At 44.5% G+C, this 72,089-nt stretch overlaps 1 long non-coding RNA gene across 1 annotated transcript; it reads left to right on the top strand.

Annotated features, from left to right (window-relative positions):
• The first annotated feature begins 40,799 nt into the window (after positions 1–40,799).
• LOC121146855 lies at positions 40,800–49,868 on the top strand. Its single transcript, XR_005882260.1, has 2 exons — positions 40,800–40,987; positions 49,477–49,868. It is a non-coding gene; the product is annotated as an uncharacterized LOC121146855 (long non-coding RNA).
• The last annotated feature ends 22,221 nt before the right edge of the window (positions 49,869–72,089 follow it).

Raw genomic sequence — 72,089 nt, 5'->3', positions numbered from 1 at the left:
TTCATATATATATATATGAAAGTATTTGGAAAATACAGAAATTAGAAGAAACATATTAAATAAAATCATCCACCATCTAAAAAATTGAAAAAGATAAAAGCACTTTCAAATGTCAGCAGTGTGGTGTACAAGCAAATTCTCCAGCTGAGGCACAGGAATCTCATATAAATTCCAGCTCTACTCCTGCCTACTTCCTGCAAATGGCCGGGGAAAGCAGCAGCAAATGACCACATTCTCTGGCCCATTTATCCAGTGAGAAACCTAGAAAAAATTCCAAGCCTTGGATAGCCCAACTCTGGCTTTTATGACCAGCTGGTTAACGAACCAGTGGATAGAAGATCTCTCTAACTCTCCTTCTCTTTCTCTTACCCTTTCAAGTAAAAACTAATCTCAAAACAATAAGGGATTTTGACATATTATCAGTGTATGGTGTTTGTCCACTTTGGTTTATTCATGCACAATAATATCTACTTGCCACTCAACATTTGTCCATAGAAAATCTCTTAAAACATACTTCTTTGCATTTTTTTTTGTACAAAAATCTTAATAACTGCTGTGCCTTGACAGAGCTATCAGGACACATGAGGCATTAACATTATATCCAAATATAAAATATGAGAACCATTTCTGCAAATAATGAGGGTAGCATAAAGCATTCGAAAAGTGTTAGGGAGTGTTGCAGATAATCCGATATGAAAGCTAATCCCTTCACTCAGAATAACATCATCAAGAAGCTTTCAATTATTTTCCTAGGCCCTTGTCTATCATGCTCAATGGACTCATATATATGTATTTTTAAGATTGATTTCACTTTTGATGATATTTGCATACTTGAGAGGGGTGCATGCCCATGCGTACCACCAATTAGGGTGAGGAGGTTCATGGAATCAGAGAAAGGAGATGAAAGAACTGCCTCCAATATCCTTTCCTTCATTGTTCCAAGGTTGAGGAAATCCTTCCAAGGTCTGATAGCTCACATAGTCCACCTTAGAGTTTTGATCCTCCCAGATCTTGGTCCAGGAGCACTGTATAATTTGTTCTGCCCTCATTGATACTAGATGTCTTCTTGACTCATATATTCTTATAAAATTTCTAATATCATCCATTCATTAGAGCCTACAGATGAGGTGATGTAGTGCTGCTCTAATCTGATCAATCTGAAAAGGAAAAAAAGGTTGTTCAGGAAATGCAAGGAAGGGTCCTCACCTCTTCAGGTTTGCCTTGCCTCTACTGTGAAGCACTAGAGAGTTTTGGCAGTGAGTCACCATTTAAAGTCCATTTCATAAAGCTTATTGCTTCCTTTGGCATGAATAATTGTGTTAGGAAGGAAACAGGATTTGTGTTATGGCTGTGGATAAGCAGAAAAAAGCTCTGCCTGTATTAGCCAGGATTCAACATTGGTGCCACCTGAAGTCCTTAGCTTCTCCAGTTCTAATCCAGCTCCCTCTTACTGCATGTGAGAAAGCAGCCCAATACTTGGAGTCTGCACCTGAGTGGGAGAGGGAGAAGCAGAAGAAACTTCTACTACCTGGCAATGGCCTGACCCAGCTCTGAATATTATAGCCATTTGGGAATTAAACCAGTTGATAGAAGATCAAACACTCTCTAACTCTGAATTTCAGATATACAGATATTTTTAAAAAGGAAGGAAGGAAGAAAGATCTTAATCCATACTCTAACAGCCATCATAAACCCCTCAGTCCTTATAAACTGTTTTACATAAAGCTCTGTAAGCTTAAAGAAAGAAACTGAGAAGGTACACCACATAGCAATGTAAAAAACACTTCATTTTCTGAGAGGACATTATAGCATCCCAATTCACCTGTCCCGTAGTGGAAAAACAAAAGATCCAGGGATCTTGCTGGAAATCTGGAGATTTATTTTACCAACATTTTGAAACCAAAGAGATAAACCAAGGCCTTATAGGTAACAGCACCCTTCAGTGGCTGAGCTTGAGTCAAACCCATACTGCATACTTTCTCTCTCATCTACTTTAAACATTCCCTTTGTCTAAAAAATTACAGAAGCCTAATTCAATTCTGTGTATTTTCAAGAGTTTCACAACAGATGAAGCCTATTAGTAAAATGCAGACCAAAAGTCAGAAAAAGATGAATGTCTACAGTTTCGTAAATGTATGTAGGTTGTTCAATGCATATCTCTTAGGATAATTTACATTACTGAGAAACAAACTATAGGTCCTATGTTGAATGGATATATTTCACAGTAATAACCATTGTTTCATCTCAGAGTCAATTCAAACTGAATTATCATGGTGTCTTTTCACTTACTAATTTCTAGTGGTTATTGCCATTGCTAAGCTTGGCTAATAAAGACTTCTTAGTCCATCCTATACTCATCTGACATGATCTCCCTTACACGCCCTAGCATTTTGGAGACCCTAGTCAGAGGGTAGCGGTCATCCTGAGCTCCAAAACAGGCTTAGTAGTTGGGGGAGCGGGGCACTGAGATGATTACCACAGCCCTGGCAGCTGATTCCAGCTTCCAGGCTCACAGGATTTGCACTGACCTTTAACCATAAACATGCATCTCACCACATCATCTGTTTGTTCTGAGGACTCAACTTGCACTCAGGAAGGCTACATGCCACACAGCTTCATGGCTCAGGCTCCACAGGAGATGCTGTTATGGCCCATCAGGTTTCTGAATTGTTTGAGCGTGGTGGTCACTTGTGTATCTTGATGTCTATGTTGCTGTTAAAACTTGAATTCTACAGGTGTGGTGGAGAGATAACAACTGCTAATCCAACTCTATTCTTATGGTCCTCTACTGTGTATTTTACAAAACAAAAAAGGTTGTTGCTTTACAGTAACACTACTTGGCCTCTACACTCTTTGAAATTAAGTAAAAAATGGTTTCATAATAAATTTTACTTTTGTGCTACTCTTTTCCAGTCAGAGTTATTTTAGAAATATTTTAAATTGTTGACACACATTACGGTATGTGCTTACTGGCCAAAAAATATTATATCTTTCCAAAATATTATACCTTTCACCTATTGTGAACCTATTTTTGGAGTTTTCTATAACAAAAAAATATTTTAAAGAACAGATGTTATATGTTTCCTAAGTCATCTTGGTACTGTTAAGTATAAATTGGACAAAGCTAAGGAGAACTATCAGCTGTCTCATTTAATGTTATGGTTCTAGCCACAACTGTTTAAAATCTGACTCTACTTATATTTGTAAGCCATCTTACATAAATTAAAATACTAATAAACGCATGTTACTAAAGATCTTAAACTGATTCTAAAATTAATTTATTGTTCTGCCCTAAATAAAAATCACAAAGTCAACACAAATTACCTCTGCTTCATATAGTTTAAACATTTAATAAAAACTGATTTTAAAATACTTTAAGCCATTAATACATGTATGCCTGCTCAAGTTTGCCAATCTAACAAGTTATTCATATTATTTTCTGATTAGTGTCCATAATGTATAATTCAGTTTAATTATTAACTTGTACTCTTAAATTTATAGCAAACATCAAATCTTTGGGTAAATGTTTTCTAAAACTATTGTTTAATACTTTTTACTTAATATTGTTCCTTAGAAGAAACAACCTGGTGACTCGCACTTTTTCTTCATTTTTCCTCTATGCTCTCTTAAAACTCTAAACAAAAGCCTCTCAGGATCTCCATATCCTATAGAAACAATGGATCATTCTTTCTGTAGTAATGCCTGAACACGTATAGAAGAACAGGTAACAGTTATCTCCTCATGGACATTACCTCACAGCATCTGTAAATTCCTCTAGACACAACCTATGAGTTCTGAGTAACTTTAACTATTAAATCTTTCCTTTTCATCTATTTTCCTATTGTAAAAATTCCCTGAACTATTAATACAAACAATAAAACCATACAAATACTAAGCAAAAATTTCAAACTCTTACAGTAATCCATCCTATACATCACAAGCATGCTTTATAACTTTTAAAAACAAACTGTTATTAAATGTACACATCACATCACACCCAAAAAAAGTCAACTGGTAAAAAATATCTTAAAAAGAAAAATAAAAGGGGTGATACTTCCCAGAGATACTTTATGCCTAGCATTTTTAACACTTAGTTTTAAAAATTTCACTCAAGAAGACTTTAACACTCCTGTTAACAAATATTCTCTAATACGGCCTTATAAATCACTGCCTTGGTAAGACAGCTAACTGACTGGAACACTAATATTCCTGGGCAGAGGTTCTGCTCTTATGTCCACACGATTTTGACTGATCCTCTGAGGAACTGCAGGTTTCTCTGTTGCTCATCTGGCTTCAGAAGTGCAGTGGTTCTCATGGAAGCATCCCTGTCCCTGAAGAAAATGGATCTTCCTTAAAAACAGGGATTTCACAGGATGTAGCTGACAGCCAAGGCGCCATTTATCACAGTAACAACTGCCAAACTGCGGACATGGGGTCAACTTTAGAAGCTCTCACACGAAGCTACCAACATAGTGCAATCTAACGGGAAAACGTCTGTCTCCAGAGACATTGTTTCTAGGCATGGCTGCCATCACAACTCTGTCCTCTGCTTCAGCTGTCAGCTGGGGTAGTAATCACACTTACTGGACCTACATTCCTCATCCCCCACAAAATTGCTCTGTCACATGGTGGGATTCAAGTGTTCTGGTATATGTCAATGATTCTACTTGGATTCCTGAGCCTTTTGATGAAAAGAGACTTCTAATAAAGGAAGAAGTGATGCAGTTAAATATAACTGTGTGTTGGGGTCAGAAGGGACTCCCATTTGCATAGGGCCACATTCTCGCTGACGGTAATCAGAGCACAGGGCTTAACTTACTGTACTAAAAAATAAAATCAACAAGATCATAGGGAAACAATTGTTTTTATGTTATCTGGTGTAGCTTTTCTTGAGTCCATAGTTAATACACAGGGCTATCAGGCATAACTGTCACACTCCAGTTTATGATTCCATTGCATTGTGGCTATTTTGGGTATCTTGTGTGGGACCAGAAATAAGGAAGACAATTAATATTTCCTATGAAAATATCATAGATCAAAACCCTGTGGGCTCTGCCCACAGTCCAATGGAAGTTTATTGTGATTGAATCAGATTAATGAAACCATTGAGATTCATGTTAGTTCATCTGATTCTATTGTTTGGCATGGAGGTGGCATGGCTGTTCCTTTCCCTTATATTCCTGGATACTCCCATCAGGACCACATTTAGAAATTAATCAATGCTCTGGAACTCATGAAGACACGGATAGAGACTGTCTCCAATAAAACTGGAAACCTGTCAGTGTCACAAAAATTGTAACTCAAGCTTGTGTTAACTACCCTTTGTGTTGATGGTGGGGTCTGCACATTGGAATCAATCTGTGAATTCTGTCATGCATGAATTGTTCTTTGTATACACATATATCTACAAATAACACTGCAAATTTCCCCCTGGGAAACTGTATACTTTCTCAGGGCTCATGTGGGGTTGAGGATACTTGTTAGACTAGAAATAACATGGGAAGAGTCAGCATCTGTGTTCATTCTTCATACCTTGATTCACGAGCTGAAAAAACAGGCTACTCGGTTTATAGGAATGGTAATTGCAGCCATACTGCGGATCATTGCGGTCACTGTGGCTGCAGCTGTGGCTGGAGTAGCCTTGCATCAGGAAGCTCAGACTGTATGTGTTGTGCAAAAATGGCAAAATGATTCAGAAGATTTATGGATTTACCCAGAGACAAACTGATAGTCAATTATATGCTAAGACAGCCAGTTTGAAATCAACTGTTAGGCTGGGAGACCAAATAAAATTCATTAACCAGCAACTATCCCTAAGATGGGACTGGAATTATTCCACTGTATGCATGACTCCTGTGCCTTGACTGGGAATGGGTTAAAAGACATTTGACTGATCATGCTAATATGTCATCTCAAATAAAGGAGCTTCAATCTACTATTATGACAGCTTTTCAAACCTAATTAAGTCTCATATCTGGCAGTCAGTTATTGAAAGATATAGATAAGGATGTTTCAACTCTTAGTCTCTTAATAACCATAGGTATTGAGGAAGAGGATTACTTTAAACATTTATACATTTTTGTATGTTTTTGCTATCTTTATGTAGTCAGGAGAAGTTTGTCCACATTTAAAGTGAACTGCACACCATCACAGAGTGGTTCAACATATTATCCTTCAAATTATTAGCTAGAAGAGATAAGAACAGGACCAACCATGAACTCTGCAAAGGTGCCAGTTCAGGTAAGGATCTTGGAAGAACCTCTGGCTTATTTAATAGATTTTGCTATTTTTTTAAAGATTTATTTATTTTTATTGCAAAGTCAGATAAACAGAGAGCAGGAGATACAGAGAGGAAGACCTTCCATCCGACCCAAGTGACTGCAATGGCTGGTGCGGTGCTGATCCAAAGCCAGGATCCAGGATCCTCTTCCGGGTATCCCACACGGGTGCAGGGTCCCAGAGCTTTGGGCCATCCTGGACTGCTTTTCCAGCTCACAAGCAGGGAGCTGAATGGGAAGTGGAGCTGCTGGGATTAGAACCGGCACCCATATGGGATCCTGGCACATTCAAGGCGAGGATTTTAGCCACTAGGCCATGCTGCCGGGCCCTATTTTCTTTGTTTTTAAAGATTTATTTATTTTTATTGGAAACTCAGATTTACAGTTTGAAAGAGAGATAGAGGAAAGATCTTCCATCCACTGATTCACTCCCTTAGTAGCCACAATGTCCGGAGCTGAACTGACCAGAAGCCAGAAGCCAGGAGCCAGGAGCTTCCTCCAAATCACCCACAAGGGTGACAAGGTCCCAAGACTTTGAGCCATCCTCAACTGCTTTCCCAGTCCACAACAGGAAGCTGGATTGGAAGTGGAGCCACCAGGATTATAATTAGAGCACATAAGGCGTCCAGTATATACAGGGCAAGTGCTTTAGCCACTAGGTTACCATGCCAGGAACAGCTTATGAAATGCAATTGTCGTTTTAAGATGGCCGACGTAGGAGGAAGGCTGTGAGGGAGCGTTCAGCGAGATAGGGATAAAACGCTACAGAAGCAGCAAAGAGGAACAGCAGGGAACCGCAGAGAGAGGTCTGTGAAGCTCCCTGGGACAGTGTGGAGCCAAAAAGATCCACACAACTCGGAAGAACAACGAGAACGGAGCAGGACAAAGGTAGAGAAACCGACATCCCACTCCAGACCTGCAGAGTCACTTTTGAAAACGGCCTGATGGGAGACGCGGCCAGCTCGGAGGCAGGGAGATCAGGTGGATCGTCGCCGGCGGGAAGCCTTTGACAGCGGCGGAGGCAGACTGCAGCAGCCGGACGTTTGGTGAGCAGTGGGGGGGGGGGGGTTGACGTGGCAGCCTCCGCATTCCTCGCCCCCTACTGAGGTTCCAGCCTCTGAGAAGGCGGGGCAGGCAGCCTGAAACGGTTGGGTCTGTGCCTTGGGAACTACGCGCAGTGGTGTTGGTGGTGAGGGAAGGCGCCTCGGAAGTTCCTGCGCTGAGGGGGCCAGTGCGTCTCGGTGCGCAGAGGCTGCTGGCGAGGATCTGGAATCCCCCACATCCTGCCTAGTGGATGCGCGAGAACACCAGGAGGATTCTGATCGCTGCCTGCAGCAGCCGCATCCGCAGCACAGGTGTCAGGTGTCAGGTGTCAGGAGAGCTCCCAGTTTTGGGAAGTGTAGCGCTGTGTGTCCCTGGCACGCAGGTACCACTCCCATAGGGTGAACTGCTCACTCCTAGCCTCCCACCCCGCAGTTCTGAGCATGGGCGACCCACCAGGAGAGCTCTGAAAACTACTGCATCACACTGACACGGTGCAAACCTGCCTTGAAGTCATTATAACAGGGCGCCTGGGTCACTCCTCCGCTAAGGGCCTGTGTGGGGGAGCCACACGGGAGCAGGGGCTCTGAACACCCACACACCACGAGTGGTGGATTCACTGCACAAGAGCCACGCCTGGAAAGTGCCTCACCCACAGTCCCGTGTGTGGGAGACGCAACAGGTGGGCCCTGAAAAACCCTGCAGTCCCTGACACGGAGAACGCAGGGAGAAAGCACATAAAACCTTCTAAGCCCTGGGGATTCCCGCACAGGGGGCACACCCAGAGAGCGCCTCCATCCCTCCACGCCCTGGGGTGTCACACCTGTAGAAGAGGTGCCCAGAGTGTGCCTGGAATCCACTGGGCCCCCAAGGTGGTGCTCTACAGCCCCGGGCCCTGAGAACGCACCAACGGTGCCTTGAAAATTACCACGCCCGGCAACACCACGCCTGCAGGCTCCAATCTCTACAGGAAAGCACCTGACAGCCCCTCAACACACGGGTCCATTTGCCCCACCAGAATACACCAACGCAATGGGAAAAACCACCAGAAAGAGTTGTGCTCCAGATGAAAGAGCCAGCACCCCACCAAACAAGGGCCAAAAGCCATTATCAATATCGGCGATGCGAGATGAAGACATGGAAGTGTTACCAACAAAGGAATTGATGAAAATAATGCTAAAATCTCTCAGAGACGTGGACACAAAGCTGGAAGACTACCAGAACCGCATAATCACCGAAATACAACAAATCAAAACCAAACTGGATGCCCAAGATAATAAGATTGAAAGCCTCATCAACAGAATAAATGCGGCAGAGGAAAGGATCTCTGAAACAGAAGACACACAAAATGAAGGTGCCCAGCGAATTAAACAGCTGGAGACAAACCTCAGCAAAACTAATAAAATGATGCAAGAGATGAAAGACTACCTTAGAAAACTGAATATTCGGATCATCGGCCTCCCCGAGGGAGTAGAAAGAGAATCTGGGATGCAAGCAGTGCTTGATGAAATTATACAGGAAAACTTCCAAAACACTTGGAACACGAATCCACCCCGCATACAGGACGGACAGAGAACTCCCAACAGACATGATCCAAAGAGATCTTCACCCAGACACACGGTGCTCAAGTTCTACTCCAATGAAGACAAAGAAGGAATCCTGAGACAAGTACGAAGTAGAGAAAAGATCACATACAGGGGAAAACCCATCAGAATCACTGCTGACTTCTCCGAAGAGACCCTACAAGCAAGGAGAGAATGGACAAAGATCTTCCAAGTCCTGAAACAAAACAACTGTCAACCAAAAATAATCTACCCAGCAAAGATCTCATTTGTATATGAGAACGAAATCAGATACTTCAATAGCAAAGAAAAACTAGAAGAATATGTCTACACAAAACCAGCTCTGCAAAGTCTCCTTAGAAATGCGCTAGTCCCGGACAAAAAGGAGGCAAATCACAAACAAAGTTGGCAAATAAGAAGGTCTCCAAACTAAAGGCCACACAAACAAGACAATTACAAGGCAACAACACACACACAACACAATCACATGGCAGGGCAAAATTGCAACCTCTCAATTTTAACTCTCAACACAAATGGTCTAAATTCACCAATCAAAAGACAGAGATTAATAGAATGGATCATCAAACAAGACCCAACCATCTGTTGCCTACAAGAAACGCATCTAACCAGAAAGGATGCAAAGAAACTGAAAGTGAAGGGATGGAAAAAGATATTTCACGCCAATAGACGAGAAAAAAAAGCTGGGGTAGCTATCCTAATTTCAGACGAAATAGATTTCATTCTAACTAACATCAAAAGAGACAGGGAAGGCCATTTTATACTGGTGAAAGGAATGATCCATCAAGAAGCAATCACCATCATTAATGTTTATGCACCGAATCTTAATGCACCTAGTTACGTAAAGCAATTACTTACAGACTTAAAGGAAGACATAGACACCCGCACAATTCTTGTAGGCGATCTCAACACACCTCTAACAACAATGGACCGGTCTACGAAACAAAAACTCAACAAAGAAACAACAGAGCTCACACAAACAATAGAACAACTAGACTTAGTAGACATATATAGAACTTTTTATCCTAAGGCCACAGACTATACATTCTTCTCAGCGGTGCATGGCACCTTCTCCAGAATCGATCACATGATAGGACATAAAGCGAATCTAAACAACTTCCAAAACATTAGTATCATACCATGTACCCTCTCAGACCACCATGGGATGAAACTGGAAATCAACAACTCAAAACTCCCCAGGAAGTATAGGCACTCTTGGAAATTGAACAATATGCTATTAAACGAACAATGGGTCAGAGAAGAAATTAAAGATGAGATCAAAAAATTCATGGAAACCAATGAAAACTCTGATACAACATTCCAAAACTTGTGGGACACCGCCAAAGCAGTGCTAAGAGGTAGATTCATTGCAATCGGAGCGCATGTCAAGGCCCAAGAAAGACGCCAAATACAGGAACTAACCACACACCTCCAGGATCTGGAAAAACAGCAGCAGAAGAGTCCCACGCACAATAGGAAACAAGAAATCATCAAAACAAGGGAGGAGATAAACCAAATAGAAATCAAAAAAACTATACATAAAATCAACAAATCAAAAAGTTGGTTTTTTTGAGAAAATAAACAAAATAGACACTCCACTGGCCCGATTGACCAAAAAAAAACAAGAGAAAGTGAGAATCAATAGCATTAAAGATGAAAAAGGCAACATAACAACAGACACTGCAATCATTAAGAAAATAATTAGAAATTACTACAAAGAACTGTACTCCCACAAATTTGAGGAACACCAAGAAATAGAAAAGTTCTTGGACTCCCACCACTTACCAAAACTCAGTCCGGAGGCAACTGCAGAATTAAATAAACCCATAACCGAGGTAGAGATTGAAACAGTCATCAAGGATCTCCCAACGAAAAAAAGCCCAGGCCCAGACGGCTTCACTACAGAATTCTACAAAACATTCCAAACAGAACTAACCCCAATCCTCTACAAGCTCTTCAAAACAATAGAGGAGGAAGCAACCCTCCCAAACTCATTCTATGAAGCCAACATCACCTTAATCCCAAAACCGGACAGAGAACCATCAGAGAAGGAAAACTACAGACCTATCTCTCTGATGAACATTGATGCTAAAATTCTCAACAAAATCCTAGCCAATAGAATTCAAAAAATCATCAGACAGATCATTCATCCGGATCAAGTAGGATTCATCCCTGGAATGCAGGGATGGTTCAACATTCGGAAATCCATAAATGTTATAAACCATATCCAAAAACTGCAAAACAAGAACCACATAATAGTTTCAATAGATGCAGAAAAAGCTTTCGACAAAATCCAACACCTCTTCATGCTAAAAACTCTAGCCAAAGTAGGCATAGATGGGAAAATCCACAACATAATTAAAGCAATTTATGAAAAACCCAACGCCAGTATCATACTGAATGGAGAAAAGCTAGAACCCTTCCCACTGAGATCTGGAACAAGACAAGGGTGCCCGCTATCACCACTGCTATTCAACATAGTCCTAGAGGTACTTGCAGAGGCCATAAGACAAGAAAAAGAAATCAAAGGCATACGTATAGGAAACGAAGAAGTCAAGCTTTCACTATATGCAGATGACATAATCCTATACATAGAAAAACCAGGAGACTCAATACAGAAACTGCTAGAACTTATACGAGAGTTTGGCAGAGTGGCAGGGTACAAAATTAACGAACGAAAATCAACAGCCATAGTGTACGCAAATAACACCAAGATGGAAGAAGATCTAACCAACAGGATACCATTCAAAATAGCAGAGAGAAGTATGAAGTATTTGGGAATAAATCTAACCAAAAGCGTAGGAGACCTATTCGAAGAAAACTACAAACTATTTAAAAAGGAAATTGAACAAGACCTCAAAAGATGGAATAACATCCCGTGCTCCTGGATAGGCAAAATCAATATCATTAAAATGTCTATACTACCACAAGCAATATACATTTTCAACGCAATTCCAATCAAATTGCCCAAAACATTCTTCACGGAACTGGATACAATGATTCAAAAGTTCATCTGGAAACACAAAAAACCACGAATAGCTAGAACCATCCTGAAAAATAAGAGGTTAGCAGGGGGAATCACAATCCCGGACCTCTGGACATACTATAGAGCAGTGGTTATCAAAACAGCCTGGTACTGGCACAAAGACAGAAAGGAAGATCAATGGAATAGAATAGAAGCACCAAAAGGGAACCCACACAAATACAGCCAATTAATCTTTGACAAAAAGACCAATGATAGCTCAAGCAAGTGGGAAGGCCTCTTTAGTAAATGTTGTTGGGACAACTGGCTGATAGCCTGTAGAAACAAAAGGATAGACCCACATCTATCACCATACACTAAGATCCAATCTACATGGATAAAAGACCTAAACCTACATCCAGAAACCTTCAAACTCTTGCAAGAAAATGTAGGAAATACACTGCAAGACCTAGGAGTAGGTTCCGACTTTCTAAGAAGGACACCAAAAGCAATAGCAGTTGAGAACAGAATAAACAAATGGGACCTCATCAAACTAAGAAGCTTCTGTACAGCAAGGGAAACAATCAACAAAGTAAAAAAGCAACCCACAGAGTGGGAGAAGATCTTTGCACACGATATAGGCGATAGGGGGCTAATTTCCAGGATATACAAAGAACTTCAAAACAACCAAAAAACCAAAACGAACAAGCCACTCAAGAAATGGGCAAGGGAAATGGGCAAACATTTCACAAAGGAACAAGTCCAAATGGCAAACAAACATATGAAAAAATGTTCCAGCTCCCTAGCAATAAGGGAAATCCAAATTAAAACATCGATGAGGTACCACCTAACACCAGTAAGATTGGCCCACATAAACAAGAACACCAACGACGCTTGCTGGCGAGGATGCGGGGAAAAGGGAACCCTACTCCACTGCTGGTGGAGCTGCAAATTGGTACAGCCTTTATGGATATCAGTCTGGAGAACACTCAAACAACTCGGAATCTGCATGCCATATGACCCAGCAATAGCACTCCTAGGAATATATCCAAAACACCTGTTTTACGACAAACCAACATGCATCCCTATGTTCATTGCAGCACAATCAGTAATTGCAAAAACATGGAAGCAACCAAAATGCCCATCAGCAGAAGATTGGATAAGAAAGCTTTGGTTCATCTACTCCATGGAATACTACTCAGCTATTAAAAAAAACAAAATGCAGTTCTTTGTGGCTAAATGGGCACAACTGGAAACTATAATGCTAAGGGAAATGAGTGAATCCCAAAAGATTAGATACCACATGTTTGCCTTGATTTAACCTGTAATTTTTTGTTTGGTTGTTTGTTATTTTTTGAACCTGTCATTGATACTGTCTCAACCCAGATGTTTCGAAGAATGGAACTTGCATTATTTTTAACATATTGTTTACCCATTACTATGTCAATTAATTCCATAATGTTGTATAATGATACTGAGGCCTTGTTGGGGCTTTTAACTGACCGGATCTTTACTCTGTTAGACCTATCTTCAGACCATAGAAGGTCTCCCCAAGAGGCCACTGAACTTATCTGGACAATAAGACGCTGAACTTTATGCTAGGCATGTGTTTGCAAGCAATGAATCTCAACTGAACTTGAACTATGGTTATGCAGCAAGGTGGAGGAATCCACCATGGGGGGAGGGGTATGGGAGGGGTGGGGGGAATCCCCAGCGCCTATAAAACTGTACTACATAATACAGTGTAAGCAACAATAAAAAAAAAAAAAAAAAAAAAAAAAACAAGAACACCAACGACGCTTGCTGGCGAGGATGCGGGGAAAAGGGAACCCTACTCCACTGCTGGTGGAGCTGCAAATTGGTACAGCCTTTATGGAAATCAGTCTGGAGAACACTCAAACAACTCAAAATCTGCATACCATATGACCCAGCAATAGCACTCCTAGGAATATATCCAAAACACCTGTTTTACGACAAACCAACATGCATCCCTATGTTCATTGCAGCACAATCAGTAATTGCAAAAACATGGAAGCAACCAAAATGCCCATCAGCAGAAGATTGGATAAGAAAGCTTTGGTTCATCTACTCCATGGAATACTACTCAGCTATTAAAAAAAAACAAAATGCAGTTCTTTGTGGCTAAATGGGCACAACTGGAAACTATAATGCTAAGGGAAATGAGTGAATCCCAAAAGATTAGATACCACATGTTTGCCTTGATTTAACCTGTAATTTTTTGTTTGGTGGTTTGTTATTTTTTGAACCTGTCATTGATACTGTCTCAACCCAGATGTTTCGAAGAATGGAACTTACATTATTTTTAACATATTGTTTACCCAATACTATGTCAATTAATTCCATAATGTTGTATAATGATACTGAGGCCTTGTTGGGGCTTTTAACTGACCAGATCTTTACTCTGTTAGACCTATCTTCAGACCATAGAAGGTCTCCCCAGGAGGCCACTGAACTTATCTGGACAATAAAACGCTGAACTTTATGCTAGGCATGTGTTTGCAAGCAATGAATCTCAACTGAACTTGAACTATGGTTATGCAACAAGGTGGAGGAATCCACCATGGGGGGAGGGGTATGGGAGGGATGGGGGGAATCCCCAGCGCCTATAAAACTGTACTACATAATATAATGTAAGCAACAATAAAAAAAAAAAAAAAGAAATGCAATTGTCTGTTTGAGGGCCTGCTGACTTCCGTAACTTTCTCTTTGCTTGAGATGTTATGGCAATAGAATTAACAGATAGCTACCAGTGACCACTCTGGTGTTGTTCACATAACATGACTGTTTGTATATTCACTTTGACTATAAACACTCTGTTTGCCTTCCCCTTGGTGCACTGTCCTGCAAAATAGTTGTCACTTTGCTCCATAACAAACTCATTTTTTTTCCTTGAAAGGTTGAAAACTCTGTGTTCTAATTTACAACTCACCACATCAACAAATTGAAGAGTGAAGACCATATTGCCATCTCAATCAATGCAGAGAAGGCATCTAATAAAATCCAGCACAATTTCATGCTAAAACCTTAAGCAAGATATTACCTGGAAAGAGCATTCTATAACACAATCAAAACAATCAATGAAAGCCCAATGTCAGCATCACACTACATGGAGAAAGGCTGAAAGCTTTTCTGCTAAGATACGGATCTAGACCAGGATGGCCATTTTCATTACTTCTACTTCATATAGTGTTAGAAATCCTTGCCAGAACTAATAGGCAAGAAAAACAAATTAAAGGAATTCAAACAGGAAATGAAAAAGTCAAATTATCAGTGTACACAGATGACAGAAGTCTGTACACAGCAGACACATAAGACTATATAAAGAGTATTGAAGCTGATGAGAGAGTTTGGCTTGGTAACAGGATACAATATTAATGAACATAAATGAATTACCCTAGTATATACAAAACCCATGGCTGAGAGTGAACTTGTAAGTACAGTCCCCTTTGAAATAGTGGAGAGGAACCTTAAATACCTTGGAATTGATTAAACTAACTAAAGATATGGAAGATCTCTACAATGAAAATTACAAAACATTTAAAGAAGAAATAGAGGAAGACATTAAAATATGAAGAAATTTATCTTTTCCTTGATCTGCAAGATCAAGATCATTAAGATATCCATAGTACTTGTCCAGGTAGACTAGTGGCTAAAGTCCTTGTCTTGTACATGCCAGGATCCCATATGAGCACCGTTTCTAATCCCTATGGCCCACTTCCCATCCAGCTCCCTGCTTGTGGCCAGGGAAAGCAGTTGAGGATGGCCCAAAGCCTTTGGGACTTGCACCTGAGTGGGAGACCCAGGAGAGGCTCCAGGCTCCTGGTTTCAGATAAGCTCAGTTCTGGCCATTGCGGCTACTTGGGGATTGAATCATCAGACAGATCTTCCTTTCTGTCTCTCCTCCTCTCTGTATATCAGACTTTCCAATTAAAAAAAAAAAAAAAAAAAAAAGAAATTTTGAGTATGACCTTGGGATCTGGGTAGAGGGAAATTTGGCTGCTGGGAGCACCCACGCTGGGTTGGACTCCATGCTTGGGGCCCTGGGGCCCTGACTACAGTCACCTCGACCATGTGGTAAGCCAGGCCTGGGCAGCTAGTGTGCCATTTCACACACACTGCTGGCTGCACAGTGGTGAGCTCTGGGGTCTTGAGGGTGTGGAATTGCTGCCTAGGCACGTCCATGAATAAGGCCACTGTGCATCTGGGTGAGGAATCACTCCCAATGTACTCTCAATGACAAAGTAACTTTTCCTTGAAGGTCAGCAAGGGTACTGAGACCTGGTGGTTTAGAGGGAAGAGATCAATCTGTATTGGGTCAGACTGATACACCAGCCTGCTTGTGAGGCCTGCATAGAACTTGCTATCACCAAACAATGTTGACCACCACATGCCAGTCCATGTGAAAGCTAAGGCTGGAGGCCTAACAGGACTAGATCCCAGTACCTGACACAATGTTGGATCAGGGGACAGGTAACATTTGGCAGGGCCATGACACTAACCAGCACACAAGAGAACCAGGTCCAGGGGTAGATTCTGTGGGGAATATGTGGGCCAAACCCTGTGGAAATACAAGTCCCACTGGTTAGCTCAAGAGTTGGGGTGGTGATGGACTGAGCTAGGTGTGACCATGGAACTTGCAATCACTCATAGGTAAAGGATTGAACGGTCTGAGCAGACCAATGCAGCAGCACCCAAATGTGCATCCTAAAATAGGATGTAGGGTGGGCTGGGCTGCAAGGTTAACCAGTCCATGAAAGACCAAGACGGAAGGGCAGACTATGCTGAGCACTGGCCTAACACCCACTGCCATGTATGAGATTTGCTGGGAGTAAATGGGGGAACTTGGGAAACTCCCCTACTGGGTCACAGCTCTCACTGATGATCACATGGCCCAGGCCTAGGGGTCAAGAAAGCTGGGTAAAGGTAACTCCAACAGATGGCTATTGTGTGGGTTGTTATAGAAGGGGGCAGACTAGGCAGGACCAAGCAAACCTTAGCTCACAAGAAAGAACAAAAATCAGCATGGAGCACAGGTCATGCCAAGCTAGGCTCTTACACCTACTGGTCTGCATGAAGCAGGAATGCTAGGCCACAGCATCTAAGGAAAAGGACAAGACAGGTGAGGGGCTATGCCAAGCTGGGTCAGAGCAATCATTGATGGCACAAGTCCTCTTGGAACATCCCTGAAATATGAAGTTCAAGTAGACATGTTCAGCTATGTTGGATTCTTAGATTGACATAGCTTACAACTATTAACAATTATTTCATTTATTTACAATGCAAAAGGAACTTATATCTAGTGGCTCATGCTCCTCACACACTTACAAGAGCCAAGCTAAGCTAAGCCAAAGCAAGAAATGAGGAATTGCATCCATGCTTGCTCCCATATGGATAGTTAAAAATTCAAGTAGGGGCCTGGTGAGGTGTCTAGTAGCTAAAATCCTCGCCTTGAACATGCCAGGATCCCATATGGGTGCCTGTTCTAATCCCGGCAGCTCCACTTCCCATTCAGCTCCCTGCTTGTGGCCTGGGAAAGCAGTCGAGGATGGCCCAAAGCCTTGGGACCCTGCACCCACCTTGGAGACCTGGAGGAACCTCCTAGCTCCTGGCTTCGGATTGGCACAGCACCAGCCATTGCAGTCACTTGGGGAGTGAATCATCGGATGGAAGATCTTCCTCTCTGTATCTCCTGCTCTCTGTTTATCTGACTTTGCAATAAAAATAAATAAATCTTAAAAAAAATAAACTCAAGTAGGTTTTTGCTGTCTATCCAGAAATATAAGTGGGAAGCTGCTGTAAGAGTTTGGAATAACCGCTTGATTTTGCTTCTGTATATTGCTTTTTGCTGAGCAAGAGTAGAGCCATGTTAGAATAAATGTAGAGAAGTCATTTCATGAAGCAAGTAAAAGTTTCAGTTTCCCAGACATGAACAAGGCAGCTGCAAGAATAGAGAAGATAAGGAAGCAAGGCCAATGCAGCAAGGCCAATACAAGAATGTGGAAAATAAGAAAGTGAGACAGTTACAGAGAGATAAGAACTTTGAGAAAGTACCGGGTCACCTAGTCCTAAGACGAGGAATGCAGACTGTCAACAATTGAGAAATGCTGACTGTTATGCAGAGTTTATAATTTTGCCCTATAAAAACTATTCCAAAATGCATGTGAGGCACGCAGAGTCCTGGGTACCTCCAGAGACTATGTTGCCCATTCGCGAATGCTCAATAAAATCTTCATGCTTATTGCAGCCTCTGCATTTGACTTGTTTTGCCAATGACGGTGCGGCTCCCCTCCACGGGGTTGGACTCTTCCCGAGTCTAACACTGCTAACTAGAAATAGCAAAATCCTATTTTTGGCACTCTTTAAACAAAATACTGGTATCTAAATCACTTGCCAACCTGCTGTGCTACCATACCCGCCTCATTAGCTGCCAGGATAACTTAGTCCATTATGTTGGAAGAATTTGGGTAGTGAACCAGCTTATGAATACTATCTCTCCATGCTCTTTGTCCTTGCCTCTAAAACAAAAACATACAAAAAGATAGGATCAGCAGCCAGTAGCTAAGCATCTGCAATGCTGGCATCCCATACGGTTGCTGGTTCGAGTCCCAGCTGCTCCACTTACAATCCAGCTCCCTAACGGCCTGGGAAAGCAGTAAAGGATGGTCTAAGTCCTCGGGCCACTCTACCCATGTGGGAGGACCAGGAGAAGCTCCACAGTCCTAACTAGGGCCAGCCCTCCTTCAGCTAATGAGGACATTTGTGAGTGAACCAGCAGATGGCAGATCCCTCTCTGTCTTTGTGTTTTTTCTTGTAATGCTGTCTTATAAGAAATAAATTTTAAAAGAATGTTTATTCAAAACAAAACAAAACAAACAAAATGAAACACAACAAGCCCAGTCCTCTGTGGACTTCTCCCTAATACCTTTAATACTTCCATGCAAAGTCACTGCAAATGTGCTGCTTCCATACAGTCATCCACAGCGGAACTGCAGATGGACAAGATGGGATCCACGTGTCCTCACGCTCATATAGAGCCTCATCACCCTTGCAAGCCCCAGGCCCAACCTCCACTCCACTCAGCCAGAGCGTGGTTCTGGCCACAGGGGACTGAGGACAGAAAAAGCAGTGATGTCATCTTCTGCTGGCAGTCAGCAGGAGGTGGAGTCCTGTTTCTCACTTGCAATTGCCGAGATGATAGTTTTCCCTTGACCTGGTCATATTTGGAGACACAGAAATCAGTTCTAAGCTCAAATAACCATGAGTCTCCCTGCCTTTATTGAATCTTGAATTTTCTTCAAATATGTCTCTACTTGCTCTCTCTTTGACACCATTTTGAGAAGCTTCGTGAGAATTTTATTTCTTTACAATATTTTTAATCAGGGTTGTCATAGAGACAAAACAGGTTGAGCCACCGCTTATAATGCTGTCATCCTGTTAACAGGGCACCAGTTTCTACCAGCCACTCTTTCTGATCAACTTCCTGATGAGACCCCTGAAATGGCAGTGACTGATGTCAGAGACTGAACCCTGATACCTACATGAGAGCCCCAGTGGGATTTCTTGCTCCTGGACTAGACCTGGCCATGCCTCAAATTGGAAATAATATGAAAACTGTGAAGCCCTGTTTGAAAAAGGTTGTAGAAGAATAGAGGAAACACCATGTGAAGGTGCAAAAAGATTGAGGCTGTGAGTTAGCCAAGGAGGAGAAACCAAGCCTATCACCATATTGCTCTGTAACTTTCAATCACTAGGCCTGGTGTGGTAACCGAGTATCTGAAGTTCTCTCCTTGCACACACCAGGATCCCATACAGATGCCGACTCTATCTCGGCTGCTCCACTTTTCTTCCAGCTCCCTGCTTGTGTGCTGAGAAAGCATATAGGATGACCAAAGCCTTGGAACCCTGAAACTGCATGGAAGACCAAGAAGATCCTGGCTCCTGGCTTTGGATCAGCTCAGCTCCAGCCACTGTGGCTACTTGGGGAGTGAACCAGTGGATGGAATATATTTCTGTATCTCCTTCTCTCTGTATATCTGCCTTTCCAATAAAAATATACATTTTTTTTTCAAGATTTGAAAGAAATGCTATGGATCACTAGGGACTGCTAACAGTAATTATAAACAAACAAGCTGTTAGAAATGGTTAAATTCTGGAGCCTACCAAACTGAATCACAGACATTAAAAATCTGACAAGGGGGCAGTGCAGTAGCCTAGTGGCTAAAGTCCACACCTTGAATGCATTGGGATCTCATATGGGCACCAGTTCAAATCCCAGCTGTTCCAGTTCCCATCCAGCTCCCTGCTTGTGGCCTGGAAAGGCAGCTGAAGACAGCCCAAAGGCTCGGGACCCTGCATCCACGGAGATCCAAAAGAAGATTCTGGCTCCTGGCTTCAGATGGGCTTAGCTCTGGCCATTGGGGTTCAGTGGACAGATGATCTTTCTGTCGCTCCTCCTCTCTTACTTTAAAAAAAAAAAAAAAAAAAAAAACAGAAGAACAATGAACTCCCTTCAGGACTAGGGAGAGGAGCTTTCTCTGGTCCTTACTTAGCTTAACTCTGGATCCCCACCCTCTCTTGCAATGACCATCAGGGTCACCCCAAAGCCCCCCCAACCAAAGCAAAACAAATAACAACCAAAAATTAGAATAGACAGAGGACAACAATGAAAGCTTAGAAATAGACAGGAAATTATCAGTGGGGACTCACACATACCTAACTAGGTAGGACATGAAAATAAATTACTCCTAACTAGGGTATGGAGGATTTCTCTGCACACCCCTCCCAACAGTGTTCTATGCCTCAACTGGTGACATATGCTTTGTTAAAGCTATAAGCCAGTTTAGACTGTCCTAAAATCTGCCAAGTTCAGTAAAAATTATACTTCAACACAATAATCTGCTAAATACTAAAATGAAAATAGACACAAGACAGCTGAATAGCATCCTATCTTCAGTTTAAGGTAGATAGAAGCCAGTTGTATGTATACAAACTAAAATTGAAATGTTGATGAAGTAGTCACAGGATGTGGTTAAGAACTTGCATTTTCTAACCTATCAGTCACTCCCAACCATGTCAATTAACCCCATAATGTTGGAAACTGTTATTGATGTTATGTTATGGCTTTTAATTGGTCGGAACGATATTCTGCCAGCTATGCCTTTAGACCAGAGTTAGTCTCCCCAAGCAACTGTTGAATTGAGCTGGACAATAAGATGCTGGACTCTATGCAATGAAAGAAACAAGACTGGATTTGAACTGTAATACTGCAATAAGGTGGAGCAATCCACCATGGGGGGAGGGCACAAGGAGGGGATGGGGGAACATCAGAGCCTATGAAATGATGTCATAAAATAAAATGCAATAAAAAAAAAGAATATCAAAAAACATTTTAGCAAGTACATAAACTATGTAACTTTCCAAATATGAATTTAATCTTTTCATTTGATTATTGGTTGTAGCCCTTGCCTATATTTTCATTGTACTATAATCTTTTTTACTTTATAGTTGTTGAACTCTTGTGAAGTGAACTCTGGATTATAATGTCAATTGAAAAAATGTATCACAAAACATAAAATGAAAGAGAAAAAAATAAATTAAAAAATATATATATAAACATTTTTAAAAAAGGCTGACAAAATCAAAAGTAACAACTTTGAATCATGAATAAAAACTGCAAACAAAAGGTCAATAGCAGATGTCTTCACTACTAAATTCTATCAAATTAACAGCAAAGATGCTAGAACTAATGTAAAAATATGAAAGTAAAACATCAGTTCCAAATTTATTCTGCAACCAACAATACCTAGATTCCAAAACTAGACTCAATCAGCTGTTGGGAGATTTTAACCTACATCTGATTGTATTTTAAAATTAAAAAACACAGTGGAATTACTTCTTAATGCTTCTTCTGAAATAACTTTTCATACCCTAGAATAGCTAAAAAAAAAATCATAAAGCATGCCCGATAAAAATAGAGGTAAAATTATTAACATACCATACATAAAATGAATCCAACACGCCAATAAACTCACACATAATATTTAAGGTGCATCTAACTTCAGAATGTAGAAAATGGGCCAATAAATGAAAATCAACAAGCCAAATATTTCACATAAGCAGGATGGAAGATAAGCATCATTGGAATAATCTTATAGAAAACGTTCAATAAAATTCAATATTTTGTAATACTTACATATATGTAAGTTGTGCAAATCTACAAATATTTATAGATATACCCCAATATACCTCAATTGAGGTATACCTCAATAAAGTATCTACAGATGACAAACCTATAGCCATCATACAACTGAATGCCAAAAAGTCAAAAGCTCTAACATATGCAACAAAATAAGAATGCCAACCTTTCACTGTTATGCAACTTAATATTTTCCCAAAGGAGGTAGGCAAGGGAAGGAAATCAAAGGCACAGAAACAGAAATGAAGTTACTCAATCCTTTTTGTTTTTAGATATTGTGTCCCTGAATGTATTAGTAGTGAAGCCTAATGACTGCCAAGACGGCATTCAGCCATTAAAAAGAATAAAATATTATTATTTGCTGAAAAATAGATGCACCTGGATATAATAGGGCTAAGTGTGGTACCCTAGGGTCTGAAGTCCTAACCTTGCATGCACCAGGATCCCATTCAAGTATTGGCTCATGTCCCAGCTGCCTCACTTCTCATCAAGATACTTGCTTGTGTGCTCAGAAAGCAGCTGAGGATAGCCCACAGCCTTGGGACCCTGCACCCACCTGGGAGAAACAGAAGATGTTCGTGGCTCCTGGCTGCTGGCTTTGGATCAGCACAGCCTGGCAGCTGTAGCCAATTGGAGATTGAAGTAGCAGATGAAAGATCTTTTTCTCCTTCTCTCTGTAAATTCAACTTTTCAATAAAAATAAGTAAATCTTAAAACAAATAGAAACTGGATATTATACAATGAAATAAGCTGAATGTAGAAATAAATCTAGCATATTATCATTAAGAAGAATGAGCACTGGGGATAGGAAGGAGATAAAACTGGTAGCAAAAGAACATGTGACAGAAGGAACAAGATCCAGTGTTCCATCACAGTGTGTGGCAATTACAGCTCACAATATGACAAACTTAAGAAAGTAGAATAAAGGGCCTGGTATGCCATAACAGTAAAGATAAATGGCAAGCCTGGCTACCCGGCTTACTCAGCTTATGCTCTATGTATATTCAAATACTGCACTGTACCTTATGATAGCATTCATAAACACATTGATCAAAATTTACTAGAATTGTCAAAAATTAGAAATCACCCCTTCACACTAACAATGGGCTATCTAAAAGAAATTTAACAGTTCCCTTCTACAGAGTATAAAATATGGTTAGTGCTTTTTCAACTCTTTATTGCTTATTTTTCTTTTTCTTTATTTATATATCTCATGCAAGGCAAAGATTTTAGCCACTAGACTATCACTCCAGGTCCTTTATAAAAAACAATTTATTTATTTGCTTAAAAGTGAGCATTAGAGCAAGAATCAAAGCCAGACAGACAGAGAGTTTCCCTCCATTTGTTCACTCCCCATGTGGCCACAATAGGCAGCAAGGTGCAGGCCCAAACCAGGGGCCTGGAACTCCATTCAGATCCTCCACAGGGGTGCAGGTGTCCAAGGAATCGGGACATTTCCTGCTCTCTTCCAAGCACATTAGCAGGGAACTGGATCAGAAAATGAATGTAAGACCATGACCAGTCCTACCATGGACTGCTGGCATTGCTTCCAGCAATGTAACATACGACCTCACAACACCTGTCACAAAATCTTCTAATCAAGACTGGGCTGCTTTTCCCATTGAACCTCTTGCTCACCCCATACTTGATTTACAATGGTGTGACCTGGCATTTTGTAAATGTCACTGTTGGAAAACTAACCTTGAACTTAGGAGGAAAGATAGTTACATTCTTTAGTTACAATGTATCTATTTACTTGAAAGGAAGAATGGCAGAAAAACAGATGTTTCATTCACTGGTTTATTTCTGAATGGCTTTAACAGCTGTGGCTGTGTCAGACTGACTCCAAGACCTGCAATTCCTCTTGTATCTCATATATCAGCTGCTTCTCAGACGCATTAGTAGGAAGCTGGACTGAAGGGGTGGAGTAGCCAGGAGTTGAATCAGTTGCACTGCAGTGAGATGCATTTACTCCACCATACCCATACTGTCTTACTCTGTTTTGTTCATTTTTATATTGCTATCAAATTACAGGTGTGGTATTCAAAATTTAATTAATGTATCTCAGCTAACAACAGTAATGATAAAAAACACAAGATGAATATTTAGCTCAACAGTTAAGAAACTTCTAGCTACATTAGAGTACCTGGGTTGCATTCCTAGTTCTGATCTTGATTCCAGCTTCCTACTAAAACAGACCTAGGGATGCAGTGATGGCCTTGGGCCCTGGGTTTCTGCTACCCACAGGAAAAACCTGCATTGGGTTCTCAGCTCCCAGCCTAAGCACTGAGACATACTTGGCAGTTGTGGACATTTAAGAAGGAAACCAGTGAATTGGAATTCTGAGTTTCTCTTACATTCTCTTAAACAAATAACAGAAAAATTAATCAGGTAAAAAGTTCAACATGATTTTAGATGCCAGGTCATTCAAAATGAGTGACACCAAATGAGGATAAAGATATTCACTTTCTCTATTAACATATCATTTTTTAAAAGATTTTTTTTTAAGATTTCTTTATTTTTATTGGAAAGGTGGATATTCAGAGAGCAGGAGAGACAGAGAGGAAGATCTTTCCGATGATTCACTCCCCATGCAGCCACAATGGCTGGAGCTGAGCCAATCCAAAGCCAGGAGCCAGGAACTTCCTCCCTCCCGGTCTCTCAAGTGGGTACAGGGTCCCAAAGCTTTGGGCTATCCTCGACTGCATTCCCAGGCTACAGGCAGGGAGATGGATGGGAAGTGGAGCTGCCGGGATTAGAAACAGCACCCATATGGGATCCCGACACATTCAAGGTGAGGACTTTAACCTATGCTATCATGCCAGGCCCCACATATCACTTCATATATACATCACTATTCAAAGTGATATTACCAACAATGAACAACATTGTTTCAACTTACAATAACTAAAAGGAATGAAAAAATTGGGACCACAGCATACCTGAACTTCTCAAGGAATAATACAGTGTTATTTAAAATTGGGTTTAGATTATAGGCAATAAAATTTGCAGACTCTACATAAACTATACAAAAAATTTGAAGACAAGAATTGGCATGGATGTTTGGTGCAGCTTTTCACACATAATTTTAATGGGCCACAGGCTTCTCCCCAGTGATCCTAAACAGAGCAACATATTATGTAGAGGAAAATCTTATAAAACACAAGTCAAGTGCACACCAACTTGCAGTAATCAGTACAAGTTCATGCTCACAGTATGTTAGTGGCAACTACTTTTTAGCAAAGTTATCACACAGAGAATTCAGATAATACTAGATGAAAAAGTCAAACCAACTCCTAAAGAATCACAAAATAAATAAATGTACATGAAGGAACTGTTAAACTCCAATCCTTCTGCCTTACCAATGCTTTATACAGCATCAGAATTTATCTACGATTTGTAACATGAGACTATTGTCCCATATGTGAAACAGTTGCTATGAATCAGCATATGAGAAATAAAAAGCAAGAAAAATATTGTCATCAGTATAAAAACATAAAGCCAAGGCCAGCATTGTGGTATAATATGTAAAGCTATCAATTACAACACCAGTATCCCATATGCAATCAGCTGTTTCATTCCCAGCCCAGCCCTCTGTTACTCAGCTGGGAAAACCAGTGGCAGATCATCCAAGTGCCTGGTCCCTATAATCCACATGGATTCAGCTTGGTCCAGCTCTGGTCATTTTGGCCACTGGGGAAGTGACGCACTGGATGGATGACCTTTGTCTCATTTGCAACTTTCACTTAAAAATAAGTAAATGTGTAGTTTTAAGGTTTATTTATTTATTTGAAATGCAGAGGAAAAATATTCCATCTGCTGGTTCACTCCATATATGACATCAATTGCTGACCCCTGCCAAAGCAAGGAAATTAGAGCTTCTTCTGGGTGTCCCACAAGTGGCAGGGACTCAAGCACTTGGGACACATTAGGCTACTTTCCCACATTTATTAGTGAGGAGCACAATTGTAAGAAGCAGCCAGATCTTGAACTGGCACCCACAGGCAGGTAGCAGCTTGATTTGCTGTGCCACCACATCAATGAAAAAATAAATTTTAGACAATCAAACACATCAGACCGAACCAGGACTAAGTCACCTCTGCAGACCCAGGTGAAAAAGACCAAGACTTGAGCTCACAAATGCTTTTTTCCTCACCCAGGCATTAGGTTTACATTGTTTACAGTCCTACTGAAAACTTGACAGAAAATAAAGTTGTCAAGAATTGTCTTTTCTTATTACTGAATAAACTCAATTTCCACACAAGAGGAAGAAGATGTAACAATCAAATCAGGGCAATAAGTCTTACATAAGTGAGCCAACTGTAAATCAAGGCACAAGAACATGACAGAGCATGAGCTCTAGGAAACAGCTTGCTTACACTTCACAGGGAGTTCCACTCAGAGACTTACCCAAATTCCCAGGCTTTGGGGATCACTCTCACTGAGGACACAGTGCCCAGGGGGGCTCACTGCACTGAATGATCAAATTCTAAGCAGTCAGAAATGTGACAATCTGGTCCTGGAAACTCTTCACAGCCTGGAGTGTCCAGCAACTTAGCTCTCTGCTGCAACTACACATCCAAAACCAAGTGATGGTTGTGACCGCTGAGATTTTTTTTTATTATTATTATCAGATGTGTTATGTTTGGTTAATACCAACTTACCACCAATTACAAAACACGTCAATTATTTCATCTAGTGTTACTAGGGGCCACGGAGTCCAGGCTCAACCTCTATACACAGGTACAGGATAACATTAGTGGATAGCAAGTGTTAGCTCTTTCTGGTTTTTGTCACCTTTAAGAATTCATCAGGGACCCCAGCCAGAGCTATCTCCTTAGCTTATCTAGGGTCTGGTAGGTCCAAGTTCCATAGAATCATGGTGACTCTTTTGTCTAAGTAAACCTGCATGGTCTTCAGATCCTTGCACCAGATATTGAGCATAAAAGATACTTTTTATTAAACCACTCAAATACATTCACAAATGTATAAGTACTCCAGGCCACCAGAATTTCACTTTAACAAAAAAATCCTTTGTTGGTACCAACTGCCTGAATAGGGTGTGGGGTGGGCCGGGCTGCAACATTCACCAGCTCATACAACGCCAAATGGAAGGCCAGACTGCACTGGGCACTGGCCTAAAACCCATTGGCATGCATGAGAACTGGGTCCGGGAGTGGATCAAGTGGAGGAACTTGGGAAACTTCCCTGGCGGGACATAACCCCTGCTGGTGAGCATGTGGTCCAGACCTGGGGGTCGGACATGCTGGGCAAGGGAACTCCAATGGCTGGCTAATGTATGGGTTCGTAATGGAATGGGGTGTACTGCACAGGACTGAGCAAGCCTTAGCCCACTAGCGAAACTGGAAACCAGGATGGAGCACAGGTCTTGCCGAGCCAGGCTCTTAAACTTACTGGTCTGCGTAAGTCAGGGACCTAAGCCACAGTGTCCAAGGCAGAGGCTGGTACAAGTGAGGGACTGAGTCAGAGCAACCACTGGTATGCACGTGATCCATGGTTGGGAATAGGCCCAGTGGGGGAGCTAAGGGAACACACTAACTGAATTAAGGCTACCTCCAACGAGCGCATGGGCTGGAATGGGGGCTGCGCTCTGATCAGGTAACAGTTGAAATCTCCCATGGCACAAGTGTGGGAATGGATGCACCAGGCTGGGCCAGACCCCAGCACTGTCTGGTGTTCCTGAAGGACCAGGATAGACGTGGGATGGACAAGGCTATGTCGCAACCCCTACTGAACCATGTGTGAGCCTTATGTGGGAATGGATGAGCCGTGGCTGGGCTGAAACATTCAACAACAAGAACCAGCTTGGGTCGAAGGCTAGTCAGGAAAAGCCACTGTTGCTGCTAGGACAGGAGGTGGACTGAGTAGGACTGGCTCATGGACCCCCTGGTATGTGCGAAATCTGGCACTGGGAGAGGTTCTGATGGAGGAGCCTGGGCAACTGCTCTGGCAGGACACAGTCCCTGCAGGTGAGGGCAAGAACCATAATAGGGAGCAACCCAGACCAGGCCAGAAAAAGATACTCACTGATATACATTTGGCATAGGTCGGGGGCAGACCAGGCTGAATCAGTTAATGTCATCCACTGGCAAATCCCAGCACCAGAACAGAGTGAGGGTCGTGCCAGGTTTGGTTGTGATAAAAACCAGTCCACATTACAGAATGCCAGGATGAGGTTGTCTGTACCGGATGTGACTGCAGTGCCCATCCAGCACATATGAGAACCAGGAAGGGAGGGGACAGAGCCAGCAGGGGAGTAAGGGGTGGTTCTCCTGCTGGACCGCTACTCCCACTGGAGAGCATGAACTGGGATGGGGGCAGATCAGACTTAGCAGGGCTACAACACCTGTATTCCTCATGTGGACTAGATCAGGGAAAAGCCAGGATGGGTTGATTGTTCCTATGGGTGCAACCTACAATTAGAATGGGAGAGGGCTGTTTGGGCATAGCCATAGCATCAGCTGGCAGAAACTGGCACTGGGGGCTAATTCTGTCAAGTTAAACTGCAGAACCAACTGGAAAGTGCACAATCCGGGAGTGAGAGACCTGGGAGGTAAATAGTGGGTTCCCCCTCTTGGGTTACCACTCCCACGGGAGGGCACAAATACCAGGACAGGGGCTGGGGTGGCTAGACAGAGAGGCACTCAACAACAGACGTGAGGACTTGATTGTTGAGCTGGTTAGATGGATCTCAGCTTCAATGCCATTTGCCATGTACGAAAGTCAAGGGGAATGTGGGACAGACTGAACTAGTCTGCTACACAGACTGGCAAACCAGGGTAGGGGGTGGGCCTGATGGGGGTTATTGTGGGTCGCTCTCACCAGGCTGCAGCTCCCACTGGTTTATGTGAGGGCCGAGTATGCGCTGTGCAGAACCAGTCTGGACTGCAACACCAATTGGTTCCAGTGGAAGGCGGGGCTGAAAACAGAACCAATCCAGCAATTGCAGCTACCAGCTGACCGGGGTGTTGGACTGTGCGGGGCCTTGTACTTGCTGGTGCATACAAGAATCTGGCCTGGGAACACCTCAAACAAAGTTTCTTTGGCAATCTCCCCAATTGAAATGCCGGACTCAGAACCCTAACCATGAAGGGACAGAAGATGAAACAAGTTAATCAACCACCTCAGCTATAGGTTGGCAAAGAAATACCGGGCAAATAGAGACGCTATAATGGACAATGTCAATCAGTGGATGTTTCAACGACCTCATCATGTTTGGAGGGGTGAGATTGGCAGTGATTCATAACTGGTGAGCTATTGAAACCACTTGAGCGAATATCTCAGAGCATGCCCCACATGCGGGACTTGGGGTGGGTGGGAAACTGGGTGGGGCTTCTCCCTCAATATACCCCTTTACCTCACATACATGAAGGAAACAATATGGAAATAATAGTCTTTAAAAAAACATGAAACTGCTGTGTATCCCAAACACATTGTCCTAGGATTTACCTGGGTCTTTGCAAAGGTTTCACTCCCTAGGCATGGCTAAGTGAACCCAGAGTGCATCAATTATTTCTGCACTGTTCCTTAAGTAATCAGCTTCTAGTTAGTTGATACCAATATGTCAACAAGGAATGGAAAGAAAGTATTATCGCTGCAGGGGGCTAACCATACAAAACAGAGGGAACACAATGGATGCCCTCCAGCTTTAGGGCAGCATTCTACCATTCTACTGCTGTCTTTCAGGAGGAATGAGTGAGCCAAGATAAACTGGTCCTGTTTGTTACAAAGGTTTTTCAAACTCAGCAAAACAAAAAGAGAAGGGTATATCATGAAACAGGCAATTTCCCAAGGGGAATCACAAAGTGACGACATTCTGATAAAGTGGCTGCACTTCAGTTAGGTAAAAGGGAGATGTACTAAGACATTTACACTTAGTCTAATGTTAGTTAGTGTGCACAGAGATACAGGCAGACTTTTTCACCCAATGTCTCACATTCCTCACACATGCAACAGGCAACGCTGGGACAAGGCTGAAGCAACAAGACTGAAAATAAATCAGAATTTTCAAAACCCAAGCAACTATGTGCATTAACTTCACACTGCATTTGAACAGAACTGGAACCTATACATTCTGATAAAGCCACATGAGCCCCAAATGTCATCTTAACCACTGTGACACTCACTCAGACAGGGCAATGATAGCTTACTGTGTGTGTCAGGTGGGCAACCACTGCTTTTGTCTTATGCCTAGTGTTCACAGAAAACAGTCCTTTTACAGAGCTTGTTGGAAGCCATATACTATAGCCATACTGAAGCCATTTTGAATATAGATCTAGGTCAGTGGAAAGATACCAGCTAGCAAAGTGCAAGAGGAACCAAGTCTTAAGACACCCTGCGATTTCCAGATCACCTAGCAACCCGCCCTGCTCTGACCACCCTTGGTGCTCATAACAGGATATTGGCTTATGCCCTACCTGCCAGCATCCTCTTGCGAGCATAAGGGGGTTTTAGAAATAGCGACCCAGAAAGAGCTGTGAAACCATACCCCGGACCCTACTTCCTCTTTCCCCTCACCCATAGGTCCTGTTTTGCAGAGTATAAAGGCTTGTGTGTGAAAAATAAAATTTGGTCAGCTTGATCAGACATACTGTCTTGCTGTCTGTTTCTTGTGACTCTCCATTCTCTCCTACGTTGCCTGTGACCTCCGTTGACTGTCCTGCTGGACAGGACAATAGCTAATGGTTATTTTGTGGGGGAAAAACAAAGATAAATTACTAAAGTTGAATGAATTGTGTCTTGGGGGAAACAGTGGAGTGTGTTGTGAGTTTTCAGGAAAGAAGTCAGCTCTTGGCATTATGAGCAGTTCTGGACATTTAGGGATTTATTCCCTGCCTCAATGCTCTCTGGAGAAACTGACTTATCCCCATCTAAAACTCATGGGACATTTATTCCCTATTATGAGAACTTAAGTAGTGGGGACAGGTGACACCATATCAAAAGTCATCAGGATAAATCGATCCAGACAATGTGTACCTTAATGGTTTATTCCTCGGTTCTTCTATAGAAGCCCCTTTGGGGTAGTCTCTGCTGCACCCCCTTATTTGTCTGCAAGGTCTCTGTGCCACCCCTGGCTTCTGCCAACCAGAAGGCCATCACCCGATGCTGCCCCTCAACCTTGGAGCAAAGCTGTGAAGTAAGCTGCCAGAGTCTGTGCTGGTCTGACATCAGAACAAGGTGACTGTGAGACCCTTAGGAGGAGCTACACTGAGGACTTAGCTGTGGGCTCCAGACACTGTTTCTCAACAAAATTAGGACCAATTTTTTTAAAAAGAAAACCCGGCCCAACATGAAGTTCGAACTGTCTCTGGACACTCTCCCCTCCCCTCCACATGGTTTGGAAAAAAGTGAGTCCTGAAGGTTTGTAAGGCACCCCGAAGTGAGGACAACCTTACCATCTATCGAGAAAGTGAGTCTCCCCAATGATCAGAGAAGAGGAGGCTTGATGCAAAAGCATGAGGCTTTATTCGGGTACCAGCGCGCTGGGGCTGGGGCCAGTTCCTCACACAGGAGGGTAGGCACACCATTACACAGCATTCTTCTTATAGGCCAAAATCACTTACACAGCATTTTAAAATCACTTGCACAAAGGGTAAAGGCTAAAACCATAAAACTGGGGGCTTTTTTCTGACCATTACATCATAAGACTGCTGTTTCTTCCAGTTCCTTGTCACAATTTTCCTTGTGTTTGCTTTTCTCAGACCTTTGGAGCCTCCTTCAAGAAGTCAGGGACTTTCCAGCTCCTCACTATTTTAATCTTGTTTCCTCCTGAGATGCCTATCTCAGGGCCACTGTTGTACTTTGTATCCTGAATCCCAACTGAACTTAATCATTTACCAAGAGAAGTCCTTTCAGCTATTCTCAGCAAGCAAGATACAGAAGGCAAAAAAAGCAAATTGAATTCCTCTATCCTAAATTTTCCTTTTCAGGTTCAAGGTCAATACTGCAGAGTGAGGCCACCAAGGTCTCGCTACTGGTCCCCCTCCCGCCCTGGGAGCCTGAGACGCTCTCACACACTCACCACTTCCCAGCGTCTAAGGAGTTGGGCGTCCTTCCCAGGGCTCCTGCGCTGGAGGACGGTCACGGCGGCAGGAGCTGCAGAGCCTGGAGCCTCTCACGAGCAGAGGACGGTCACGGTGATGGCGGCAGGGGCTGCAGAGCCTGGAGCCTCTCACGAGCAGAGGACGGTCACGGTGATGGCGGCAGGGGCTGCACTGTCCCGGGCTTCTCCTTGTCCGGGGCCTCTCATGGGCAGAGAAGGTCGGGGGCAACAGCAGCTGCGCTGCCCTGGTTTCTCCCGCAGCAGAACCAGGAAATCAAGTTTGGCGGCACCAGGAAACAACACCCAGTACGCTTCGGCAGGGCTTCCTGGGCGCGCGTGATTGGACCGTTCGCACAGACCGTAAGAGGACGCCCAGCCAATCAGAATCACACGGGCGTGAGGGCGGGAGGGGAAGTGAGACTTGCCTCAGCGCGGAGGCGGCCTCTCCGTCTGCAGCTTGAGCCTCCCCACAGAAGGGGGCGCTGTCGGCTCAGAGAAGTCTGTCTGCTGGCTGCTCTCCTGCCCTCTGTTCCCGAACTCTGAATTCCGGGAAGTGTGACAACTTTCACGAGTTACAGTTCACTGAACCTGCAGCAGACTCTTTCTCCTGTGTACCGGCCCTTTCCCGTTAGGTCGTTTGACTTTTTTTGTGGGAAATGCCAAATGCCGACTGGATGATTGAAATAAAGATTTGCAAATACAGAGCTCCTGCGACCTCGCACCACATAAGGTACTGCAGGTCCTGGATACAGCCCTGCGCCCAGAGCCCCAGGAAAGACGCTGCAGCGCCCAGGCAGCTGAGAGATGCAAGGCCCCCAGTGCTGCTGCCTGGGAGAAGTGAGGCCCCCAGAGCCCCAGGGAAGACGCTGTGGGGCCAAGGCAGCTGGCAGAGGCCCCGAGTGCTGCCAGGGCCGCTCAGCGTCACTGTGAGAACGGACAGTGCTGGCGCGGACAGGCCAGCGACCACAGGCTGGTGGATTTCCTCTCGCTTTGCTGCGGGAAATGCACAGCAAGAAAGGGCGGACCCGACAAGCAGCTGTGCACCTGGGCAGGAAGGGCGGGCCTGGGAAGGAGGCAGGAAGGGATAATGCTAGGCCGGTGCAGCGGGAGAGGCGGGAGAGAGGCTAGGAGAGGGGTGGGGTAATGGGAGACGGGGAGAGCGAGGAGAGGCAGAGAGAACCAGGGAGAGGCTGGAGAGGGGTGGAGAGAGGGGCAGAGAGATGGCGGGGAGAGGGGTGGGGAGGGGTGGGGTAACAGGGAGACAGGAGGGGAGAGTCCAGGAGAGGCGGAGAGAACCAGGGAGAAGTGGGAGAGGGGTGGAGAGGGGCGGAGAGATGGCGGGGAGAGGGGTGGGGATAAGTAATGGTAATTAGAATATAGGATAAGTGATGTTAAAGTGATGCTGACTGATCAATGGCTAAGCTAACCACTAATTCTGGCTGCTGCAATGAGAGCTTCGCTTGCTGTAAGGAGAACCAAGGTAAAGTCATGACAGGCCTTGAGCAGGCCTCAAGACAGGCTAGGCCTAAGTTTCAGTCCCTAGACTTGAGGCAGCAGATTACCCAAAGTGGGCCACCAGACACCCTAGTCAGAGCCAACCAATCAGAGGAGACTTGAAAGGTCCCTAGTCATCAAGTGGTCAGCTTGGAAGCCACTCCCTCATCACCACCTAGGTGGTCCCTTCTGCCCAGCTGTGATGGTCAGTTACCACCCGGAACCTGAGAGGGAGCAGTATTGCATGGCTGTATAACCACGCCCCTCACAATCCCCTGTAAAGGCTAATGATAGGGAGGGGCTCACTCTCTTGTTTGTGTGTCTCATCACCCTGGCACTCCCCAGTACCTGCTTGCTCCCTGGCTTCCCACAGATGGTCTCTGTGGACAGGTAGCACCTAAGCATGGACCCTGTATGCCTGTAGTCATCACCCTCTGTTCACTGCTCAGGCAGGACAGTGAAGATGTTAATGCTAAAATGCTTTGTATTTCTCATGTGTGTACTTTCCCGAGTTCCAGGAGAGATGAGACCTGACAATAATGGGATGTGGACAGAGAAGCCAGGGAAAGGTGAATGTCTGCAGATTTTAAGTGTGCCCAGGTTATTTGTTGCATATTTCTTAGGATAACATTGTTGGGGAAGCTGAGATACAGATCTTCAGCTTAATGGATGGACTTCAGGATAATGACCATTTGTTCCTCTTGGGGTTATGGTTGACTGGATTGCTATATCTGACTTTTCAATAAAATTTTTTTGAAATTTTTTTAAAAAAAGAAAATTAGGGCCCGGCGCTGTGGCGCAAGTGGTTAAGGTCCTCGCCTTGCACGCCCGGGATCCCATATGGGCGCCGGTTCTATCCCAGCAGCCCTGCTTCCCTTCCAGCTCCCTGCCTGTGACCTGGGAAAGCAGTCGAGGACGGCCCAAACCTTTGGGACCCTGCACCCACGTGGGAGACCCGAAAGAGTCTCCTGTCTTCGGATTGGCATAGTATCGGCTGTTGCGCTCACTTGGGGAGTGAATCATCGGACGGAAGATCTTCCTCTCTGTCTCTCCTCTCTGTATATCCGCCTTTCTAATAAAAAAAAATAATAATAAAAATAAAATCTTTAAAAAAAAATTATACTTCTGGTACTTTCAATGCTGGATTTTCTCTCAAGGTTGAAAGAATAAAATTAAAATGCTAGAACTGCAGTCAGAACAGGATGAGAGCTGGACACCCTGTCCCAAGCTCTGGGGCTGAAGCCCCCAGAAGCCTCCAGGCAGTTAGCTTCATGTCTGACCAAAAGTAAAATCGTGAAACTGAAGCCTCCAAGAACCTCTGACAATGCCCGTTTTGACTACAGCTGACACAATGAACCCATCTAAGAAAATGCAACTTGGCAAAGGATCTGAGCTTGATTTTTTTTTTTTTGAAGAAAAAGACCACTTTCTTAAATGTAACATGAGAATATAAAATTAAATTTAAAAATCTGGGCCCTGCGTGAGTGGTTAAGGTCCTCGCCTTGCACGCCCGGGATCCAATATGGGTGCCGGGTTTAATCCTGGCAGCCCTGCTTCCCATCCAGCTCCCTGCCTGTGGCCTGGGAAAGCAATCGAGCATGACCCAAAGCTTCGGGACCCTGCACCCTTGTGGAAGACCCAGAAGAGGCTCCTGGCTTTGGATTGGCTCAGCTCCAGCCGTAGCGGCCACCTGGGGAGTGAATCATTGGATGGAAGATCTTCCTTTCTGTCTTTCCTCTCTGTATATCCACCTTTCCAATAAAAATTAAAATAAATAAATAAATTTAGAAATCTAAGTTATTGCACAAATTATAATTTTAAATATTTATATAGAAAATCAGTTCCAAAGGTTCAAACCAAACATGAGAGTGGATGTCGTCCATGCCTTCTAACGCTTCTCAGATGATCACATGTTGTTCTTGGGATCCAGCGCCACCATCACACAGACTGACATGCACAATGATGGTTGTAGACCAGCCACAGGCTCACCTGCTGGCACTGCTCTGGATCCCCATGGGCACCAAGGCCATTGGGCAGGCTAGGATACAGGGTATAGCAGAGCTGCTGTCTGCTCTGGCTCATAGGCAGGCTATCATTTGTGTGTGTGTCTGTGTTTTCTTCCTCCAGATGTACTGGTGTGTCCCCAGTTGCCCACAGGGGACCCCCTGCCTCTGCTGCCCACAGCTTCCAAATAGCCATGAGAGCCTTTCATGGATAATTTCATGCTGTTATGCCACTTACAATACAGATGCACACTGGACCACAGGGTAGAAGAAGTGGAGGAGATGGCTAGGGATGATGAGTGATGGACATTCAGTGATGCAGTCCCTTTGACAGCAGCTTATCTACAAGGAACTGCAGCCAGCGCAAGAGTCAGCAGGGGTATGGTGAACCTGGTCTGATGTTTGGTTACCATGGAGTACTATTAATAATCTTAATTGTATCCTCAATATTGTTATAGTTTTATCAGAAATTGATGATCCAGAAATAGCGCAATAATAGATCTCCTTTGTAAGTTATGCTGTGACTTAATAATGGATATAGTGTGTATGTTAGAGTCTTTTAACAAAGGTGACTCCATCCTCCTAAACTACTGGTGAAATGGGGCCTCCTCTCTTATCGCTCCTGTCAAGAGACTCCTAGGCGCACAAGCCCTCCCCTTATCACCTTTGTCAAGAAGCCACAATGTACGTAAGCATGTCATGGTAGGAATGATAAAGTAGAAATAATTGTATATTAATGAATAGGTATGTTTTGAGAATGAATATGCATGTTTTCTTAGAATTGAGAGAAAGCAAGTGTTATTGATAGATAATATGTAATAACCAATCAAAATATTGTAAACAACTGCCTGTCTTGCCCCTGAATTTGTATATAAACCCATGCATTTGTCCCAGTTACTGAAGCCAGCAGGCTCCCACGAGACTGGAGCCAAGGTCTTGGGCTTCCACTCGAACTTGCAGGCTCCCACGAGGCCGGAGCCAAAGGCCCAGCAGACTTCCATGAGACTGAAGTCAAGAGGCACTCTCGGTGGCTTCCCCCATCCTGTTTGGTGTGTGCTTGCCTGAATAAATGCTTGAATGCTTGATTGCAAAGCATCCACTCTCGACTCTTGGCATTTGTTCTGGTGACTGGGCTCGGTGTTCGCGACACAGACACAAGTTCAAAACTCAAGGAGTTGAGGTACATCCACGTGAGCGAGTCCTCAAGTCCAGAGGAGTGATGGAACTGATAAATTCCATAGGAATAATTGCATTCCTAAAGAAGGAAAAACGGGGTGCATGCCAGTGCATGTCCATACCTCACAAAGCGGCCACATAGAATAGGTGGGTAATTTCCCCGTGGTAATAACAGGGGAATAATAAGAAAAAGCACAGGCAGAAATTGAGCTATTATAAAGGTTGGGCCAGACCCCTAACAACTGGGGTCGTACACCAGATAGTCTGAAGTCTGGTTAAAGGAAAAACTAGCATGAAATCCATAAACAAAGAAAATTCCTGCTTTCCATGGCACTTTGCCTTGTGACAAAAGGCCACAAAGGTGCCAGACATAGGACATACCAGGCCTAGGGCAGATGTGTATTACTTCTTCCTGCCCTCCTTTCAAATGATAAAGAGATCAGCCTGAGGCCCTCCCACAATGGCCAGAGGTAGTGGCCGATACTTCAGGTGGGGAATTGATATGTTAATAGCATCCTTAAGACAGGGTGGGGAATTTTATTTTTGAAAAAATGACTTGGGTACCCAGAATACCCTGACTGCCTACTACCCAATCTAACTCCTCTCTCAATAAGACAAAGAAAAGATAAAGAGAGGGGTGCTTACCAAATACTAATATACTTATATAAAGGCCTAACATACTTGCTTGTCCTGTCGATCTTCCGATTCAAATGCCATCATCTTGGCTAGTACCCGAGCTTTCACAAGACTTAGCAGCAGGAGCTTGCCGGACAAGCCTCTCAGGAATCCACCTTGGGCCATTTTCGTTTTCTGGGAAAACACAAACTGAACCTCGCCCCCATATGAGGACGGGATCTGGGCCTTGCCACTGACCAGTCAAGGGATCCTTCCACATCACATAACCCTTTTCTCCTTATGGGATGGATTCCAATGACGATCTGCAGCAGACCGTCCTTCAGCATCCAATGTTAGAAAATTTAAGATAAATAATACAAGGTTCAAATGATCTCGGGGAGTGCTATACTCCCCCTTTTTAGTTTTAGTAAGATAATCCTTGATAGTACTGTTGGCACGTTCTATAATACCTTGTTCTTAAGGATATTAAGCAAGGGGGCCTTAGGTCTGAAATACCAGGTTGTTTACTCTTATGGGGACAGTATAGAGTGAAAACTGTCAAATAATAGCTTTAAATCAATGACATAATATTTTTTGAAAACAGACTATTAGCAATTTGAATTATATAAATTAAAGAAATCTGTGTTAACTAGTAATCTTAGTCAAAGTAAATGAGTTTGTAGCAAAGTTTTAAAAATCATTTAGATACTTTCATAGTCCTATCAGAAAGCTCTGGAAGTGTCTGCAGAATTCAGAGCTCAAGGCAACCTGCTTTTGATATTGATATGTAAATTATGCGTCCTGGGTTTGCAGCTAAGGATCCAGATAGCTGATGAGACAGATGTGTAAATTTACCTGCTTTTTAAAATGTTTCCTACAGGAAGTTTTTAAACTTAATTTACAAAAAGCTAGAACATTTTCTGACTAATAAGGAGACAGTAACACATTATTACAATGCTAGACAACTTATACAGAAGACAAACCTTAAGACACACACACACACACACACACACACACACTTTTGGAGACTTAAAAAAATTGTTCTCAATTAAACTTAGTAGTAGTAGTGTTCACCAGAAACCAGTAGCTGAGAAACCATCAAGTAAATAGCTTTGAGTCACGACTTTGAGAAAGAAAAGTCACTATTATGAAATTCTTTTATCATAATAAGAATGTAAATTTTAGTCTTTTCAGTAAAATAGCTATGCTAAGAATACATAGTGAATAACCAGATACAACTGCAGAGCTAAATCATGAAAAGTGTGTAAACTAGGATTTAAACTTTCACAACTCCATAGATGTGTACAACATTTTGACATGACAAAATTTTACTCCATTTAGCAATAATCTTAATCCAATCAGCCTGATCAACTGTCTCCACAAAACGGGAGATCAATTTGTTGGCATTCTTGAGGCTTTATACGAATACCCAGGGAAACCCTAGAATTGGAAACTTGAATTCTTGGATGCCTCTTTAAGGATGGCTAAAAATATCTAAAAGAAGGTTTTTGTTGTTGTTAGTATAACGCATTATTGATTAGACTCCATTATTGACATGAATCATCACTCAAATACCTTTAAAACAAATACAAAACCTTTACCAATTTAAAGCAGTGAGAAATTTGATAACCAGCCAAAAACACAAGACTTATTTAAAACTATAAAAATGCTTTGTATACAATACCACATTAATCTAACTTATACCTTGAAATAATTTAGTACTGCGTTAGAGTTTACTTCTAAAAAATTATTTGCGATAAAATTTCACATTTTTGAAAATATCACAAATGAAACAAGAGATTTGCCTTGTATTACTTGTATTTCTTAGAATTCTAAAACCCCAAAAGTTGCCATGGGCCATGGATATGCAGATGAAGCTAGCTTGCCAAACATTTATCACAACAAAAGACCTACCAAAGTACAATTTGCAAGCCTACAGGACAAGTTCTGTAAAATCTTTTTTCTTGACTTTACCTTTTTTCCTGATCATATAAAAATATTTAACAGGTGGACAACCAGGCAACAGAAAAGTTAAGATTCAGGTATTAGAGGTCTGGATGAATCAAAAAGCAGACAGCAAAAGCATTCAGCCAAACTTCCAATGGGCGGGGGATCCTCGGAAGACTCACTTCCATCCTCTACCCCTTCCTCATCCTCAGAAGAGGACTCTGAATCTACTTCGCACAATTGCTCTAGACTTTGTCTGTTCTGTGGTTTCTTTTCCTTATTTGCCCTGGTTTGGAATTCCTTCTGTCTACTTATTCTGGTTCGATGTTCCTTCTGTCTACTATTCCCAGCTTGCAGCTCCTTCTTTGTTACCCTGGTTTGGAGTTCCTTCTGTCTACTTACTCTGGTTTGCGGCTCCCTCCCCCTTCTTACAGATAATTTTTGAAGGAAGGAAGGCACCCCCGCTTGATGGGATGACAAAGCATTATTTCCCAAGTGCCAGAGGATAAAGGTGGCTACAAGGAGAGCAAACCATGAGGATACATCACAGATAGTTTCAACAAACTTCTGCGAGGCCTTAAGCTTACTGTCGGTGCCTTGTGAGTGGATGATAGGAACAGTCTGACTATAAGTACTTTACATTTACATTGCTCCAGCAAAACATGACCATAAATAAAAATGGAGCTTTGGGAAATATGGGTTGGAGTATTATTAATAATCTTAATTGTATCCTCAATATTGTTATAGTTTTATCAGAAATTGATGATCCAGAAATAGCTGCAATAATAGATCTCCTTTGTAAGTTATGCTGTGACTTAATAATGGATATAGTGTGTATGTTAGAGTCTTTTAACAAAGGTGACTCCATCCTCCTAAACTACTGGTGAAATGGGGCCTCCTCTCTTATCGCTCCTGTCAAGAGACTCCTAGGCGCACAAGCCCTCCCCTTATCACCTTTGTCAAGAAACCACAATGTACGTAAGCATGTCATGGTAGGAATGATAAAAGAAGAAATAATTGTATATTAATGAATAGGTATGTTTTGAGAATGAATATGCATGTTTTTTAGAATTAAGAAAAAGCAAGTGTTATTGATAGATAATATGTAATAACCAATCAAAATATTGTAAACAACTGCCTGTTTTGCCCCTGAATTTGTATATAAACCCATGCATTTGTCCCAGTTACTGAAGCCAGCAGGCTCCCACTAGACTGGAGCCAAAAGCCCCTGGACTTCCACTCGAACTTGCAGGCTCCCACGAGGCCGGAGCCAGAGAAGCCAGTAGGCTCCCACGAGACTGGAGCCAAGGTCTTGGGCTTCCACTCGAACTTGCAGGCTCCCACGAGGCCGGAGCCAAAGGCCCAGCAGACTTCCATGAGACTGAAGTCAAGAGGCACTCTCGGTGGCTTCCCCCATCCTGTTTGGTGTGTGCTTGCCTGAATAAATGCTTGAATGCTTGATTGCAAAGCATCCACTCTCGACTCTTGGCATTTGTTCTGGTGACCGGGCTCGGTGTTCGCGACAGTTGGCGTAGTCGGCAGGATCCTCGGAGGACACAATTCCAGCTCCAACCCCAGCTTGGAGGATCGAGGAGGACGAACACCCGGATTGGTGAGTGCCCCGAATGGGATGGGTCAGAAGGAGGATAGAAAGATATTTGGAAGTGAAATTTGAAGAAGGGATCGGTGATTTAATTAAAACTGCCGGCAATTGTAATTTTGTTCAGTGGGAATTTAAATTAATTAAGGTACAATTGTTAGTTAGATTATCAATATGGGCCAAAAAATAATAGAGAGAATTAAGAAACTGAATTTCCGGAAGAGAAATGAAGAAAATCAGAATAAGGAACTTAGACCCCAAGCCTTATGGCGCAGTTGTGAACGTGTAGTTCAGGCAAAGTTCCCTAATGATCCAAAGGGCACAGCTGTGGGGGTCCAGCTGAGCAACCCAGATATAGTAGAGCTGATCCTAGCAAGAGCAGGAAAGAAGGAAGTTCCCGGCATCTTATGCAAGGTTATTAATGACATAGAGGAAGACAGACAGCGAGGAAAAAGGTTGGTTAAGGAAGCAGTGTTAAAATCAGGTAACCCATTCCTAGCTAAGGTGTATGAGGAACAGTTGGAGGAAACTAGTAAGGCAATGCCAGTGACAATTACCAAATTGTCAACCCCAGTAAGCCAACGCAGACGCGCAGAGGCTGGGGAAAATGCCGGAGTCCAGCTCCAGCTGAGTTTGGAGCTCGAGAAGGGTGCGTGAAGTAGGCGTAGAAAGAAGAGACGGACCACTACAATTCCAACATCATTGTGGACCCCGCGAGAAAGCTGTCCGCTTTATTTATACAGAAGCAGTACACAGTCTTTTTTAGGGCATTTTGACATGGCTTCAAGAGGGGCACAATTTACAACTGCTTGAGAGGCGAGTGAGGGAGGACCCCACATTCTTTGCTTATCTCGGCTTGCCAGCCCCTACTTACTTCCCTCAAGTCTGGGTCCCATCCTTGGCACTGCCTGTGACAACCAGACCCCTACCTTGAATTACGCATGGGAAAAGGGCTGAGACCTTGGTTTATGGGGATTAGGGTATTGGTACCAAAGGTCATTAGGTCTGCAGGCCCACACAGTTTGCTAACTAAGCAAGAGTTACAACGACGGAAGGAACTGCAATTAGCAATGAGCCATGTTTACTCCATTTAGGTTTCTGCTCTACAATGGGCAAGTAAATGGTTCCAAAGATAACTCTACAGATAGTTTCACCTTAAGACAGGACATTATCCATTCTGATGTTGCAGCCAACATTTTCTCAGTAGACAGCACATCTTATTCAGTAATACATTCCTACTACATTTCTTATTCTATAACTTATCCATCACTTAATGAGAGAAATACATCAAAAGAGAAAAAATATAAAAATCTAAGACAAAAGTTTCAAACATTAAATCCCTCTACAACTGCAGGCTCTACAACCTCATAAATGATCAAACAATAATCATAAGTATACATGATGTTGGTAAAGTCACCCTATATTTCCTCTAGTTAAAAAATTATGAAGGCAGCCAAAGCAACTACATTTACTATGTTCTAAAGAGTTGAGAGTTGCAAGGACAGGCTAACCTTTAAGGTCACAGTAGCTATATTTTGCCATAGCAGGATAGCCTTTAGGGTCACAGTAACTATACTTTTACCATAGCAGGATGGCCTTTTGGGGTCACAGTAATTATAACAGGCTAACCTTTAGGGTCCCAGTAACAGGATAGCTATACTTTTTGTCATAGCAATTTCAACCCATACTCCCATCACTTCCATTAGTTTGTGAAACTCTTATCAGGCCATTTCCCAGAAAGCATGCTAAATATTTGGACCAGATCTCAGAGCAATGGTTAGGCACACAATAAGGTGTCTGGAAACAGCATGGGCTTAATTGTACTCCTATGCACAGTTAAAGGCCCACTCACCAAGACATTATCAGTAACATTAACTTTTAAGCTCATGTTGGTTGTAAAAGCCATCTTACAGGGGCAAACTATGCCTAATAGATTGCAGAATTCTTAGTGGGGTGGTTGAGTGTCCATGCAAACAGGGGGTGAGACTGCGTCAAGGTGGTCAGAGAGAAATCCGCCGGGCCCTGCCAAACAGCTGTAAGCTCCCCCAGGCCCTGCCAAGCAGGGGAGCTGTTCTCTTCACACCTTCATGTCATCCATACCTACTGCACAGACCCCAGCAGGAAAAGGTGGTGGAAACCCCAGAGTTAACTAGGGCTGAGATCTCTCAGATTCGTGGAGATTTCTCTCAGAAACAGCATTCTGATGTAGATTATTTAGATGCACTATGGACTAAGGGAGCCACAGGTTTAAAACTGACAGCAGAAGAAATGAAGCAGATTAACTTAACAGTAGAACATCCAAATTTACAGGAAGCTTTAAGATCAGTAATAGAATTAGATGAAGATGAGACCAGATCCTTGTTTGCATGGATTGCACGAGCATGGGTGCAGGCCTTCCCATATTTAGATTTGGCTAGTATAGAACCCCAAGCCAGGTGGAGTGACCCAGTACAAGGTATTCGGGTGATAAGGAAGATAGGGTTACTGTGCAAAATGTATGAGGATAACCCAGAGCTTCACCCACTGACAATACGATTAACACCAGCTATGAGGAATATCATAGTAAGAGGAGCACCAGAATCCATGAGGATGTTTTTGGCAGGGAGCATTGCAGGCATGCATGACTTACAGGAAGTGACTGATTGCCTTAGACAGTACCGGGACTTAAGTAACAATCCTAGGGCAGTATTTGCCACACAAATGTATGAGCCTTTCCCGAGCTTTCAGGTAACAGAGGCATCTCAGGTAAGAGCCCCTTTCCAAAACATTCGGGTAAAAAATGAAGGAAGGGGCCCGGGAAGTGGCCAGCCCGGACCCCTTTCCAGGAGGCCTCCCCCACCGCGCAGTTTTTTACGCGGAAGGAATGGAGAAGGTTCCCAAGGGATGAGAATAGGATTTCAGAGGCAGGGACTGTCCAACAGACAGTTTCCGAATGGACAAGGTTGGAAACACAACATACAGCGACAACAACCCCGGTTCACCAGTCCAGTAGAGAGGCAATTTCACTGCCCCCCAGGCAGACCGGAGAGAACAGACCGTACATCCTCCTGGCAGGAAGGTGTGAAGGGAAGGAATTTCGTGCGAGGTTCTTGGTCGACACAGGGTCACAGGTAACCATTGTTAATAATGAAGTATATGTTAAGGAAATCAAGCCAGAAAATTGGGTAAGGGGGATATCCGGAGCCCCCATACCCGCCCAAAAAATTCCAATTGTAATATATGTATATAATAGGGAACCCCTGCAGGCAGATATTATGAAAATGAATGTTGAATGCTGTGTTTTAGGCATGGATTTATTGCAGGATATAGTAGGGGAATGGCTACCATCAAAACAATTAAAGGGGATCTGTGCTGTAATAAGTATAGTAAAAATTGATCCAGTAGTACTCCCTCGAATTCCAGCTAGCTTTACTAAACAATATCCCATTAAGGGAGGACATGATGAAATTACTGAGGCTTTAAGGGAGTTAGAAGATCAGGGGGTGGTAGAGCGCACCCAATCATTTAATTATAACAGTCCAGTTTGGCCAGTAAAGAAACCTAATGGTAAATGGCGTTTTACGGTGGATTATCGTAACATTAATAAATTATCACCACAAATGCCAGGAAATTTACCTGAAGTAGAATCCATATTTTCGGGCATTAAACAACTAGCCCCAGAGTGGTATGCAGCTGTTGACCTTTCCGATATGTTCTTTTGTATACCCCTAGCTGAGGAATCAAGAGAAATTACTACCTTTACCTGGGATGCATGCCAATATCGTTTCACTAGGTTGCCACAAGGGTACCGGAATAGTCCAATCATTGCCCATGCTACACTCCGACAAACTATTCCTTGGGACTCATTCCCAAAATCTGTAAGAGTCTTCTCTTATGTGGATGACTTGTTGGCAAGGACAAATCTGAAGTTGATTCTACAATAAAACAACTAGTCACCCTGTTACAACAGGCAGGATGGACTGTAAATCCAGATAAAATACAAGGCCCTAGTCAACAGGTGAAATTTTTAGGAGTCTTATGGTCCTCAGTAGGACCCAGCATCCCTGACAAGGTAATGGATATTTTAACCCACATTGAAGAGCCCAAAACTAAACAACAAGCCCAACATATAATTGGTTTATTTGGCTATTGGAAAAATCACATACCCTATTTACAAATTCTTCTAGCACCAATGTATAAGGTTACTAGGAAAGCACAAGATTTTGTATGGGGTAAAGAACAACAAGATGCCTTTCATACTGCCTTGAGCTATATGAAATTATATGCACAATTATATATTCTTCAACCAGATGAAGAATTAGTTATAGATATCTTATTTGTGAAGGATTATGCATCATGGGGAATGTTTATTAAAAGGTCAGGGAAAACTTTACCAATTGGCTTCAGATGCAAAAGATTCCCATATGCACCAAACAAATATTCTCTATTTGAGAAATATGTTTGGGCAACCTATAGTGCTTTACAAGGCAATTGGCAGAGACAGGAAGAATAAGGCCATATACGCAACGGACATCGTCGCACAGGGTCCAGGACACTCATTTTGGACTACATCAGGTAAAGGCGAATTACGCCTCACCATGTCTGATGATTTAATTGCAAGATGATTAGGCCAGTCTGCCGTGCCATTCAATTGCTTGTTGTAATAGTCTTATTTCTTTTGGCTTTGTGGCTTGTTGCCCACTATACTATCTGTACTACACTCAATTGCAGCCCCGATTACACTGCTGTAGTTGGAATTATTGATATTGGGCCATGTGGCACATTTTCCAATTTCTCCTATTGCCTTTTTGCTTTGTAAGTGGTGATGAGCTTTCCTTGAAGGACGCCACTTCCCCGACCTATTGGCTCAGCAGATCTATTTTCTCAAATTTTACCGCTAATAATTTATATTTTTGGAATCATTATGCTTTTTGCAACCATTTTTCAAGGAGTTTTTCCCCAAGTAATTGCACGGCATATTGGGATGCTAGGACCGATGCTCATTTTTCACCGGTCTGGCATGCTTCTGATTTGTCAGATGGATCAGACATTGGCTTTTTACAAACTAATATTAATGAAGAAAATCCTTTGAGATGTCATCTTATAGAATTGGTCCGAGATGTATGGGGGTCATCTCCCATGTATATTTATTATGCCCAGAAACTGGCGGCACGCCCACATGTTGTGGGAATACAGATCAATGGCACCAGGAATATTACCTTTTATACACAAATGACTTCTGACACATATTTTAAGTGTGGAAAATTTCTTAAATATTCCTTGCCAGCTCAAGCTTTTGCCCTATGGGAAAAGTCTGCTGCACCAACAGATGATTATGATTATTCTGCTTTTTATTCTGACTTTTCTGACTATCCTGATTCTTCTGATTCTTCCCCTCCTACTCTCCCCACTGCACGTACGGAATCTACTACGGAACCTCCCTATAGAACATGTATGTCCAATCAGGCAATCACGTGTAAACCAGAATTTCAAAAGCCCAACCGTACCTTGCCATCACCTTGGGGAATATTTTGTGATTTCATTGACAAAAGTTTGACCCAGAAGATCCAAGCTTTTTACCCAAATAAGACTATCTATGTGTCATGTGTAGCAAATTTTCCCAATTTACCAATTTATGGCTCATTCCGTCCTTTTACCTTGGCCCTATGCTCAGCACTTTCATACTAATTTTTCTCTTCTGATTACTAATTCTTCTTATTTACCTATCAATCAATGGTGGGAAGTCATGCGCCTAGGTACTCAAACCTGGTGCACTCCATTGGTCATTACTGACCCTGTTCCACAACCCTTTCCATCTTTTAACCCACCCCATGAAAGTACCCGTACCCCTGATCTAACTGGCACTCAGGCTCTTCGCCAATTCCTTTGTGTGCGTAGTCTCTTTCTCTGGCATGAAACTCCCAAAAGTACTGATATGGGTTGGATTTGCTTTCCTTTTGAATTTCAATATCATTGTGATTTACTTCCGTCACAGCCCAGATATGCTCCTGATTATACTATGCCGGTATATGGTCCCGGGGGTGAAGAGACTTGGACTACCTTCCGGCTGAGCCAAAATTTTTGCCAAGCCCCACCGTGGCAAGTATTAAATGATATTTTTAATTTCACATTCTCCTTATACAATTATGCAAACTGGTATACAAAACCAATGTGGAACCAGTCACATTTATATCTCAACCCCAACAGGCCTGTGTCTTGGTCTAATGCTTATACCATATCTGATGCCCACTTTGCAGAAACTCATGTAACCATCCCTTATCGATGGAATTTGACAGATATATTGAGCCCTGATGCATCTAATGTTGTTAATGTCACACAACGATTACCATTTTTAATTTGGACTAACCTTTCGCGGGTTAATGTCAATTTTGGCTTTACCTGCTTCCAAGAATGTGACGAACATTTGCCCCATTGGGTGCCAGTGACTAATATATCCAAGTCATCTGTCCAATATTTATGGGCCAATTATTCTACCATGGCTGTTGAACGAGCCGGATGCAAGCCAGTCTCTTCACACCCCCATTTCTGGAAGAGGTGTGATTGGGGACCCTTTTCCATGAAACGTGTGTCTGCCAAACATCGCTCTTTGTTGTACAATGTATCCTATTTTGATTTACCTATGGATATCTCCACCCATGTTACCAATATTACTTATGCAATTCGTGCAAATTACCCAAGGAAACTCTCTCCAGCAGTCACTTTATATGACTACCACCCACCCTCTCTTAATGAAGTGGTATTGACAGTAAATTCTAAATTGGCCGCATATATGCCTACACAAACCAATTGTCCAAATGATTTTGACATTACTGATGCGGTGGTAAGATATCCATTGGTTCCGGAGGCGCACCACCATACTGTGCACTGGTGGCTTTATCAAGGCATGAACTTTGATAATTTCACTCATGTACTGTGGGTGGGAAGTCTCCCATATTATACCTATATGCTTTTACCTGGACCAGATAATGAATGGGCTATGTATGATATTATTAGCCATAACATCTTGAAAAACCATAGGGATGTTGTAGACAATTCATTTGTATACCCTGTCTTTGAATATCGAATGAATTTTGATACATGTGGAACTAAATCCCCGCTTGACCCTTGTTTAATCGATCGCGGTGGATTTAATGAGACCCACCGATGGGTCACAGCACATTATCCGTCAGCAGTAGTGAACCCACCAGTAGTGCTAGCTATGACCATCTCAGCACCAGGCATCCTCCCAGTAGTTTCAAGACCACATCGTATTCTAATCAAACCATCAATCACGCCTATGCATATACGTCTGTCCCTAACATCTTTCACTTCTACAGACTTGTCCAGCTTGCAATGTGATAAGCGATATTTCGCCTTACCAACCCTTTATCACGCAGCCCAAGGCGGAAACTCAGGACGACGTCTGCTACAGGTAGCAGAAATAGGTGCATTCCTTGTGGGGACTGCACTTGGTGCACTGATTGCAGGTGCCATGACTGAAGAACTTCAAGTACAGATCACGAGCCTGTGACACCTACAGAATGAACAATTCCGAGCAGTCCAAGCTATTTCCAACAACCTGCATGCTGTTGCTGTTACATTGGACAAAATGCATGCGGAACAACAGAGCTTTAAAGAAGGCATGAACATCCTCTTCAAAAAACAACTAGAAGATGAAAAGATTGTTGCCCAGGAAGTATCCCAGATTCTCCATCGTCAAGAGTGTCTACATGCGCAGTTAATGCTGCAAGCTGCCTTCAATGATCTCAAGATGCTTTTCAACACTGGCGTTGGTCGTGACACAAGATCGGGTATAACTGTTTTAGACCCTACTAAAGAAAGTTCCTGTGTTGACGGCTTTTGTGACCTATATATGGCAGATTTCCACTTCATCGGCTGTAGTGGCTTTTGACACTGTACCGGTGCCACAATACATCTCTGGCTCCTGGCTGGTACCTTATGATCGTTACCTGTTGGCGGTGGTGGACAACAGTTCCTGGTATGTGCCCATGTCTTCAGTATATGCGCTTGGGCCAGGCCTTTTTCTAGGGTTTGAGCTCTGGAGGCCGGACTATCCGACCTCTAGAATCGCCCTGTGGCCTCATGGCATCAGACGCATAACAGACCTTGATGGGTATCGTATCCTCACGTGCGGTGACTCTGCCTATTCGGTCCAATTGTGGCACAACACTTCCTACAAGGAACATGTCGAACTCCCCACAGGATGCCATGTTCATACCAACACCATGATGGCAAAACACGATCAAACCAACCAGACAGTCCTAACCTCAGTGGCCATGGTTACAAACCAAACCTTTGGTTTGCATTATTTTGTTAAGCCTGTCACATCCAGCCATGAAATTTTTAGTAAGTGGCAAGAGTCCACTCAACATCTGGACACACTCTTCACTCAAAACCAACACGTCATAGATAAACTACATCAAGATTCTACTGCAGTTCAGAAGACAATGAAGCAATATCCATCTCTCCGCCCACCTTATGATTTTTCTTTTGATTTATAGCATTTTCTGAGATCCACTTTTATTTATGGACCAGACCCGTTGGATTTTGGACGCCGTAATTTTTCAACGTTCGATCCCAACAGACCTACTCCTGTAGCAACTGTACGGCCCTTTATCCAAGCGCCGCCCAGCTCCCTCACCACCGCAACTCTTCACCCTTGGAGACACCCAACACTTGTTGGCGAACGACGAATTCGTCGTCGTCGTAGGCGACTCAGCCTATGACATCTTTCCCATTGGGTATTCCCCTTGTCTCCTATTTGTGATCCATCGGCGATTCCTCTGGAACCACCGACGGATCAGGGGGTGGATTGATAGGAACAGTCTGACTATAAGTACTTTACATTTACATTGCTCCAGCAAAACATGACCATAAATAAAAATGGAGCTTTGGGAAATATGGGTTGGAGTATTATTAATAATCTTAATTGTATCCTCAATATTGTTATAGTTTTATCAGAAATTGATGATCCAGAAATAGCTGCAATAATAGATCTCCTTTGTAAGTTATGCTGTGACTTAATAATGGATATAGTGTGTATGTTAGAGTCTTTTAACAAAGGTGACTCCATCCTCCTAAACTACTGGTGAAACGGGGCCTCCTCTCTTATCGCTCCTGTCAAGAGACTCCTAGGCGCACAAGCCCTCCCCTTATCACCTTTGTCAAGAAACCACAATGTACGTAAGCATGTCATGGTAGGAATGATAAAGAAGAAATAATTGTATATTAATGAATAGGTATGTTTTGAGAATGAATATGCATGTTTTTTAGAATTAAGAAAAAGCAAGTGTTATTGATAGATAATATGTAATAACCAATCAAAATATTGTAAACAACTGCCTGTTTTGCCCCTGAATTTGTATATAAACCCATGCATTTGTCCCAGTTACTGAAGCCAGCAGGCTCCCACTAGACTGGAGCCAAAAGCCCCTGGGCTTCCACTCGAACTTGCAGGCTCCCACGAGGCCGGAGCCATAGAAGCCAGTAGGCTCCCACGAGACTGGAGCCAAGGTCTTGGGCTTCCACTCGAACTTGCAGGCTCCCACGAGGCCGGAGCCAAAGGCCCAGCAGACTTCCATGAGACTGAAGTCAAGAGGCACTCTCGGTGGCTTCCCCCATCCTGTTTGGTGTGTGCTTGCCTGAATAAATGCTTGAATGCTTGATTGCAAAGCATCCACTCTCGACTCTTGGCATTTGTTCTGGTGACCGGGCTCGGTGTTCGCGACAGGTCCCCAAGCCATTTTCTTCTCAGAGACAAAATGCTGTTTTCCCCACCATGTCTTAGACTCCCCAGAACATCTTTCTTCCAAGAGACAAGGGTGACATTAGCAGATCAGTTCCCCAACTGAAGCATCAGCCATTATCTCTGCCCATTTTGTGGGAGGGCCTCAGGCTGGTCTCCTTATCATTGAAGAGGGGACGAAGGAAGTAGTATTTTTACACCTGTCTGGCCTTTTGCCCCAAAGCCAAATACCAGGGGTCCAGGAATTCTCCTCTGTTTATGTAAACCTTTAAAAGGTGCTTTCCCCATCATTAATATGGGTCTTTGTACTTTTCCCCATCATTAATATGGGTCTTTGTACTTTTCCTCCTGCCACTGAAGAACTTAGTCAATCTAACCCTTTTCCCCTCCCTGATGCTCAGGGCTGGCAACTTGGGGACAGCTGCCCAGGTGCCCTGCAGGGGACCTACCTGCCTACGTGACACCTGTCCCGTCACCCCAATAAAGAACCCCCACCTACCCCTTGAACTAACCAATGGTGTAAGGGTCCCATACTAATGAGGGATACTAAAACTAACCCCCTGATTGGTTGATTTTTGTATAAAAACCCTAAGATTTAGAGGTTCGGGATCTTCGTCTTCGGGGACCCGGGCATGTTCGAATAAACGCTCCTGTCGACTCCTGACTCCTGGTGATTCTTCGGGGAGGAATGGCGGCGACGGCGGTAGCAGCGGCGGTAGAGGCAGCAGCGGCGGCAGTGGTGACCGACACCGTGATCTCAGCGACCCCGGCGCCTGCCTAGGGGGTGCTGAGGAGGCGGTAGCAACAGAAGCGGTGGTGACGGCGGAGGGAAGAAGCGGCGGAGACCACAACCGTGACCACAGTGAAGAGGCCACGAAGGTCGTCCCTGGCGTTAGAGCGGCCCAGAGCTGCACGCGGACCGGCCAGCTGTTGGCTAGTGCCGCTGAGCTGTAACACTGTTCCAGGCCCTGCCTGGTCCAGACCGAAACAGCTGAAACCTCTGCCCCACCTCTGCCTGCTCGTGGCCCACCTGCCTGGCTGAGCCCTTGTTAGGGGAGCCCCGTTTGATTTGCCGCACCCGCTTGCCGGCCAGCCTGGGAACAGGATCCATCCAGCTACCCTGTCTGGAGTGTCACCACAACACCACCATGGCAGGGGTAAGGGTCCTTTCTATTTCAGAGCCCCCTCCCATCACTAGGACGGGAGTCTCCTTTCTCAGCTTTTCTAATAAATCTTGCTTTAAAACTAAACTGTGTCTGCACAAAAATTCTTTCCTGCGAGACAAGACTTGAGGTCGCTGCTGTATTTAGGGTGAAAAACCCTATAATACTAGGAAGCCGGGCTTACATCAACTCTCATCCTTCTGACACCCAACTACTGTGTCCATAGGTTCTGTCCCTTTGGAATACAGGGAGCTTGGTCCGTGTGGCCAATGGACTGTCCAGGTGGATACTACTGCCCTCTAGGCACCCACTGCCCCACCCAGCACCCATGTCCTGGGGACACCTTCCTAGAGAAGCCAGGAACAGATAGCATCAAGGACTATAGACCCTGTCCTGCAGGACAATTCTGCACTGATTCAGGAGATCCAAGATATCTGTCTGGGACTTTTCTGGGATACCTGTGTGTCTCAGGGATCCCTTGGTCAGCATGTGGGCCAACATCCTAGGTGCCCTGACATTCAGTGAATATGACCTACTAATGGGTGTGGTGCTGTGAGTAATGTTAGTTATTTAAAGCGGGATGCGAGTTCTAGTTCTAGCTCATAGGATATGACGATACTTTACGCGCAGCTAATTCCTGCAACCTGGTTCTTTACCGTGAGCTGAAAACACCAGACGCAACGACATATCTTGGGAAGTTTATTCCAGCGGGGCAGGAAAAGGGGAAAGGGAAGGGGGGGAAGGGAGGCCAGAAGGAGGAGAGAGGGGAAGAGCAAGGGAGAGGACCCCAAGAAGAAGGAGAGAGAACCGCACCTGGGGGCCCTTTTTGTCTGCCCGATGTGGGGGGCGGGGATTCAGAGGGATTGAGGTCAAGGCCCCAGGGGATTGGTGCCTGCAGGTGAATGCCTGGGGATGATTGGTGAGTAGGCGGGTTTGGGGAAGGGGCTGGGAGATTGGGGGTGGGATTCTCAGGTGGAATGCCAGGTTACATCTGATTGGTGGATGGCTGAACTGGCACGAATTCCATGAGCTGTGAGGAAGAATAAATGGTGCCAGGTCCAGGGTGGGATATTGGAATAAGTCCTTACAAGTAACAAGTTAATTTACGCTTGTTAAGCTGAGCAGTAACAGGAAATGGGCTTGCAACTAAAGGCACCTGGACTAATGGGACTCATTGTCATCCTATTTTTTGGCTAAAGGAATTGGGGAAAAGAGTATAAAAGGAGCAATAAAGGGAGGCTTGGGAGCTACTTGTATCATCACTGGTCTCCTGTCGGTGCTTCATCCCCAGACCATCTCCCTGTCCACGTTACTGGCTCTGCTGGCCAGAGCAGTGTGGCAGACCACAGCCCAGAGGGAGGGCAGAGGGGGGATGGAGGCCACAAAGCAGTGGCATGTTGAGCTCCAGCGGGTACTTTAACAGGGCACTGGATAATGTGCCTGGGGACGTGGAGGGCAGAGGGATTGCACACAAGGGGAAGACCTTGTAAGAGCCTGCTCTGGTTCTAACAGTGACTGAGGTCTGTGGCAGGTGGAACCTCAGGGAAAGGAAAAGCATCAGAACTGCACCCAGGGCAGGAACTAAGAAGGGACGTAGGGTGCAACTAGGAAGCAGTGGGGTGAGACTTCAGGGGTCTCTGCCAAGATTGTGCCCAAGGATAGCCATGACCATGGCCATGATGCAGGCAGGAGAGGCTGAGGTGGGCCTGACCAACAGTTGTGTCTGCCAGCTATTCATAGGCCACCTGGACAGTACATGGCCTGGTGAGTGCAGTGGGAGGCGTGGTGTGGAAGGCTACAGTGTGTCATACCTCTGCCAACTGTTCATGGGCCACCTGGGTAGCACATGGCCTGGAGAGTGCAGTGGGAGGCAGGAGGGAGGGGCACCATGTGTCACACCAGAATCAGATGGCAATGGACGGCATCAGCCCATCTGCCACCAGGCCAAACCTTGTACATTTCAATCCCACGCTAATCTGTGATTCTCAATTCCCAAGCCAGTGCTCCTTGCTTTGACTCAGATAATCTCTTGGTAAAACCACACCTGTCTTACAACTCCTCAGTCCTTGTCATGATGTTGCTACCTAAAGAGGGTAGTCTGAGCCAAGAGAGGCCCTGTACAGGGAGTGGGGAAGGTTAGAGGGGGACAAAGCCAGGGAAAAAGCACATAGCCAAAAGGAAGCACAGAGCCCAGGGTCACCCCAAACCTAGACAGGACACAGGTCCCAGAAGAGACCCAGACTCCAGCTCCAAAGCCTGATGGCTTAAGCTCAGGTCACCCTGGGCCTTCTGCCCCAGCCTACTAGAGCACCCCTTCCTCCCTCCCTTCCTTCCTTCCTTCCTTTCTTCCTTCCTTCCTTCCTTTCTTCTTTCCTTCCTTTCATCTTAAATGCCGCTGGGCCTTCCATCTACAAGACTCTATGCCCCTCTCTGCTCCGCAGGGGCTGGGATTCACTTCCCCAGTAAGCTGTGTTCTATTAGGTTTTACTGTCCCCCTGGCCACACCTGTATCTTTCTGGTGCTCTCATGGCTTCAACCGTCTTGAAGGTTTTCCCCAGCCACGGACCTGTGAGAATGGAACCTTCCAACCCCAGGAAGCTCAAGGCACCTGTGAGCCCTGCCCCAAAGGCTTCTACTGTGGAGCCTCTGGCTCCCTGGGTTCAAGAACTGGCACTAGAGCCCTCAGAGCTGTGGTCACCAGAGAATTGGTTGTCACAGTCATACACAGAGTTTACATCCACATGTAGCTCTTGCATAGCTTTTGGGTGGGAACCCTGAACTGGGAAATAGCATCCTTTGGACTTCACTCAGGACGGCCCCTCTGCCCCTACCTCCTCAGTGCTTCTAGTACCCAGACCAGCCCTGGTCATGGAGAGCTGAAACACAGTGCAGGCCAAGACCCAGTTGGCTGTGGGCTAACTCATGCCCCAGTTGTGCACTGCACACAGTCTGAGTGGTCTAAATGAGAGTCTGTAGGCTGCTGAACTGGCACTGGTAGTCATGGCTCTGGGTGGCCAGCAGTGGCAAGTGTATCCCATGTCCCTGCATTCTACAGCAGAACACCCCATGGCTGCCAACCTTTGAGGTCCTACTTCCTGTCTTCAGACTTCAGTCATTTGGGTCCCTCCATTCAGGATAATCTGGCATTTTTCCCTGGACCCTGCAGCCTGGGGTCCCAGCCTGTGCCTACAGAGCTATTTCTGTCCTCAGGGATCCCACTCAGCCTCTGCTCACCCATGCCCTTGGGGGACATTCGGGCCTAGGAGACGGCCTGCTGCAGAGCTGGACTGTGAGCTAAGCTATGCCTGGCAAGTTGGTGGTTTCTGGAGTGACTGTAACCCCAAGGGTCCTGGGCTGACACAGGGAGGGATGAGGGAAAATGTACAGAGGAGAAAGTTCCCTAAGAACAGCTCCCACATGTCCCAAGGCTGCTCAAACACACATTAGACCCATGAACCTATCCAGTCTGACGAGCACCTCCATAGGCCCTCAGTCCCACTGCCCTTGGCATGGACCTCTCTAATCCTCAGCACCTTGGTCGCTGAGGGCCTAGGTGCTGCTGGAGAGTAGAATGCCCTACAGGGGCATCTGTCTCCTTCTGCCCTTTATGCCCTCACTCTGTCGGGGCCATGATTTTCTGGACCTTGTGCCTCAGAATAGGGGTGGAGATAGACAGGACACAGGAGGTGCAGGAGTGAGGAGGTCAGGGAAGAAGGGTGCAGGTGATGGTAGATGCTAATGGGGAGAAATGCATGCATGGAGGTGCAGTTGAGGAAGGTGCCGGTAGCAAGAGGTTCAGGTGAGGAGACTCAGGTAGGCCACAGTCCAAGAAGGCAGGTATACTATTGGAATGACAGGCGATGGGGAGGAGTCCCTCTCTCACCTGCCTGTCTTGTTCTCTTCTTCCCAGGGATGTTCTGCTCATCAGAAGAGCAAACTCAGCCATTAGCTCTCTGCTGTGCAGGCTACTACTGCACAGGAGGGGCCATGTCTCCCACCCCCATCAAACAAAGCAGAATAGGCACCAGGCATTCCAGGTTCACCATGAACACCCAGCAGGATCTAAAATCTGGCCAGAGGATCCTCCCCCCTAGGGTTGAAACTCCCTAAAGGGAGGACTTTCACCACCTCCAGGTCCCCAGGCCTGGCCCAGGGTCCCGTGATAGTACACACCATTGATCCCAAATTGTGATCTTCTTCATGACTAACATCCCTAAAATTGGCATCATGAACTCCAGCCACTGACCATTGGGGCTGGCAGGGATGTTTCTTAATACATGGTGTGTAAAATAACGCTTGCCTTTCAACAGGTGACCTCTTGGCCTTGATGAGGATAGCAGGCAGATCCTGGCTCGAGGGGGTGGCTTTGCAAAGCATGTCCTCATGTAACACTGGGACAAGGCTCCAGGTTGACCTCATCTTAAGAGTTCACAGTACCCTCAGCCAAGTCTAGGACATGCATGTGAACTCCTGTGTCTCTGTTTAGTCACAGCTTTGTGGCATGACAGAGGGTCAACTGAAAGGATGGACTCAGGTGCAAGATCGAGGAAGCAGGGGGATAGGTGTGGACAGCAGTGTTGATTGGTCATTGACATGCACAGTCCTTGTCCTCTCTGGGCTCAGCCCTTGTTTAAAACAAAGAAATCTTCGTAGGTGGATATTGGTGCACACGCCATGACAGAGGGCTTGAACCCTGACCCTCTCCTCATTACAGCTGCCTAGGAGTGAGCACCCTGGGAGGTAGCTCAGGGCTTAGGTTTCTGCTAGCCACAGGTGTGGGTGAACTTACAAGTTCCTGGCTTTGTCTTGGCAGAAACAGAAGCATCTGGGGATTCAGCCAATGGTTGAGAGATCCTTCTCTCTCCGTTCCTTTGTGTGTGTGTGTGTGTGTGTCTCTGTTCCTTTGTGTGTGTGTGTGTCTCTCTCTGTTCCCCTGTGTGTACATCTCTCTCTCTCTCTCCCTCCCTCACTTACTCCCTCCCTCACTATTCCTCTCTCTCTCCATCTTCCTCTTTTCCTATCCAGTCCTTCCTCCTTATTGTTCAAGTCAATAAAATAAACATATATTTTAAGTGAAGAAAGTAAAACAGACTGCTCTTCCTTCTGGGATTCTGTAGCAGTGCCACAGGGGAGAGCATAGGCAGCAGCTGGGAGGAAGGAAGGAGTGTGTGGATGCAGACTATTAAGAAGTCAGAAACCTTCTACACAAGGCTTCCTGGCTCCTCCCTGGCTGTAGTAAGAGCAGGCATCAGTGATGGTGCCTACACGTGACCTTGGCCCAGCACATCTTCCTGTGCATGGATACAGCCTAGGTACCCATCCCTGGTCCCAGCCATGGCATGTGCATGGTGTGCAATGCTCTTTCTTCTCCCTTTCACAGGTGGAAGCCCCAGGACTTTTCAGGAATGACCTCTGTCCCCCAGGCTTCTTCTGCTATAGGGGAACAGGCTCCCCAGTGACATGCCCTGCTGGGTATTATTCTCCTGTCTCTGATCTGCACAGTGAGAGAGCCAGTGCCAGCCATGCACCACAGGGCACTACTGCAGTCCTGGAGCTATCCCTTGTCCTTGAGGCAGAGCTCTGTGATGCAGGGTGAGGACAGTAAGATGAAGAGGGAGAGGATCATAAACTTTGGTTCAAGTCTGCAGGGTGCCCCATTATCCCAATACAGACCTGGGAAAGGAGCAGGCTCATCACTCCCCCAGCATGTGCACCTGGAATTCCACCAGCCTCTGTCCCTGACATCCCCCACAGACCAGGACATCTCTGCCTCAGAACGGCCAGGGGCAGAATGTCAGTCAACCTTGATCTGTGCCCTTCCCAGGACTTCTCCCTGAGGCCCACAACTTAGCTTCCCACTGCATTAAGTTGAGGAGCCAGAGTGATGTCTACTATATTTGGGATCTCCTTTGGGCCCAGGGATGGCCCTTGCCATGGCCACACTGGCCCAGCACTCAACACGTGCCTGATGCCCTGGACCTCTCTGGCCAACCCCAGCAGAGCAGTGGAGACCCAGCCATAGTCTTCCGTAACTTAAGGTACATCTGTGTGGGAGGCAGCACCGTCCCTGCCCTCTCTGATGGAACTCACAGATATCGATGTCCCCCTGTCCGCTGCCCCGCCCCCCCCCAGGGTCCACCATGAATACCCTGTGAACCCAGCACCTTCAAACCACTGTTTGGGACTGAGTCCTGCTGGCCCTGCCTGGAGGGCACCTCCTGTCACCAGACTGCCACTGTGGAGTCCACCACCTACCCCCTCAGGTAAGCCAGACTCTCTCTTGTTCCAAGAGCACCTCTCGGAGCCCTGACTCTGAGCTCAGTTCCATCTTGCAACTCCATGCAGGAAGCAAATCAGATCCTCAAGAAATGGCTCTTAACACTGTTCCCATTTCCAGTCACCTGAGCCCCTAGTGGGATCCTAGGGGATGAATGTGCTAAAACTCTTCCAGGAGTAACATGGGTCAGCTTTCATAGCCTGACCAGGGCACCTGAAGTATCCTTCACCTTAGTGCCTTCAGAAGCATTACTCTCTCCCCACAAAGGGGACTTCTGTAGGTCTGGCTTAAGGGTACCTTCTCCAGCCCCAAGGTTAGGCTGCCTGTCGGGGTGCCCATGAGCACCCTGGAAAATGTCCCTGTCTTCAGGACATAAATTCTCCCTCCGTGCTTGCAGAGCCAGAGTCCCACTGCCACCAGCCTACCTGTTGCTACGGAACAACTCAGAGCTCATGATGGCCAACTGCACTTGGTCTCACAGCCAAAGTCAGGCTAATACACAGCCCAACCATGACCCGATGGGCCCATAGCTGGGGCCTCTGCAGTCTCTTGCTTGCAACTCTTCAGCCACCTGTGACAGAAAATGAGGCACTCAGGGGCACAGAGTCAGATGCCCCAGCTCACAGCAGCCTTGCCCACAGGCCATTACTGCCCAGTGGGCATAGCCTCTGCATGCCCTGACCTGGAGCGAACTTCGAATCCAAGGGAGGCGGCACCTCCCCTGTGGCCTACCAGCTTTGCCCAGCAGGAAGGTACTGCCCTGGGGAGGGCAACAGACAACCAGAGAGTGGGGACTGAACTCTGCCCTGCCACTGACATCAGCACAGCACTCCATCCCCGCAAAGGTCTCAGTTTCAGACCACTGCATTCTTGCCCTGGACTGCACTTAGAATGCTGGAGAAGTCACTCAAATCCTCAGCCTTATAAAATCCCTTCTTAGGAAATGGGAGATGACGAGATCTGCCTCCCACAGTCTACAGATGGAAGCTGTCACAATGGCCACAGCCCGTTGTTATTCTTCACCATCCTCCTCCCCTAAAAAAAATCTCGGTAATCCTTCCCAAAACGGAGGCTAGACCATGTGGAAGCTGCCAGTCCATGGCCAAGGACTCCACAGTGGCTCAATGAGTCCTTGTGGTCCCAACTTGTTCTCCCTTTGAGTTCCAGGAAGCTCTCTTGTATCTGTCCTGGGCCCTCCTCTCCCTGATGGCTGTAGCCCCGAGTGGCTTCCTCCATGTGCTGACCAGAGTTGTGCCGCACATTGGCTTTGTAGACACCACAGTAAACGAGAATCTCCGACACCAGGGCTCGGCGTGCTGTGAGCAGCATTCAGTGGTGCCAGAAATGCCAGGCACCCACTTCCTTTCCCAGACCATGCCATGCTGTGTTCCAGCTCTGGGGCAGGGCAAGGAGTCCAAAAAAGCCCCATCCTCTGAGGTTGGCATTCCCGGGTCAGGGCAGGACACTTCTCTGGCACACTGCAACTTTCTGTGCCGGGGGCTCCTCAGAAGAGAGCTGCAGGCCCTGCCCAGCCAACTCCTTCTGCCCAAGCCCAAGTTTTGGTTCTCCTCACTGGACCTGCTCTGCAGACTCCAACTGCTCCTCCAGCCCCTCGGCCTTCCCCTGATAAGTACTTTCTGGAAGCCCTCAGCAGATGAAGCCCAGGCCACAGGGACCCAGAGGCTTCAGGCCAGAGCACAGTCCTCCCCCAGAGGGGCATTAGCCTAACTCCAGGTCACTTGAAGGGAGAATCCCAGGCCCATGTCCCCTAGGCCCAGCCCCTTTTTCGAACTTCCCCCATCCCAGCCTCTGGACCTCCAGGACTCGAGGCACCCTAGCTTGACCCAGAGCTGCTAAGATGTCACCCAGTCTCCACCCAGGGTCACTTCTACCAGACAGGGGTTTCTTGGCCTGCTCTATGCTGCTCTGGGCTCTATCAGCTCTCCTTGGTCTCACATACCTGATTCTCCTGTCCACCCAGCTCTTTCTGTCTGCATCCTGGCACCACAGCACCCAGCATCTGCCTAGCACACGCCTACTGCCACGGTGGTATGTCCAGGAACTCTCACCTCTCCATGCCTCCTAGGACCTCTGCCTTCTCCCCCACCCCTGACTGCTGTTCATTCATTCACTCACTCATTCATTCAAACTTCGCAGAGTGCCTCCCAGTATGGATGCACTGCTGGGCTCAGCCCTGTCCTAATGCATGCACACCTCACTCCTGCCCACCCTACCTGCTTCCCTCCAGCTGCCTTCTCCATGATGGTCACCTGAACTTCATGTCAGTTTGGAACAAGAGGAAGTTCGGCTTGAGCACAGCTGGGAAAGTGCTCTGAGGTAGGGTCCAGAGACATAGAGGAGGAGCTCAGAAGCCATTACAGCTGTGACTTGGCTGTCCTGGATTTGAGATTCATTACCCTGAGTATGCAATGCATGAATCCATCCCCTTACCTGACACACAAATACACACATGCACAGTATGCACACAGACAAATGTTCTCCCACACAGATTTGCACCTAAACACATGCATGCACACATACCCACATGGACACATATGTCTGCAATGGCATACACCAAGTGTACACCATGTACACACACACACACACACACACACACACACTATTCCAGGTAGCCTGTAGGCAGTGGTCTCTACAAAGGTTCCTGACATTCGCTATGTCTTAGTAAACCTTGGGGGGTAATTCTGTCACTCTTAGGTGCCATGCATGTACCTGGTGTGTGGGGCATAGGCAATGCCCAGGCTTGGTCTTCCCCTGACTCTCTGGTACTGAGGGTTTTTTAACTGGGATGTTGAGGAAGATGGCCAACTGTCCCTGCAAGGCCCTTTGTCTCTAACTGCATCCAGACGGGTCAGGGAAGAGACAAGTCTCCATGGGGGAATGCAGGGATCTTCCTACCTACCCATCACCTCTGTTCCCCCAGTTATCTGTTCACCAACAGCCTCTCCCCATTCATACCCTGGCTCTTGCAGGGGCTATTTCCTGAAAGCTCTTAACATCAACAGATTCCTTCTCATTGTAACCAAAGGCAGGTTTTGGCTGTGTACCTGGCACAGCCCGGACACCCCAAGAACACTGTGAGGCCAAACAATGCTGGTGTGGGTTATGGCAGGGCCCTGCATCCCTAGGAGGAGGAAAGACAGATGGCTGCCAAGTGACAGTTCCTAGGTGTGGACGCACAAGGCCAGCTCAGTCCCAGGGGCCAGGGCTGCTTGATATGTGGTAAGCACCTCACTAGGTCTCTTGGCTGGAGATGTAGCCTCTCCACTATGATGACTCCCGTGTAGCAGTCCCTAGCCTTGTTCCCTTGTAAAGAAAAATCATCCAGGAGGTGGGGGGGGGGAAGGTTAAAGATACCACCAACTCATGGCACCATCAGCCCTGAGAAGACTGCATGGGAGACCCACTGCAACAGGGCCAGCTGGGCTAGAAAGAAGAGTGAGTATCAGTGTGAGCTAAGCACAGCTTGGCTCCTGTTGCCCCAGTGCACCCAGATAAGCTCCTCTGTAGCCTTTTGGGCCACCAGAGGGCACCAGAGTTCTTGCACCCTACAGGAAGGGTGGCTGATGCTCCAGTTCCATGTGTTCTTTAAGGTGAGAACATGCCATCAGGAGGCCCATAAGTAACCATGCCTTTTCAAGAGAAGGCTCAGCAAGCCTGATGTCCTCTCCCGCGGTGGTGTAGGGTCACACCTGTGCAGCTCCCACACATTTGCAGGGCACAGGGTGCTCACTGGAGAAGCCCTTGCAGGAACTCTGCCCCCTGAAGACATGTAGTCTCCAGGGCACAAGCAGGGAAGTGTGGGGTCTTCTGCCAACCCACCCTGCTGCTCTCCTGGGCATAGCACAGGGATCCTCAAGGAAAGAGGTGCCCATGCTGCATGCGCAGTGACTTGTGCATATTCTTTGCCAAAGCAGGATCTTGGTCACTAAACAGGTGATCACTGCAGGTTCCTCAGGCTCCCCCTGTTAAGTCACTCCACAGGCCTAGCCTGCCGGCCACAGAGTAAGACAGCACTGCCTCCAAGCCCAGGCCCTGCCTTGGTGGACCTGGCAGGCTCTGGGCACCCTGGGGACCAGAAACTGATGGAATACCTGCCTGTCCGTTCCACTCCCCAATGCACAGCAAAGGCAGCAGAGTCCTGAGCTCCCCCCAGGAGAACTCCCCTGCCAGAAGCAGCCCCAGCCCCTGCTTCTGAGCCCCTGAGTCTGAGGCTAAGAGAATCAGGAGCTGGTTTCAGAGGAGACATGCAGAAGATGCTTCCAGCCACACTGGGACCAGGCTGGGTCTCAGCCTCTTCTGCTGAGTCCCACACATGTCTGTGGTGCATGGCACATCCCTGTGCTCTCCACCATGGAAACGAACCAGGAACGGGTTCTGCCTGTAGCAGGTACAAGCTGCAGGCTCCTCCAAGGGCTCCATCTCAGGCCCCTGTCCTTTCTCCTCTCTCCTCCCTGATAGGGATGACAAGTGTGGGGAAAGTGTCCTGCTGCTTACTTCTACCCACCTGGGACCTCGAAAGTGATGCCACTGGATCCTTAGCAACCACAAGCGCCAGGTCCCCAGCAACAGCAGTGAGTAGTGCCTTGCCCACCAGATAACAGCTGTGCTTTCTGCCTGTGGTGGTGAGAGACTCAGAACACACTCAGGCAAGGATTTTCTTCTGTTGCCACAAGCAAATTTAAAACAATGGGCTTTACCTGTGCGTGTACTATGCCTGTGTGTGTAACATGGAAGGGTGTCATGCATGTGATTCAGATCTTTATTCACTTGATCCTTATAAGGAAAGGCAGAACCAAGTTTCCCTTTCAGCTCTGGCCAGACCTGGGGTCCTATGGGTTCAGTTTGGGGAGCAATGACATTTTTGTAAAATTCAGTAATCTAATTCATTCCAGTGATTCTGATTTGTAAAGATCCTTCGATGACATTTTATAACTTGTTGATTAAACACTTGTCCGTCTCTGCCAGCTTTTCTTCTAGATACCTTACAATTTCTGTTGACATTATAAAGTGGGATTTTTTTTTCCTATTAGAATTTTAAAGTTCTTGTTGGTGCTGTACAGATTCTGGAATAAAACTGTTTTACACAAGTGCTGACCTTGATTTTTAAACATTTTTTTTAATCACCTGTATTTGTATTTGGATGACCATTTTGTGTGTAACCGACGGCCTTGAATGGATTCGGACCCTCAGTCTGACATCTGATACCAAGGGTGACAGTGGACACTGCCTGTGTGTCCCCATCTTGGTAAAAGCACTTCTCATGCATGTTCACCATTCATCAGGCTAAGGTGAGTTCCTTATATCCCCAGCTGTGCTCATGGTAAAAAGATTTTAAAGCCATGGCATGGATATTGAAAGTATTAACATTTTTGTAAAAGCATGATTTATGTTTCGTCTTTGAAGTCTTAATTGAGCAGTTCACGTTGGCAGATTTTACTGAGGTCGCCCTATCCTTACATTCCCAAGATAAGGTTTGTTTTGCCTATAATGTATTGTTATGTTACTGCTTCATGCACTGTGCCCGTTTTGACATTTCAGCATCTGTTTTTAAGTAACGTTGAGTTATAACATTGTCCCTTCCTGGACCCGTTGCCAGGGTTGTATGACACCAAGTTTCTAAGGTTCCTCCAGAAAATCCATTTGAAAATTTCCTGATTCTCCTTTTCCTGTGAAAGAGTGTGACGAAGCTTGTTATGTTTTCCTTAAATGTTTGAAAATTTCATCTTTCAATTCATCTTATTTTGAAAATTCACCTCATTTTTTTTTCAAAATTGTTGACTTATTTGGGTTTTCTCATTCTTCCTCAATTAGCTAAGATAATTCACACTTCAAAAGACAATATGTATTATATTAAAATCTTTAAACTCCTGATACATGCTGCATGGGCTTCTTGTATCTAAAACCTCCATGATACCTGCAGCTACAAATGACCTTCCATTCCCGACGTCATGTGTTACCTAACTCTTCAATTGTTTCATTTTGTGTAGCAAAGATATTCATATATTTTGAGACACATCTCTAAAGTCTTTCTTCAAATTAAGCTTTTTTTTTTTTACTGATCACAGTTGTTTTTTAAATGCATATTTGTTTCTATTTCTATTCTCATTAACTGCTCAGACCATTGTTGGGTTTAACATGTGTCCTTTTTTCTTAATTAGCTCATTCACTTCTAATTGTTCCCATGTTTAATATGAGCTCAGGGCCATACATTTCCCTTGCAGAGCAATTCCCCTTCTGAAAGTAGTGGTCTGATTGCCACTGCGTCCTAAGACATCCTGACCTTGTCAAGCCAGGTGCTTTCCCTGGGTTTCCCTGGCGAGCATCAGTTGAGCTGTTCTGTGGCCAGGGTTCACTGTGTACCACTTTCAGAAGCTGGCTCTGGAAGTCTGATGGGAATGATTGGAAATGGGAAGGGGAGTAAGGGTGATTTTTAAACATGATGCATCCTTGGGGGTTGAAGTGATCTCTTTCTGAGCCCATCCCAAAGCTTCCAAGAGTGTCATCACAGGGGTGTTCCCAAGGGTCTTGCCTGACTCACCTTTCTCTCCCTTGGGTCACAGAGTGGGTCCCAACAGCACACATCCCTGAATATATAGGAATACATGGACAGGAATGTAAAAGCTGGCAGCTTATTGCCATCAGTCTCAAGGAGTCAGTTTCAGCCTGCCTTTGTGCCAGCCCCTCACTCACCTTGTTGGCACACACCAGTTCATTTTTGGTTTGCCTCATGACCACCTGTTTTCTCAGGATCCACAGCCCTGTCCCTCCAAGTGCTGAATATGCTACCTATCACAACTTCTCATTATTCAGCTCTCAGTTCCCTATAGAAATTCTTTTAGCGTTCACCATTGATGCACAAGGACGCGGCTGCGCTTAGCACTATTTCACTGTATGTTTAATATGGTTACAATTGTAGATTTGATCACAATTCAAAAAACTCTCCTTCCTCAAAAAAGAACAAAAAGACCAACACTGACCCTCTTGTTGCAGCCCTCAGGTGCTGGACCTTTCAGAGCGGCTGAGCAATCCTTGAGACATTCTCTTCTTTCGCCATTTCATCTTCCTAACTTTCCCTCGCCAGCTGAAGTCTTAGCTACTCATTTATCTTTTACCAAAGTCTGCTCTAGCCATTTTCTCTCAAGTCTACTTGCTCTTTCTAGGTAGGTAATTTAAAAAAATGTCCACGATTTATCAGTACCCGAATAAGCTTATAAAATCACCCCTAGTTCTGATCTCTTTTCCGGAGGTGTCAGATGGGCATTGCTCATCCTGACTGTGTGATAACTCCCTGTTGGGTTGAGGTGCCTCACAGCTGCTTTGAACAACAGCTTCAAAACCAGAGTTTGTTGTCATTCCCCCAAATGTGCTCTGTACTGTCACAGTGGCAGCATCTGTCGTCTCTGACATGCTCATCGGCATCTCGCTTAGGTCATCTTCAAGCTTGGTTAATTCCACCTTCAAAATGTACTGTGACTGTCACCTTTCTCATTTTCTTAGCGACACCCTAACACCATGTCTTTTGGTCAAACGTGCAGAATACTGGGTTTACGTCACTCATCCCTCTGATTCCACTCTTGCTCCGTTCCAGACTCTCCCTCGTGAACTTTCTAAGTGATGACATCTTCAGAACATTCTTATCATAGCTCAGAAAAATTCAAGATCACCTTCAACTGCCTGGCTGTTTGCCTCTCCTCTAGTCTGCTACGCACTCACCATATTTTTCTTTACATTGACATGTGAAAGCATTTCCTTGTATTGCAGAGTCATCCTCCAGTTTGAAAACACATCCATGTACTGGGTCCTTGTGCTCCACTGAAACTAGTCAGAGCCTCTGGAGACAGCAGTGCGGAAGTCCTGAGGCAGCAGCACCTTCGGGTACTGGCTGTGTTAGAGGCTCGCATTCATCTTCACAACTTCTTTAACCACTCACCACTTAACTGTGACTGCAAATGACAGAATTTCTTTTCTCACAGATCTCTAGTTCAGAAGTCCACTCCTCTTCTACAGACCCTCACGCTGTCACTGAGCTCACCTGAATCACGCAAGAGGACTCCCTCCCCAAGGTGAGCTGGTTAGTAACCTGTATTCCATCTGCTGTCTAAATTCTGCATGGCCAAGAAACGTGACAGCTGCGCAATGAGGGGGCAGGCAAGCTGCAGACAACCCCAGGGAGCCCTTATTTTGCCCAGCACAACCTAAGCAGAATAAATGAAGAGAGGTGTGATAAAGCGATGGGGCCTATGCCTGGACTAGGTGGAAGGCAGGTCATGCAGGACTTTGCAAGTTGGTACACAGCAGCTCTGCAATGTCGAGCAGTGACATGATCTGAGCTACTTTTAGAGAGTCACCCTGGCTTCCAGGTGGTAAACGGACTGAGCTTTGTAGGAGACCGACTGGTGAGCCGCTGCAGAAGCTCTAGCATAGGATGACAGTGTGTGAAGGTAAGTGCATGGTAACTGCTACTGTACTGCAGTAATTAAGAGTTTTTAAGAGTCTGATCTTTGCCAATCAGGCTGTGGCTTCTGGTTCCATCTCCTAGCAGCTAATGTGACCATGACTAAGTACCTTTCCCTCAGATAAATCAAAGGCCATTATGATAGTACTGACAGCATTGGGTTGTCATGAGAATTTGGTTAAAATATAAAACATGCTTTGATCACACACAGGTGTATAGGAAGCCCTGCATTAGCGCTACATGTTGTTTATCTGTAGCATCTCCACAGACATAAGTCACCAACAGATGTGCTAAACTCCACATTAGAACAGTGGATATTTCTGTGGAATACAAGGCTTCAGCATTTTTTAAATTTTTTTTAAAGATTTATTTTTATTATTTTTTTATTGGAAAGGCGGATATACAGAGAGGAGAGACAGAGAGGAAGATCTTCCATCCGATGATTCACTCCCCAAGTGAGCGCAATGGCCGATACTATGCCGATCTGAAGCCAGGAGCCTCTTCTGGGTCTCCCACGCGGGTGCAGGTTCCCAAAGCCTTGGGCCGTCCTCGACTGCCTTCCTGGGCCACGGGCAGGGAGCTGGAAGGGAAGCGGGGCTGCTGGGATTAGAACCGGCGCCATAACCACTTGTGCCACAGCGCCGGGCCCTGTTTATTTATTTATTTTTTTTAAACCTGAGGCAAGTAGGCCAACATAGAGAGATTTCTCAGTTTGGGTCGTGAACATCACTGCTGACTGCAGCACTGTTCCACACACCTCTCTGTGCATGTGAGATGTTTTACCTTACAAGGCCTGAGAACAGAGCTGGGACATTGGCTGCTAAATGAATGTGTGGGTAAGAGGTTCATGGACAGAGCAGCGCAGGAGCCTCCAGCCACTCTTTGCTGTGCTCACCGTTGCCTGGGCGTGCGCAGCGGGGTGGAGATGGGGTGGAAGCCCCCCAGCCCTGGCAGATTCAGGGAGATAATGCAGCTTTTAGTGTTCCCAAAACTGACTTATAAACTCAGGTGAACCCGTCATTCGAATGTAAGAGAAAAAAGCATTCATATGAGCCCAGCCTTGGGAAACATAACACTCATGAGCATTTCTGGAACAATAAAGAGGGTATTCCAGGAAAAAGCAAAAAGGAATCAAATAGGATGGGACAAGGGACATGACGTCTGGGACAAAACACAGTGAAACTGAAATGCTTGTTGATTGGGGAGCGGGAAGGGGCAGGGAGAGGCATAGCAACTTCTGGAATTAAATCGCTCACCATCTTCCACAGGAGGTTGCACAAGGCTCAGAAAAATAGGGGTGTGAGATGATTCTGGACCTGCCCGGGAAGGGGTCCATTATGCTGAATGATTGATAGTGCAGAAAAAAATAATAACTTAAATTATGTACTTTAAGAACTTTAAAATCACGAATGTATTTATGTCTATGTAGATATCTACGTGTAAATCTCTAACCATTAAAAAAAAAAGATGAAGTGAGGAAAATGCTGGCAACTGAATACAAATAAGAAGGGGGAGAGAAATCATGAGATCTGATAAACGGAAATCACAGTATGTAAGAACTCTGCAGTGTTAACATGACAACGTAGAGGAAGGAAAGAAGCCCCAGCCTAGGCTGTGGGCAGAAAACCCCGAACTCTCAAATGCTGTCTACCACCTATCTGGACCGACGAAAACAAAATGATCCAGGAATCTTAAAATTGAATACAAATAGGTGTTACAGACATACACAGAGCAAACCAAATTAACATTTCAGGTAGAACAAAAATAAGGTTGTGGAAGATCCTGAGAACATAATGAAGAAACTCTAGTCTCAAGAAATAATGTGCATATTGTGTTCAGACTTGCAATAAATATTTGCAAAAAAAATTCAGTTATGTATAACGCAGAAATTATACAAATCATAGTCACTCCTTCCTCTGTGTGAAACCACTACCTAACAACAAAAAGTTTGAAGAAATTGACAAAAATCACTCTTTTTTTTTCAAAAATGAGAAAGCACATTTCTAATTGTATTCCAGAGGAATTAAAATGGAAATGACAAACTGTTGAGCAATGACCATGTGGGCACACTGCACCCTAGGACCTGTGAGCAGCTCAGAGTAGAGCAGCTGAGAATACGACGGAAAAGGTGACAGCTAACGGAATGGGAATTCACCCTCACATCTAGAAAGAGAATGGGAAAAGTAAAAGCCGAGAAACTAAGACAGGAAGAACACAAGGAAGAAATGAACAAAATCAAACTTTTAAAAATTATGCTTCATGAATAAAACTAATTACTATCTCCTGGCATGCCCAATAAAATATATGAATGCTTGATAGATGAGAATAAGAAAAAAAAAGAAGAACAAAAATAATGTGAGGAGCAAGAAATGTGGGAAAAGTTGGCTGACTCATGACGACAGCTCTAAAGAAATACAATTATAATGAAAACGAAATGTTTGTCCCAGAAAGGCACACATCACGGAATCTGGTTCAAGAAGAAAGATAGAGGCTCTGTGGGTCACTGTGTAAGAAGTAGTGGAAAAGCAATCAGTGACCGATTTTTTTAAAAGGGGTAGAAAAAAGCACAACTCCGGTGGTTTGGCAGCCCGGAGCCTCTGCCCTGGAGGAGCAGCTGTTTCCAGGGACAAGAGAGCTTGAACGTGTTTTGTAACAGGTAGCTGCTACTCTGGCTCTGAAACTGGATACAGATAAGGTTCAAAAAAACAAAACAAAACAATAATCTCACGGATGAGCAACACTGCTAAGCCCCACTAAGACTACTGCATGACGCCCCCTTGGAGGACCCCCAAGGGAGAAAGGTAGCTGCTCAGTACAAAATACAATAATAGAATTCCTTGTATTCTCTGGAGAGAAAAAAAAAGAAGCATGATTATCTCAATAGTTGTGAAAAAAGAGAATAACATAAAAATGCAACGTGCATTCCTGATTTAGAAAAGTCTTCGTACAAAATTGAGAGGAGAAAGCATCTTATGCTTGAAAAGGAGTCTTGCAAAAATCTGCAACAAACAATGTTTCACCATGAAATAATTGAAGAATTCCTAGTGGAAGCAATAAAATAGCCTCCAGTAAGACTCAGCGCTGAACTGCAAATTTCATTCATGCAATAATTGGGAGGCAGGTGGCAGGGAAGTGATAGCTGCTTAATTGAGAACACTTGTGGAAAATGGAATTTGAAAATGCATTTTTTTTCCTGGTGCAAAAACACTTGGAAACGCATGCATTCTTTTTCTTCTATAATATGCATTTCCCTGAACTTTTTCAAGATTTCTTCATATGCATGGATTTCCAAATTCTGCAAGAATGTCAAAATAAACTTCTCTTTTCATTCCATTTCCTACAAACGTTTTGAAGTGTTCTTGCACTTATTGGAAAGATACGCTCATTTTTGCATACAATATTTACATCTATCTAAAAACCGTTCTAAGAACAGTCTATAAAACGTCAGATTCAGTAAGATATTTGTAGATGACTCTATAAATATCTTCACAAAGAATACAACCGAACTTCCCAAAGCTCTGAATATAAATGGGGGGAAACATTGTTTCTTGATAGAAAAAGACAGTGTTACAAAATAACAGTTACAACAAAAAACCATACATTTCATGCTTTCCCATTCAATACAGCAGCAGGTTTCTATTGGACACATTGAGTCAAGTTATCTGGAAGAGAAAGATTTCAAACACGACCCTTTTCTGGAAGATAATGGAAGTTATAAAGCTCTAGTAAGCGATCCAGTTTGCTACTGAATAGACCAGTAAATTGAGACAGCCTGAGAAGTCATTCATGCAACAGAACCTGCATATGTGAGAGAGAAGGATGTACTCAAACCAGTGTTTCAAATGAAGGGGCAAGTGATGTGTTCAATAGTTAGCCAGGCTTTCAGAGGAAAAGGAAGTTCAGTCACTTCCACATGCAATGTAAAAACTAAACTCCAGGAGGACCTGATTTTTAGGTTAAAAATAAAATGTAAAGCACTGACATAACTGCAGTAAGGTAACAAGGTATTTTGGCAAGATTCAAGATCCTTTGTTGATAAAATAAAAAACTCTTAGGAAACTGTAAACATAAAGCAATGACCTTGACTTGATCAATGGCATCTACAAAAGTAAACAAACATACATTATACATAATGATGAAAAATGGAATGATTTGCAATTAGAAGATTGAAATAAGATTGGAAATAATACAAGGATACTTATTCTCCCCTTAGTGTTTGACATTGCACTGGGAGGGTTTAGGCTGCAAAATGAGGCAAGGAAATGAAATAAAAGGCTTAAAGATTCAAAGGAAAGAAAACTGGCTCTACTCTCAGACATGACTCTCCAGAAAATTCCATATCATCTACTACAAAGTTATGAGCACCAAGAAGTGAGTGACCGTGACTAGACAATGTGGGGCTGGTGGAAGGCACAGGTGCAGATGGAGGGGGCAGAGCGGGGATTCCAGAATGGAGATTAAAGAACTGATTTTAGACAAGATGTAACATGGTTCAACAGAAATGAACAATCTTGTCTTTGCTGACAGTCAGACAAACAAAACACCTGAATTCCAATTCATCCTTTTGCATCTTATTTAAAAAAAAAAAAAAAGATCCAAATGACTTACATAAAAGTAAAATCAGAAACTGTAAAATTTCTGGGAAAAATAGGAAAAAATATTATGTTTCCAAACCCAGATGCCCATTAAAGAGGAGTACATAAAGAAATGGTGGTACATTTACTCCACAGAATACTACTCAGCCATTACAAAGAACAAAATTGTGCCATTTGCAACCAGCTGGTTCCAATTAGAGACTATTATGCTCAGTGAATTAAGTCAATCCCCAAAGGACAAATGTCATATATTCTCTTTGGTATAATGCAACCTTCATGAAAAATACAAGATCAATAGCCCTTTCAATATTGTTTTTGCTACATCTCATGGATTTTGAAATTTTTGTTTTTATTTTTATTCATTCAAAAGAGCTTTTTTTTTCTTATTAATTTCCTGACTCATATGTCATACCGTAGTATCGTTTTCTGCAAGAAGGATTTTGATTTTCTTTTCCATGTCTTCAGTGACACATTGGTCATTCTGTAGCGTGTTATTTAATTCATGGTGTTGTGAATTTCCTATTTTTCCTCCTGTTGCTGATTTTGTTTTATGAATTTTTATTAACTGTGTAATGGATACACTCATATCCGGATATGAGGATACAAAGCAGTATGCATCTCCACTTCCAGATCCAAGACGGACTCTCGACCGTAGGATGCTGGACTTTAGCCATTGTCCATATCCACAATGTCAGGATACACTTACATAACAGAATGACAGACTTAGGACTGCTTGGGAAGGACTAAACCATTGCAATAATATGTGGGGAGTCAGGTGCAGGGGGGTTTGGGGAGAGGGGCAGGGAAATCCTAGAGCCTATAGAACTGAATCATAAATTGAAAAGAACAAAAAAACAA

Source organism: Ochotona curzoniae, unplaced genomic scaffold (assembly GCF_017591425.1).
Source record: "Ochotona curzoniae isolate NIBS_2020 unplaced genomic scaffold, NIBS_Ocur_1.0 contig_1346, whole genome shotgun sequence".
Classification (NCBI taxonomy): Eukaryota; Metazoa; Chordata; class Mammalia; order Lagomorpha; family Ochotonidae; genus Ochotona; species Ochotona curzoniae.
Note: the sequence above shows the minus strand (reverse complement) of the source record. Positions and strands in the feature narration are given on the sequence as shown.